At 47.7% G+C, this 72,089-nt stretch overlaps 1 long non-coding RNA gene across 1 annotated transcript; it reads left to right on the top strand.

Moving 5' to 3' along the window:
• Positions 1 to 37,098: 37,098 nt before the first annotated feature.
• On the top strand, positions 37,099 to 67,281 carry LOC147121090 (uncharacterized). The gene is made up of 3 exons (XR_015076445.1): positions 37,099 to 37,286; positions 38,628 to 38,772; positions 66,938 to 67,281. It is a non-coding gene; the product is annotated as an uncharacterized LOC147121090 (long non-coding RNA).
• The last annotated feature ends 4,808 nt before the right edge of the window (positions 67,282 to 72,089 follow it).

Raw genomic sequence — 72,089 nt, 5'->3', positions numbered from 1 at the left:
TGTTTTCTATCCGCCAGCCAGTTCTCTATCCACGTTAATACTTTGCCCCCAATCCCATGAGCCTTAATTTTGCATGATAATCTTTTGTGTGGAACCTTATCGAAGGCTTTCTGGAAGTCAAGGTACACCACATCCACTGGCTCTCCCCCATCTATTTTACCAGTTACTTCCTCAAAAAATTCCAGCAGATTAGTCAAACACGATTTACCCTTTGTAAATCCATGTTGACTCTGTCCGATCCTTTCCCCAAGCTATGGCAAAGGACAGGGAGCAATCTAGAGTAAAAATACTTAACAGATTCAGATTCAGATTCAGATTCAGATTAGATTTATTTGCCATATGTAACAAGTACAATGGAATGCTTGTTCCCCGTAGGGACGCGTCAGCTATACATACAGCGCCGCGTTCAGAGTCAATACAATGGCTTCCCATGGCAGTGGGAGCACGATGTCCCTCAGCCGCTCCGTCCTCCTCTTCACCGCGGCCTCCTCCTCACTGTTGCCGGCTCCACGTGTGGTGGCCTGCTTCTCCCGCTCTGGCCACCATGGCCAGCTCCCCTCCTCCCATCCGGACTGCGAGTTACCCGAAATGGAGCTGCCGGCCGACGTGCTGCAGCGTGTTGTGAGTCTGCTGCTGCTGCTCGTTGCGCTGCGCTCCTCTGCCCGACTCGCCGAACACATCGTCGGGATGTGAATGCTCCAGTGCGGCCTCCTCTTCACCATCGCTGGCTCCACACTCCACGGCCCGGGGCCTACTTCTCTCTCTTCACGGGTCGGCATCTGGCCGCCATGCTCGGCTCCCCTCCTCCCAGTCAGAATTCCTTCCCACCGAGGAGCTGACGGCCGATGTGCTCCAGCGGGTATTAACGTAATAAAACGTCCCAAGGCCCTGCACAGGAGTATTTTAAGACAAAAAAATTTGACATTGATCCACATAAGGATAAATTAGGGCAGGTGACCAAAAGCTTGGTCAAAGAGGTATGTTTTAAGGAGCGTCTTAAAGGAGGAAAGAGAGGTAGCAAGGCGGATAGGTTTAGGGAGGGAATTCCAGAGCTTAGGGCCTAGGCAACAAAAGGCACAACCACCAAAGGTTGAGCGATTATAATCAGGGATCCTCAAGAGGGCAGGATTAGAGGAGCACAGATATCTCGGGGCGTTGTGGGGCTCAAGGAGATTACAGAGATAGGAAGGGGCGAGGCCATGGAGGGATTTGAAAACAAGGATGAGAATTTTGAAATCGAGGCGCTGCTTAACCGGGAGCCAATGCAGGTTAGCGAACACAGGGGTGATGGCGAATGGGACGTTGTGCGAGTTAGGACATGAGCAGCCGAGTTTTGGATGACCTCAAGTTTACGCAGGGTGGAATGTGGGAGGCCAGCCAGGAGTGCGTTGGAATAGTCAAGTCTAGAGGTAACAAAGGCATGGATGAGGGTTTTAGCAGCAGATGAGCTGAGGCAAGATGGAGATGGGCGATGCTATAGAGGTGGAAGTAGGCGGTCTTTGTTATATATAGAAACATAGAAACATAGAAGATAGGAGCAGGAGTAGGCCATTCGGCCCCTCGAGCCTGCTCCACCATTCAATGAGATCATGGCTGATCATCCAAATTCAGTACCCTGTCCCTGCCTTCTCCCCATATCCCTTGATCCCTTTAGCCTTAAGAAATATACCCAACTCCTTCTTGAATATATTTAATGAACTGGCCTCCACCGCCCTCTGTGGCAGAGAATTCCACAGGTTCACCACTCTCTGGGTGAAGAAGTTCCTCCTCATTTCAGTCCTAAATGGCTTACCCCTTATCCTTAGACTATGACCCCTGGTTCTGGACTCCCCGGCCATCAGACACATCCTTCTTGCATCTTGTCTGTCCAGACCTGACAGAATTTTATAGGTTTCGATGAGATCCCCTCTCAATCTTCTAAACTCCAGTGAGTATAAGCCCAATCGACACAATCTCTCCTCATACGTTATTCCTGCCATCCCAGGTATCAGCCTGGTGAACCTTCGCTGCACTCCCTCCATGGCAAGAACGTCCTTCTTCAGGTAAGGTGACCAAAACTGCATACAATACTCAAGGTGCGGTCTCACCAAGGCCCTGTACAACTGTAGCAAGACATCCTTGTTCCTGTACTCGAACCCTCTTGCTACGAAGGCCAACATACCATTGGCCTTCTTAACCGCCTGCTGCACCTGCATGATTACCTTCAGCGACTGGTGCACAATAACACCCAGGTCTCTTTGCACTTCCCCTTCTCTCAATCTATTGCCATTCAAATAATAATCTGCCTTCCTGTTTTTGCCACCAAAGTGGATAACCTCACATTTATCCACATTATAGTGCATTTGCCATGTTTCTGCCCAATCACCCAACCTGTCCAAATCATACTGGAGTTTCACGACATCCTCCTCACAGCTTACCCTCCCACCCAGCTTTGTGTCATCTGCAAATTTGGAGATATTACATCCAATTCCCTCGTCCAGATCATTAATATATATTGTGAACAGCTGGGGTCCTAGGACCGATCCTTGCGGTACCCCACTAGTCACTGCCTGCCACTCGGAAAATGACTCGTTCATTCCAACTCTTTGCTTTCTGTCCGCCAACCAGTTCTCTATCCAAGTCAATACCTTGCCCCCAATCCCATGTGCCTTAATTTTGCATGCTAATCTCTTATGTGGGACCTTATCGAAAGCCTTCTGAAAGTCCAAATACACCACATCCACTGGTTCTCCCTTATCTATTTTACATCCTCAAAATATTCCAGTAGATTAGTCAAGCATGATTTACCTTTTGTAAATCCATGTTAACTTTGTCCGATCCTGTCACTGCTTTCCAAGTGCTCTGCTATTACATCTTTTATAACAGACTCTAGCATTTTCCCCACTACCGATGTCAGGCTTACCGGTCTATAATTCCCTGCTTTTTCTCTATCACCTTTTTTGAATAGTGGGGTAACATTAGCTACCCTCCAATCCATGGGTACCGTTCCAGAGTCTATCGAGTTCTGGAAGATGGCCAGCAATGCATCTACTATCTCTCGGGCCACTTCCTTAAGTACCCTGGGATGTAGACCATCAGGCCCTGGGGATTTATCGGCCTTCAGTCCCATCAATTTTCCTAACACCATTTCCCTACAAATACTGATTTCTTTCAGTTCCTCCCTTTCATCAGGCCCTATGTTCCCCGGCATCTCTGGAAGGTTATTTGTATCCTCCTTTGTGAAGACAGAACCAAAGTATGTATTTAGTTGGTCTGCCATTTCCTTGTTTCCCATGATAAATTCCCCTGATTGTGACTGTAAGGGACCTACGCTTGACTTCACCAATCTTTTTCTCTTCACATATCTATAAAAGCTTTTACAGTCAGTTTTTATGTTCCCTGCAAGCTTACTCTCATATTCTATTTTCCCTTTCTTAATTAATACCTTTGTCCTCCTTTGTTGACTCCTAAACTGCTCCCAATCCTCAGGATTATTGCTTTTTCTAGCCAATTTATATGTCCTCTCCTTGGATCTTATGCTATCCCTAATTTCCCTTGTTAGCCACGGTTGAGTCACCTTTTTTGTTTTATTTTTATGCCAATCTGGGATGAACAAATTCTGTAGCTCATCCATTCGGTCTTTGAATGTTTGCCATTGCCTATCCACCGTCAACCCTTTGAGTGCCATTCCCCAATCAATCCTACCCAACTCGCTCCTCAGACCATTGTAGTTTCCTTTATTTAAATTGAGGACCCTTGTCTCTGAGTCAACTATTTCATTCTCCATCTTAATGAAGAATTCGATCATATTATGATCGCTCCGACCCAAGTGGTCTCGTACAACAAGATTGCTAATTAATCTTTTCTCGTTACATAATACCCAGTCTAAGATGGCCTGATCTCTGGTTGGTTCCTCGACATATTGGTCCAGGAAACCATCCCGTAAACACTCCAGGAATTCCTCCTCCACAGTATTGTTACTAATTTGGTTGGCCCAATCTATATGTAGATTAAAGTCACCCATGATGACTGCCGTGCCCTTATTGCACGCTTCTTTAATTTCCCTTTTAATGCCATCCCCAACCTCTGCCTTACTGTTTGGAGGTCTATATACCACTCCCACTAATGTTTTTTCCCCTTAGTATTTCTCAATTCTACCCATACAGATTCCACATCATCAGAGCTAATATCCTTCATCACAATTGTATTAATCCCTTCTTTAACCAGTAATGCTACTGTTATATCCGTGTGTTAATGGAGACACGGAATGCAGGAGTTGGTTTCACAGGTGTTTACTGAACAAAGTCTGGAGGTGAACTAACAGATACAAGACCCTATACAGGCTTATATAGCCCGAGTGGCCATTATCGGCATTACAGTACACGGGGGCTCTTAAAGGCACATACACCACAATTCCTCCCCTTTTCGACAACCAGTACATAACATTTTAAGTAATCATTAATTAACATGTTACAAGAACAATAATCTACACATTTGCTGCAGTTAATCAATTATAAGTCAGTCTCTCTGGAGGCTTCCTGACTCGGTCCGGATAACGCCTCGGTGGTGTAGTAGTTTCTGGTGGTGTAGTAGGTTCTTTTGGCAAGGTCGATTCGGCTTGAATGCCAGTGTCGGGTTCATCTGGTTCCAGTATCACCGGATCGGGGGTAGATACTATGGGTATCTCTGCTTCATCATTAGGCGTATAGAGTTGTGGTGTAGGTTGTCCCTTTTCGGATGACTCTATGATCTGGTCAGCATGGCGCCTTATTATGCTTTCTCCAATGTCCACGGTATACATCAGCGGTCCTAGTCGTGTGCAAATAGTTCCAGGCTGCCATTTCTCGGTACGGTAGTCCCGGGCCAAAACTTGTTGACCTATCTGGAAGGTTCTAGTTGGCCTTTCATTCATGCCTTGAAATTGCCGGTTCTCCACGTCCCTTCTGATGTTTGGCTTGATCAAATCCAGCCGGCATCTTAGGCTTCTATTGAAGAACATCATGGCGGGAGTTTGGTTTGTAACCACATGTTTTGCATTCCTGTATGCAAACAAGAAGTTATCTACCTTATGCTGTAGATTTATGTCTTCATTACCCATGGCCTTTATGGCCTTCTTGAAGGTCTGGACAAACCTTTCAGCCAATCCATTGGTGGCAGGATGGTATGGGACGGACGTGTAGTGCTTAACCCCATTGTTTTTTAAGAACTTCCTGAATTCTTCGGACACAAATTGCGGTCCATTATCAGAACAGATCTGTTCAGGCAGCCCATTCCTGGCAAATATGGTCCTTAATACTGTGATGGTTTTTTCCATGGTGGTGGAGGACATCTTTATTACCTCTGGCCACTTGGAGTGTGCATCAACCGCGATTAAGAACATTGAGTCCATAAATGGACCAGCAAAGTCGATGTGTACCCTTTGCCATGGAGATGAGGGCCACTCCCATGGATGTAGAGGGGCTTGTGGTGGGGCGTTTTGGACCTTCTGGCATCCTAGGCAGCTCTTGGTCATTTCTTCGATGTCTCCATCGATACCTGGCCACCACACAAATGCTCTGGCTACGTTCTTCATTTTCACTCCACCCAGATGCCCCTCGTGAAGCTCTTTTAGCACTTTATCCTGGAGTTTGGGTGGAATCACCACTCTGGAGCCACACATCAAGGTTCCTCGGCACACTGACAGCTGTTCTCTTCTTTGCGAGAATGCTGGCAACAGTGGTTCGCCATGCGCTGGCCATCCCTTCACCGTTAAATCATAGACTCGTGAGAGAGTCGGGTCATTTCTCGTTTCCTTTTCAATGGCAGAATTTGTTACTGGTAGACATTCCACTATGGTTGAGTGGAACATCTCCACTGGGTCCACTGTAGGTGCCTCTTCTACCGTTGGCAACGGTAGGCACGATAAACCATCAGCATTCCCATGCTGTTTTGATCCTTTGTATTCTATGTCATATTGGTGTGCCCCTAGGAAAAGGGACCACCTCTGTAGCCTTTGCGCTGTCATAATGGGAACACCCTTTTTAGGGTTGAATATGGAGAGGAGGGGTTGATGGTCAGTCAACAAGGTAAATTTTTGTCTGTGTAGGTAATGGTTGAATTTCTTCACTCCCCATACCAGGCTGAGTGCTTCCCTGTCGATCTGGGCATAGTTACGCTCAGCTGAGTTTAATGAGCGTGACGCAAAAGCTGTCGGCCACTCCGAGCCATCAGGGAATTTATGCGATAATACCGCTCCTACGCCGTAAGGGGATGCATCGCACGCCAGTCTGATTGGCAGTGATGGGTTGTAATGAGCCAAAACTTCCTTGGACGTGATCAAGCCTTTGCATTTATGGAAGGCACGTCTACAGTCTTCGCTCCATTTCCAAATTACTCCCATTTGTAGCAGTTCGTTAAGAGGGTGCAGAACAGTTGACAAGTTCGGTAAAAATTTATGGTGGTAATTTATCAATCCCAGGAACGACCTTAATTGTGAGACATTTTCAGGTGCTGGGGCTTTTATGACCGCTTCAATTTTTTCAGCTGACTTATGCAACCCTTCCTCGTTAATTATGTGGCCACAATATGATATTTGTTTCTGGAAAAATTCGCACTTGGGGCGATTTGCTCGTAGGCCCCGTTCTCTCAGCCTAGTGAGCACCTGCTCCAAATTGGCAAGGTGCTCGTTGTCGTTTTCTCCTGTTACAAGGATGTCGTCTAGGTAGCATTGAGTCCCCGGAATCCCTTGGAGGACTTGCTCCATAGCTCTTTGCCAGATAGCTGGAGCTGATGCTACTCCGAAAACCAGTCGATTGTACTGGTACAGGCCTTTGTGTGTATTTATCGTGAGATACTTTTTAGAGGCCTCTTCAACCTCCATCTGTAGATATGCTTGTGCCAAGTCAATTTTTGTGAAACGTTTCCCTCCGGATAGTGAGGCGAAAATATCTTCTATCCTCGGAAGAGGATACTGTACCGTGTGAAGGACCGGGTTTACAGTCACCTTGAAGTCCCCACAGATGCGAATTTTTCTCTGTTCTTCAGATTTATCATTATTCAAGGTTTTCTTCATGACCGGTGCGATGGGTGTTGCCCACTCGCTCCAATCTATCTTGGACAATACGCCTGCCTTTTCCAAATTCTCCAGCTCTGCCTCGACTGCTGGACGAATTGCGTATGGCACCGGCCTTGCCTTAAAACACTTGGGAATTGCCGCATTTTCCACTTTTATTGAGGCGGTGACGCCTTTCAAGGTTCCTAGTTCCTGTTGAAACACTTCCTTGGCGTTGGCCAAGATGTCTTTTAATCCTTCAGGTATGACGTCATCATCATTTTTTTTCTTACTGGTCACCGTCAGTGCCTGAATGGAGTGCCAGTCTAAACGTATCTTCCTGATCCATTCACGTCCCAACAGCGGTGGACCACCATCTTGCAAAACGTATAAATACAACTTCTGCATTTCCTTGCCGTTGTATACAACAGGCACCCTTATTTTCCCTTTGGGGTATACTTTCTGCCCCGTATATGTTTTCAAGATAATGGATGTGTCTTTCAAAGGTATATGCGGAAATAGCCGCTCGTAATCCCGTCGATTTATGATGGTCAGAGCTGATCCTGTATCTAGCTCCATTTTAACTGGGGACCCCGCTATCGTGAGGGTAACCCAAATGGTCTGGTAATCTTCTTTGGCAATTACATTATGTAATTTGAGACAGCTTAGTCTCTTGTTTCCGGAGTCGCTATCGCTCTTCTGGTCTTTGGAGCTACTGTCCATCATCATTTGTACCTTTCTATACTTTTCCTTATTGATTTTTTTCTTGTCCGTGGATTTTTTGTTTCCAGATTGGCATACACGTGCAATGTGTCCAATCTTTCCGCATTGCCTGCATGCTTTGTCCTTGAACCAGCAGTCCCTCTGGTCATGGGTGGATCTGCCGCAGCGATAACATCTCTCGAAACCCTGTGTCATTTCATGGGTGCCGAAGTCCTGTGGCTTTTGCTGTATCTCTGCAGCTCCTCTTGCGGCTGCTTCGTATGATACAACCACACTGAAAGCCTTGTCCAGTGTCAAATCTTTCTCAGAAAGTAGCCTTTTCTGTGTTCCTTCACTTAGGAGACCGCAGATGAATTTGTCTCGAAGAGAATCTGCCAGTCCTGCCCCGAATTGGCAGTGCTTTGACAGTTTCCTTAATTCGGTGAGGTAATCAGCGTTACTTTCATTCTTGTGCTGATTCCTCCTGAAGAATTTGAATTGTTCCGCTATCAGCAGCGGTGTTGGGTTTAAGTGCTCCTGTAGGGTATCAACAATCTCCTTAAAATTCTTGTCCCTCGGTTTGGCTGGAGTGATTAAGTTTCATAACAGCCCGTATGTCCTTGCGCCCATTAGATTTTGAAGCACTGATGCCTTTTTATCATCCTCTATTTCACTTGCTGTGCAATATACCTCCACTCTTTCCACATATGTGGTCCAATCCTCTATATCGCTATCGAAAGCAGTAATATTGCCAGTCTTAGGCATCCTGAAAAAAATGGCCCCTCCCGCGCTTTCCTTTCTTCCCCGCAGAAAAAATGGCACCTCCCGCGCTTTCCCGCCGCTGCCGCTGCTGACAACGCTGTTCTCCGCGGTTTTTATTTACATAGGTATTTTTAATAGGTGGAGACTCGTTCCCACCGGACTCTCTGGGACTTTTCCCTCCCTCTGCTTGGTCCGAACGCCGACCTGCTTTGCAGCGCCGGCTGTCTCCCGCGTGCTCCACCCTCTGTCTCTGTTTGCCTCCGCCTTCGCTGCTCGGCCCCGCTGCAGAGCCAGCCGATGGAGCCCCAGCCCGCCGCCCAGGAAGGATTATTGCAGTACCTGCCACCAGCTCGGCTAGCTGGTGAAACCACAGGTTTTTTTTTTCTTTCTTGTTTTTCTTTGACTTTCATCTGAGGAATCGATCTCCTTGAGGTGCTGCCGAATTGCAGGTAAGTCCGTTTCCAATTCGTCGCCACTGTTGTATCCGTGTGTTAATGGAGACACGGAATGCAGGAGTTGGTTTCACAGGTGTTTATTGAACAAAGTCTGGAGGTGAACTAACAGATACAAGACACTATACAGGCTTATATAGCCCGAGTGGCCATTACCGGCATTGCAGTACACAGGGGCTCTTAAAGGCACATACACCACAGCTACCCCACCTCCCTTTCCTTTTTGCCTATCTTTCCTGAATATCGAATACCCCTGGATGTTGAGTTCCCAGTCGTGGCCATCCTTGAGCCATGTTTCCGTAATCCCAACCAAATCATATTCGTTTACCTCTATTTGCGCAGCCAATTCATCCACCTTATTACAAATGCTCCTCGCATTAAGACACAAAGCCTTCAGGCTTGTTTTTTAATGCTCTTAGACCTATTAGAATTATTATTTACTGTGGCCACGTTTGATTTAAACCGTTGATTTCTCTGACTGCCACTTTTGTTTTTCTGCTTCATATCGTTTGCTTTTACCCCTGTTTTCCTTTCCTCTGTCTCCTTGCTCAGGTTCCCAACCCCCTGCCATTTTAGTTTAAACCCCCCCCGAACAGTGCTAGCAAACCTCCCCGCAAGGATATTTGTCCCGCTCTGGTTCAGGTGCAACCCGTCCAACTTGTACAAGTCCCACCTTCCCCAGAAGCAGGCCCAGTGCTCCAGGAAACTAAAGCCCTCCCTCCTGCACCAACTCTTTAGCCACGCATTCATCTGCTCTATCCTCCTATTCCTATACTCACTAGCACGTGGCACTGGGAGTAATCCAGAGATCACAACCTTTGAGGTCCTACTCTTTAATCTGCTACCTAGCTCCCTAAATTCTTGCTGCAGGACCTCATCCCTCTTCCTACCTATGTCGTTGGTCCCAATGTGAACCACGACCTCTGCCTGTTCACCCTCCCCCTTCAGAATGCCCTGCAGCCGTTCAGTGACATCCTTGACCCTGGCACCAGGGAGGCAACAAACCATCCTGGAGTAACAACAGAAAATGCTAGAAAAACTCAGCAGGTCAGGCAACATCCGTGGAGAGAAATTTGAGTTGACGTTTCGGGTTGAACCCTTCTTCAAAACTGGAAAGAAAAGAAACTAGATCGAAGGCAGGGCTGCGATCGGACAAAAGAATAAAAGAAACAAAAGAAGTAAAAGAGATTAGAAGCTAGACGAGATGGTAATAGGCTGGGATTAGGTGTAAAGTGTAAAGTGTAAAGATAGCTGCCAGGTGTGAGAGAGAAACAAAAGGAAAGGGGGGGGGGAAAGGAGTGGAACAATTACAAGGGAAAATGAAATGGGGGCCGAGCTTATGATCTGAAATTGTTGAACTCGATATTGAGTCCGGAAGACTGCAGAGTGCCTAATCGGAAGATGAGGTGCTGTTCCTCGAGTTTACGTTGAGCTTCCATGGAACAATACAAGAGGCCAAGGACGGTGAGGTCCGAGTGGGAATGGAGCGGTGAATTAAAATGACAGGCGACCGGAAGCTTGGGGTCACCCTTACGGACTGAACGGAGGTGTTCCGCAAAGCGGTCACCCAATCTGCGTTTGGCCTCCCCAATGTAGAGGAGACCGCATCGTGAGCAGCGAATACAGTATACTAGATTGCGAGAAGTACAAGTAAATCGCTGTTTCACCTGGAAGGGGTGTTTGGGGCCCTGGACAGTGGGAAGGGGGGAGGTATAAGGGCAGGTGTTACATCTCCTCCGCTTGCATGGGAAGGTGCCAGGTGAAGGGGAAGGGCTGTTTGGGGTGATAGAGGAGTGGACTAGGGTGTCTCGGAGGGAGCGGTCCCTGCGGAATGCTGAAAGGGGAGGGGAGGGGAAGATACGTTTAGTGGTGGGATCACTTTGGAGGTAGCGGAAATGCCGGAGGATGATCCGTTGAATGTGGAGGCTGGTGGGGTGAAAGGTGAGGACAAGGGGAACCCTATCGTGGTTCCGGGAGGGAGGGGCAGGGGTGAGGGCAGAAGTGCGGGAGATAGAACTGACACGGTCGAGGGCAGTGTCAACCACGGTAGAGGGGAATCCTCGGTTGCGGAAAAAGGAAGACATGTCTGAAGCACTGGTGTGGAAGGTGGCATTGTCGGAGCAGATACGGCGGAGACGGAGAAACTGGGAGTCCTGGAGTCACGCCTACGGCCACAGAAACGCCTATCTGTTCCCCTTACGATAGAATCCCCTACCACTATTGCTCTCCCACTCTTTTTCCTACCTTCCTGAGCAGCAGAAGCACCCCTGGTGCCAGGAAGTTGGCTGCTGCTGCCTTCCTCTGGTAAGTCATCCCCCTCAACAGTATCCAAATTGTTATACCTGTTTGAAAGGGGGATGGCCACAGGGGTCCGCTGCACTACCTGCCTGCCTCTACTGCTCTGCCTGATGGTCACCCATTTCCCTTCTGCCTGTGCAGCCCTACCCTGCGGCATGACCAACTCAGCAAACGTGTAATCCACGACCCTCTCAGCATCGTGAATGCTCCAAAGCCCATCCATCCGCAGCTCCAGCGCCTCCATGCGGTCTGCTAGTAGCTGCAGCTGGATGTATTTCTGGCACACGTGGTCGTCAGGGACACTGGCAGTGTCCCTGAATTCCCACATAGAGCAAGAGGAGCATAACATGGGGCTGGGCTCTCCTGGCATGACTTACCCCTTTAATTAATTTAAATTAATTCAATACCACCAGTTAAAGATATACTCTAGGGCGCTTGTATGGTTTACCAACAGTCCCCGCAACACCAGAAAAACCTTAGCAACTATAGACCACAGAATTAAAGTTTAAAAAATAGAGAAATACTCACCAACCAATCACTTACCTGCTCCCTGGTGACGTCACACTCTGATTACTTTTTACCTCTCTCCCCGCTGCTGAGTTGGTCGGGCCTCACCTCACTCCTCCTTTTATACCCGGCCTCGGTGCTCTCCTGGTCCGATCTGGTCAGGCCTCGCCTCGCTCCTCCTTTTATACCCGGCCTCGGTGCTCTCCTGGTCCGATCTGGTCGGGCCTCGCCTCGCTCCTCCTTTTATACCCGGCCTCGGTGCTCTCCTGGTCCGATCTGCTGCAGATATGTGGTCGGAAGTTCATTTCAGGGTCAAACATGACACCAAGGTTGCGAACAGTGTGGTTCAGCCTCAGGCAGATGTTAGGGAGAGGGATGGAGTCAGTGGCTGGGGAACGGAGTTTGTGGCGGGGACTGAAAACAATAGCTTCGGTTTTTCCAATATATAATTGGAGAAAATATTTGCTCATCCAGAACTGTATGTCGGACAAGCAGTCAGACAATTTAGACACCGTGGAGGGGTCGAGAGAAGAAGTAGTGAGGTATAGCTGGGTGTTGTCAACATACATGTGGAAACTGACGCTGTGTTTTCGGATGATGTCGCCAAGGGGCAACATGTAGATGAGAAATAGGAGGGGGCCAAGGATAGATCCTTAGCGGACACCAGAGGTAATGATGCGGGAGTGGGAAGAGAAGCCGTTGCAGGTGATTGTCTGGTTACGATTAGATAGATAAGAATGGAACCAGGCGAGTGCAGTCCCACCCAGCTGGACAACGGTGGAGAGGCATTGGAGAAGGATGGAGTGGTCAACCGTGTCAAAGGCTACAGACAAGTCAAGAAGGACAAGGAGGGATAGTTTACCTTTGTCACAGTCACAGAGGATGTAATTTGTGACTTTGATGAGAGCCGCTTCCGTACTGTGGCAAGGGTGGAAACCTGATTGGAGGGATTCAAACATGGAATTGTGGGAAAGATGGGCACAGATTTGGAAGGCAACAACACATTCAAGGACTTTGGAGAGGAAAGGGAGGTTGGAGATGGGGTGGTAGTTTGCAAGGACGGAGGGATCAAGGTTTGGTTTTTGAGGAGAGGGGTGATGATGGCAAATTTGAGGGGGAATGGGACAGTACCTGAGGAGAGAGAGCCATTAACAATATCAGCTAACATGGGAGCCAGAAAAGGAAGTTGGGTGGTCAGCAATAATTGGAGGAAGGCAAATTTCAGTGGGTTGAGAACGGATCTGGCCTGGGTAAATTGGAATCAAAGATTGGCAGGCAAAACTCTAATCGAACAATGGGCTGCCTTTAAAGAGATGTTTCGGGTACAGTCGAGGTACATTCCCACGAGGAGGGAAGGTAGGGCAACTAAAGCCACAGCTCCCTGGATGGCAAAAGAGATAGGGCTAAAAATTGAGTCGCGCCCCCTTTGGGCGCTAACTTCGCCGGGGCGCTACTTTTATCACCCCAGAAAAATTAGTACCCTCACAACTGAAATTGAGTGGTTGCACCCCAAGAGGGAAGCGGGGCGCTACTGGAAGCACCCTGCCTCCCTCTTGGGGTGTTCCGAGGGAATATCACGCCGCAGTATTGCAGGCCTTCCTCCACTTCTTAAAGTGAAGGGGCCTTACGCAGCGCGACCCAGGGCCCAGCTGGGGTGCTAATGGGAGGTGCAAAGCCACCCAATTTTTCCCCCATAGAGTAAGGTGAAACAGAAAAAGAGCGTATATGACAGATGTCAGGTTGAGAATACAAGTGAGAATCAGGCTGAATATAGAAAGTTCAAGGGGGAAGTGAAAAAGGAAATAAGAAGGAAAAAGAGAGTATGAGAGCATGAGAATAGACTGGCAGCTAACATAAAAGGGAATTCAAAAGTTTTCTATAGGCATATAAATAGTAAATGGGTAGTAAGAAGAGGGGTGGGGTTGATTAGGGACCAAAAAGGAGACCTACACATGGAGGCAGAGGGCATGGCTGAGGTACTAAATGAATACTTTACATCTGTCTTTACCAAGGAAGAAGATGCTGCCAAAGTCATAGTGAAAGAGGAGGTAGTTGAGATACTGGATGGGATAAAAATTGATAAAGAAGAGGTTGTTGAGATACCGCGGCAAACGTGGGAGTCGAGACCAGAGTTGATGGAACACAACTACTTTAATTTACATCATGGCAAAAAGAGAGCTTGAAAAGCCCGCGCAACCACTTAAATGCTCCCCAGACAGGAAGTGCTCCCGGCAGCCTGTCCCTGCGGGAAACAGGTTGACGGAGGAAAGGGCCCCCAGCTGGGGGCGGCTGCTGCCGGCAGTGCACCTGCATAAACTGTCCGTGCCGCCGTGAGCGGATTATGTCCAATGGTGGCGTGTCGCCACAGAGCGCCCCCCAGAATCCGCTTAGGAGGAGTGGACGAGTCGTGACGGTGGTCTAATGGTTCTGCCGGAGCGGCTCTGAGTGGCCGTTGGTCTAGTTGGTGGGACCGGGCGGTTCGCCGCCGGCTGTGCTGGCTTGCTGGCGGGATGGCCTCTAGTTGGAGGTCGGGCCATGGGGACCTGTTCCCCTGGTTCTGTGTGTGCTGGTTTGAGTCGGTCGATGGAGACTGTTTCTACCCTGTCGCCGAGTCGCAGCTTGAAGACCTTGTCCCCGGTTTGTAGTACCTCGTACGGTCCGTCGTACGGGGGTCGCAGGGGTCCACGGTGCGCGTCGTGTCGCATGAAGACGAAGCGTGCCTGCTGTAAGTTTGGCGGGACGTGAGGTGCGAGTTCGCCGTGTCGGTTGACCGGAAGTGGGGCGAACTGTTGAGCGGAAGAGAAAGAGTTGAGCCGCTGCTGTTCGGCCGACCAAGGCGTGGTAGCCTCCGGGAGGAATTCGCCTGGTACACACAGCGGTTGTCCATAGACTAACTCCGCTGCTGAGGACTGGAGGTCTTCCTTGACCGCGGTGCGTAGGCCTAGTAGCACCCACGGTAGGCGGTCAGTCCAGGTACTGTCCTGCAGGCTGGCGCGGAGTGAGGCCTTGAGTGGCCTGTGGAAGCGTTCAGACAGCCCGTTGGCCTGCGGGTGGTATGCCGTGGTTCGGTGGAGCGTCACCCCGAGGTTGCGTGCTGTGGCCATCCAGAGTTCGGAGGTGAACTGGGCGCCTCTGTCGGAGGTTATGTCGGCCGGTACGCCGAACCTCGCAACCCAGGTTTTAACGAACGCCCTGGCGATGTTGGCTGTGGTGGTGGAGGTCAGCGGCACTGCCTCAGGCCAGCGTGTGTAGCGGTCGACCATCGTGAGGAGATAAGTTTGGCCTTGCGATGGCGGCAGAGGACCGACGATGTCGACGTGTACGTGGTCGAAGCGGCGGCTGGGTACCTCGAAGTCTCCCAGGGGTGCTTTTGTGTGCAGCTGTACCTTAGCCCGTTGGCAGGCGAGGCAGGAGGTGGCCCAAGTCCGAACATCTTTGCTGAGGCCACGCCAGACGAAGCGCTGGGAGAGGAGTTTGACGGATGCGCGGGAACCCAGACGGGAGAGCCCATGGAGCGCGTCGAAGATGCGGCGGCGCCAGGTTGCCGGGACGACCAGCCTGGGTTGGCCGAGTGAGACGTCGCAAGTGACTGCCGTGGCTTCAGGCCCGTGCGCGACCTTGGCTAGGCGTAGCCCTGGCAGGCTGGTAGCCACCGAGAGGAGGTCTGGGTCTGTGAGCTGGGCTGCTGCTAGTTGCGCGTAGTCGACCGCTAGGTGATTTGCGCAGATGGCGGGACGGGAAAGGCAGTCGGCGACAACGTTGTCTCTACCGGAGACGTGCTGGATGTCTGTGGTAAACTCGGACATGGCCGCGAGCTGGCGTTGCTGCCTAGCGGACCAGGGTTCGGTGTTCTTGGCCATCGCGTATGTGAGTGGCTTGTGGTCCACGTACGCGGTAAAGGGGCGGCCCTCCAGGAGGAACCTGAAATGGCGGACCGACAGGTGGAGCGCGAGGAGCTCGTGGTCGAAAGCAGAGTATTTGACCTCCGGGGGGCGCAGTTGGCGGCTGTAGAAGGCAAGTGGCTGCCACGCGCCATTGACCCACTGCTCGAACACGGCTCCGACCGCATGGTCGGAGGCGTCGGTGGTGAGCGCAACCCGGGCATCAGCCCTCGGGTGCGCGAGCAGGGTGGCGTCGGTGAGCGCGTTTTTGGTGGCGTCGAAGGCGGCTGACGTGTCAGCGGTCCAGGCTACTGCCATCTTGCCGGATTTACCTCGGAGGGAGTCGTATAGGGGCTTCATGAGGGCTGCAGCTCTGGGGATGAACCTGTTGTAGAAGTTCACCATCCCGAGGAACTCCTGGAGGCCCTTGATGGTTTTGGGGCGGGGGAATTGCTGGACGGCCTGCACCTTGTTGGGCAGGGGGACAGCCCCAGCAGGGGTGATGTGGTGGCCGAGAAAATCGATCTCGGCTAGGCCGAATTGGCACTTCGCCGGGCTGAGGATGAGCCCGTGTTGGGCTAGGCGCCCAAACAAGATGCGAAGGTGTTCGAGGTGTTCCTGTTTGGAGGAGCTGGCCATGAGAATGTCGTCTAGATAGACGAATAGGAAGTTCAGGTCCCGGAGGACTGAGTCCATAAGGCACTGGAAAGCCTGGGCTGCATTCTTGAGGCCGAAGGGCATCCTCAGGAACTCGAACAGGCCGAATGGGGTGATGACGGCTGTTTTGGGGATGTCCGCGGGGTGTACGGGGACTTGGTGGTAACCGCGCACCAGGTCGACCTTGGAGAAGACGGTTCGTCCGGCCAGTCGGGCCGAGAAGTCCTGGATGTGCGGCACTGGGTATCGGTCGGGGGTGATGGCGTCGTTGAGGCGGCAGTAGTCCCCACAGGGGCGCCAGCCTCCGCCGGGCTTGGGGGCGATGTGGAGGGGTGAGGCCCAAGGGCTGCTGGAGCGGCGGATGATGCCGAGTTGCTCCATGGTAGTGAACTTGGCCCGTGTGATTTCCAGCTTGGCCGGGTTGAGTCTGCGGGCGTGGGCAGAGACCGGGGGGCCGGTGGTGGGGATATAGTGCTCCACACCGTGTTTGGTGGCTTTGGCCGAAAAGGTCGGGTTAGTGAGGGCGGGAAACTCGGCTAGTAGTGCCGAGTAGTCGTCCGTGGCTCTGGCGAGGCAGTAGGTCGTCAGGCCGGACGAACGGGCCGGGGTGAATGCACCAGGGATGGGGGCCATAGTGTTGATGTCGGCGAGGTGGTGCCTCGGAATGTCGACAAGGAGGCCGTGGGCGCGTAGGAAGTCGGCGTCGATGAGTGGGCAGAGGACCTTGGCTGTGAGGAACTCCCAGCGGTAGCGGCGGCCTGCGAGGTCGAGCGTGACCATGCGGGTGCCGTATGTGCGGATGTCAGAGCCATTGGCTGCGGCCAGCGTGATACCCCATGCGCCGCGTTGGATTTTGAGGGCAGAGGCGGGGGTGATGCTGTGCTGGGCTCCTGTGTCGCACAGGAATCGGCGGTTGGTGCTGTCGTCGGTGACGTACAGTAGGGGCCCCTTTTGCCCCGCGGCCATCGTGGGGGCCGGTGCGGGGGGGGGTTTGAAAGTGCACGGTGGCATGCAGCGTTGGGCCCTAGTGCCAAAACGGGTGTGGTAGTAGCAGTGACCCGGAGTGGAAGGGCGGTCGGGCCTAGTGGGCCGGGGGGACCGCGTGGTCGTTGCCGTGAGGTCGGGCGCGACGTCGCGGGCGGTCTGCGTGGAGAGCAGCCGATCGGCCTTTTCGGCTATCTCATTCAGGTCCGTGGAGCCAGACTCCACAATGAGCGGGCGGATGCTGGTGGGGAGCTGCCGAATGAAAAGCGTGCGAAAGAGGGCGCCGGGGTTTTTGTCATCTGAGAGGGACAGCATGTGGGAAAGCAGGTCTGATGGTGAAGCATCACCAAGGCCTGGGAGGTCGAGGAGTTGGCAGTTGCGCTGGTAAGAGGACGCCTGAAATTTTTTAAGAAGCGCGGCCTTCAGATGTTCGTACTTGCTTTCCTCTGGTGGATCCTGCAGCGCTGCCCAAACCTTGGGGACTGTGGCGTAGGTGAGAGAGGCAACGAGGTAGTCGTACTTCGTGGCGTCGACTGTGATGCTTCTCAGTCGGAATCTGGACTCGGCTTGAACGAACCAGGCCTCGGCCAGGTTCTCCCAAAAGTCCGGTAGTTTAACCGTGACTGCGTTTGTATCCACCATGCTAGCTTAGGATTCGTCCTGATCGTCGGGGTCACCAGTGTTGAGATACCGCGGCAAACGTGGGAGTCGAGACCAGAGTTGATGGAACACAACTACTTTAATTTACATCATGGCAAAAAGAGAGCTTGAAAAGCCCGCGCAACCACTTAAATACTCCCCAGACAGGAAGTGCTCCCAGCAGCCTGTCCCTGTGGGAAACAAGTTGCCGGAGGAAAGGGCCCCCGGCTGGGGGCGGCTGCTGCCGGCAGTGCGCCTGCGTAAACTGTCCGTGCCGCCGTGAGCGGATTATTTCCAATGGTGGCGTGTCGCCACAAGGTAGTAGAAAGGCTGTCTGTACTTAAAGTTGATAAGCCACCAGGACCAGATGGGATGCATCTTAGGATGCTGAGGGAAGTTAAGGAGGAAATCGCGGAGGTACTGGCCATAATTTTCCAAACCTCCTTAGATATGGGGGTAGAGCCAGAGGACTGGAGTTAAACATAGAAACATAGAAACTAGGAGCAGGAGTAGGCCATTCGGCCCTTCGAGCCTGCTCCGCCATTCAACGAGATCATGGCTGATCATCCAAACCCCAACACCCGGTCCCTACACCGACAGCCACCCCACCCAAGCCCCATAACCCCACATATTTAATCTCCCCTAACAATTGGCCAATTTTTATCATGGCCAATCAACCTAACCCACACATCTTTGGACTGTGGGAGGAAACCAGAGCACCCGGAGGAAACCCACGCAAACACGGGGAGAATGTGCAAACTCCACACAGACAGTCACCCGAGACCAGATTTGAACCCGGGTCCCTGGTGCTGTGAGGCAACAGTGCTAACCACTATGCCACCGTGCTGCCCATATGTTACACCCGTGTGCAAAAAAGGGTGTAAGGATAAACCCAGCAACTACAGGTCAGTCAGTATAGTGAATAGTGAGGAGGATAGTGATAGACTTCAGGAAGACATAGACAGGCTAGTGAAATGGGCGGACACGTGGAGATGAAATTTAACACAGAAAAGTACAAAGTGATACATTTTGGTAGGAAGAATGAGGAGAGGCAATATAAACTAAAGGGTACAATTCTAAAGTGAGTGCATGAACAGAGAGACCTGGGGGTATATGTGAACAAATCGTTGAAGGTGGCAGGGCAGTTTGAGAAAGTGGTTAAAAAAGCATACAGGATCCTGGGCTTCATAAATAGAGGTATACAAAAGCAAGGAAGTTATGATAAATCTTTATAAAACACTGGTTCGGCCTCAACTAGAGTATTGTGTCCAATTTTGGGCACCGCACTTTAGGAAGGATGTGAAGGCCTTAGAGAGCGTGCAGAAAAGATTTACGAGAATGGTTTCAGGGATGAGGGACTTCAGTTACATGGATAGACTAGAGAAGATGGGGTTGTTCTCCTTGGAGCAGAAAAGGTTGAGAGCTTTGATGGAGGTATTCAAAATCATGATGGGTCTAGACAGAGTAGATGGAGAGAAACTGTTCCCATTGGCGGAAGGGTCGAGAACCAGAGGACACAGATTTAAGGTGATTGGCAAAAGAACCAAAGGTGAAATGAGGAAAAACTTTTTTGCGCAGCGAGTGGTTATGATCTGGAATGCACTGCCTGAAAGGGTGGTGGAAGTGGATTCAATTGTGGTTTTCAAAAAGGAGTTGGATAAGTATCTGAAGGAAAAAAAATTGCAGGGTTGGGGGAAAAAGGGACAGGCGTGGGACTAGCTGAAGCACTCCTGCTGAGAGCCGGCATGGGCTCGTCAGGCTGAATGGCCTCCTTCTGTGCTGTAACCATTCTATGATTCTAAGGCTTTATTAAGCAATATGAATCATTTAATGGCCCTTCTTAATTTATCTGGACTGACTTCTTGGAGTGAGTAGAATATTGCACTGGGGACAGCAGTGTTGGGCCCATCACAGTCGTTTTGCTTTTGGGTGACAACAGCAAGCACATTTTTTTGGAATTTTTCAGGTACATTGACCCAGTTAGCAAACTCAGCACATTGATGAATGAAAACCTTGCCGTGCATATTATTCTTTCTTATATGATTTACATACAGTATATTCGGAATTAACTTTCCACAGGCTAGAAATTACTGTTGACGATGTTATTGCACAAATGCTTAACACATTCATATCAAATTCCCCTCTCCTATTCTCAGGGAGGCATTAGCCTTTTCAAAATTAAATAGGTTAATGCCTCTGTTAAAATAATACAGAGGAGGATTTGATATGGGTGTATTGTGCGGCTGCACAACATTGATCACAGCCATTATTAGGCTTCTGTGAATTTCAGTGATGGTAATAGGAACAAAGGAAATTTTAGGCACATTTGGCCAAACAAAGCCGGTCTCCATTTGGTTGATTTCAACTACAACATCCCAGTCTCTCACAGTATCCTTCAATGCTGTATACCACCAGAGTTAAGGGAGAGTGCTTTTGAAAAAGGTTCACCATCATTTAATTTTTTTCTCTATCAGTAACTTTATTCTATATAATTGTTGCCCAACTTAGCATCCTGTCCGTGGCCACGGCCTAATCCAAATCAGTTGTGGGTATCGATCTAAATGGATACCAACTGTAAGGAATCATTTGAGTGGTGAGTAATGTTCGTCTTTCAGTCTACTTAAAAGTTTCACTCGGTCTATCTTTCCATCTACTATATGAGCTATTACACAATGTGCAAGTAATCAAAGGAAGCACCTGGCAAGGTAGTAAAAACTGATGCAAAGGTTAGATAAGTAGGAAGGATGAAAGCAATCTATTTATTGACGACTCCTTCCATCACTTTGCTGATGATTGGGAGCAGGCTGATAGGGTGGTAATTGTGGCCAGCATTGGATTTGTGGGTATGAAGACACCTTCCTGGTCAGCAGTTTGGTGTAGATTTAGCTGCCGGTGTATTTACCAAGATTGAGATTTCACAAATACAAAGGATGAGACAGATCCATTTAACAATATAAAGGGGGCGAAATTCATTATCACCCAGGAATCGGCACTAACTTCGGGAAAGTTTGAGATTTAGCGGCAAGCACTAATGAATTTCGCTACACACAAAATTCAGTGTCATCGCTCAAAGAAAGGATGGAAGCGCTAAATCAAGCACTAATGACCTAGCTCAGTGGCATTAGACTCAAAGCGCTAAGCAATTTCAGGCGCAGTCTAATCGCTAGTCATCATTGCCACAGGCTCTTTCCAGTACTTAAAGGGGAGGTTCAATCATGCTGCAGAACCTCATTCTCAGCATTGCTGGTTCTGCAGCTGTCTCAGCAAGCAGCAGAAGGCCAAGGAGAAGAAATCGGAACACTGAATGAGGTGTCATTATGGGAGATCAACAACCCAGGGAGCGAGCCCACAGATTCTGCAATGAGGCATTGGAGGCCTTGGTCCTCGCTGTGGAGAGACAGAGGGCAGTGCTGTGCCCAGCAAGTAGCAGGAGGCCCTCGCCGCAGGTTTTCTGCGCCATATGGAGGGAGGTAGCCCAGCAGGTCTCGGGCAGCACTGTGGTCCCCAGGACCCACACACAGTGCAGGAAGAAATTTAACAAACTCACTCGGGTGGTCAGGGTGAGTCAATGATTCAACAAATGCTACATACCACCATCTGAACCTTAGTCTACATACACTGCCCAAAGCACCACACCCCCAGCACTCACCCACCAACAATCTCCACCTACCAACACTCACACCCACATCTCACACCTTGCACACAATGACAGCTATTTAACTATGGCAGGCATATCACCCAGACACATTGCTCCACACTCACTCACACACTTTCCTTTCTCTTGCAGGTCAAGGTGGTGCACAACAGGAGGGAGCAGGAGCGCACAGGCGGGGGACAAGCCGACACCCAACCACTTTCTGAGCTAGAGGAAAGAGTGCTGCAAATCATTGGGCACCAGGTGGTGGGCGCTGTGGCCACTGGCGACATTGACCCCCTTGGGGACAACAACGATATGTTCATCCCAATCCTTCTTCTCACATCCCACTTCCCCCTCACCCCACAAGCCTTTCCCACTTTCCAGCTAATCATGCAGTATGCATGCCTTTCTCCCTTCCTGCCCCCCTCCCCTCACCTTAACCCGACTCTTGTGCATTTATGCTTTCACATTCTGAGCAAGCAGCTGAGCAGCCTGTCCCTGAGGGTACCATAGAGAGCGAGGCAGGAGAAGAGGAGGAGGAAGAACACACCGCATCACTGCATCTCTCACCAGCAGGCACCAGCTCAGATACTGGCACTACGCTGTGGCGTACCGATCACACAACGGACACAATCCGCTTTCCGGTCCGTAGACTATAAATCAGGCGTCATGCCTTTAAGAAGGATCACACCTTTAAGAAACTCGATCTGCAACATAGTTAAGCCCAGAGCGGGGGAAGGGCAGTCGAAGCTGTGCACTGATGAAAGAGAGTTGTACTTTGTGTAGTCTCTGACTCCATTTTGTGTTCAGCATGCAGCCTCAACAATTAAACATTTTCTGTTGAACCTCTCCGAGTTCAGTATTTTTTGCTAGGAGTACATAGACTCCTACATTGGTGACCCCGATGCTCAGGACGACTCCTAAGCGTAACCATGGCTGACACAAACGCAGTTTCTGTGAAGCTGCCGGAGTTCTGGGAGAACCTGGCCACCGCCTGGTTCCTTCAAGCCGAATCGCAATTCCGACTCCGCGGCATCACCGCCGACGCAACGATGTACGACTACCTCCTCGCCTCCCTGGGCAGCTCCACAATCACGAAAGTCTGGACAACACTACAAAACCCTCCGGAGGAAGGCAAGTACGCACATCTCAAGGCCGCGCTCATTAAAAAATTCACAGCCTCCCAATTCGTGCGCAACTGCCACCTCCTCAACCTCCCAGGCCTCGGTGACTCCACGCCGTCAGACTTGCTCTCACACATGCTTGCTCTGACCGATGAGAAACCGCCCGGCTCCCTCTTCCGCACGCTCTTTATCCGCCAACTACCCCCCAGCATCCGCCCGGCGATCGTGGCGTCCAGCCTCACGGACCTCGAGGCCCTGGCCGACGAAGCCGATAAGCTCCTGTTCGCCAGCTCCAACCACGCCGTCACCCCCAACCTGGCATCCGCAGCGTTGGCGCGCGCTCCACCCTCTATCGCGCGGCCACACAGCTCGGCCACGAGGCCCCCCAGGCCCCCACGTCCCCCAAGCCCTCTGACCCAGGGCTACTGCTACTTCCATACCCGGTTCGGCGCACGGGCACGCCGCTGCAGCCATCCCTGCACATTTCCAACCGCCCCCACACCGGCCTACACGATGGCCGTGGGGCAAGCAGGTGCGCTGCTGTACGTTACGGACAGCGCCTCCGGACGCTGTTTCCTATGCGACACGGGCGCGCAGTGCAGCATCATCCCCGCGTCCACCCTCGAGATCCAGCGAGGCGGCCGCGGCCCTGCGCTGGCTGCCGCCAACGGCACCGACATCCGGACGTATGGCACCCGCACCGTCACCATCGACCTCGCAGGCTGCCGCTACCACTGGGAGTTTATCACCGCCAAGGTGCTCTCCCCGCTCCTCAGTGCGGATTTCCTGTGCGCCCACGGCCTGTTGGTCAACATGCCTCGGCGCCGCCTCGTGGACATGAACACCATGTCACCTGTCCCGGGCGCCATGGCCCCCCCCCAACCCGCCGAAATGGCATGGCAGTGCCGCGCCCGCTCAACGGACGACTACTCAGCACTCCTGGCTGAGTTCCCAGCCCTCACCAACCCGACCTTCTCTGCGAAGGTTGCTAAGCACGGGGTAGAACACTTCATCCCCACCACAGGCCCACCGGTGTATGCCCACGCCTGCAGGCTGGACCCGGCCAAGCTGGAGATCGAGCGGGCCGAGTTCGCCACAATGGAACAGCTCGGCATCATCCGCCGCTCCAACAGCCCCTGGGCCTCCCCACTCCACATCGTCACCAAACCCGACGGGGGATGGCGCCCCTGCGGAGACTACCGGTGCCTAAACAATGCCACCACGCCGGATCGGTACCCCATACCTCACATTCAACACTTCTCAGCTAGACTGGCCGGCCGCTCAGTCTTCTCCAAAGTCGACCTGGTGCGCGGTTACCATCAGGTGCCAGTCCACCCCACGGACGTTCCCAAGACGGCCATAATCACCCCTTTTGGGCTATTCGAGTTCCTCCGAATGCCCTTCGGCCTCAAAAACGCGGCCCAGGCCTTCCAGCGGCTCATGGACTCGGTCCTCCGGGACCTGAAGTTCCTCTTTGTCTACCTGGATGACATCCTGGTAGCTAGTTCCTCCAAGCAGGAACACATTGAGCACCTCCGCACCCTGTTCCAGCGGCTCAGTGAGCACGGGCTCATCATCAGCCCAGCCAAGTGCCAATTCGGCCTCAGCAGGATCGAATTCCTCGGCCACCACATCACGCAGGTCGGAGCCATTCCCCTGCCCGCCAAGGTGCAAGCCGTCCAGCAGTTCCCCCGGTCTACCACCATCAAAGGCCTCCAGAAGTTCTTGGGGATGATCAACTTTTACAACCGCTTCATTCCCGGAGCGGCCTCCCTCATACGGCCCCTATACGAAGCCCTCCGGGGTAAGAAAGACAGAATGGCGATCGAGTGGTCGGCGGACATGTTGACCGCTTTCGACTCGACCAAAAAGGCGCTCGCCGACGCCACCATGCTCGCTCACCCACAGCCCAACGCCAGGGTGGCCCTCACCATGGACGCCTCCGACCACGCGGTCGGCGCCGTGTACGAACAGTGGGTCGATGGGGCCTGGCAACCGCTGGCCTTTTTCAGCCGCCAACTGCGCCCCCTGGAGGCCAAATACAGCGCCTTTGACCGCGAGCTCCTCGCACTGTACCTGGCAGTCCGCCATTTTAGATTTCTTCTGGAGGGCCGCCCCTTCACCGCGTTTGTCGACCACAAACCCCTGACATTTGCGATGGCGAAATCTGCGGACCCGTGGTCAGCCAGGCAACAACGCCAGCTCGCCGCGGTGTCCGAATTCACCACGGACATCCGGCACGTCTCCGGTCAAGACAACGTGGTGGCCGACTGCCTATCCCGCCCCGCCGTCCACGGTGCCCACCTGGCAGTGGACTATGCTCAACTGGCAGCGGAGCAACGCACCAACCCCGATCTGCTCTCCGCGCCCACAACCTTCCCAGGGCTGCGACGGACCGATGTCGCCTGCGGCCCGTCCGCCGTCACAGTCAAATGCGACACCTCTTTGGCGCAACCCTGCCCCGTAGTCCCGGCGTCTTGGCGAAAACGGGTGTTCGACATCGTCCACGGCCTCTCACACCCCGGCACCCGCGCGTCCATTAGACTGGTGGCCAACCGATTTGTCTGGCGCGGCCTGCGCAAAGATGTGCGCGTCTGGGCCAGATCCTGCATAGCTTGCCAGCGTGCCAAAATCCACCAACATGTCAAAGCCCCACTCGAGGAGTTCACCGTGCCAGAAAGAAGGTACGACCACGTCCACATCGACCTTGTCGGCCCCCTGCCGCCATCACAAGGTCACACGCACCTGCTGACAATCGTGGACCGTACCACCCGCTGGCCCGAGGTCATTCCACTGACGTCCACCACCACCGCCGACATCGCGAGGGCATTCATCGGTACCTGGGTCGCTCGGTTCAGCGTCCCCTCTGACATGACGTCGGATAGAGGCCCGCAGTTCACCTCTGATCTGTGGGCCGCCATCGCCTGAAACCTCGAGGTGGCCATTCATCGAACCACGGCTTACCACCCCCAAGCCAACGGACTGTGCGAGTGATTCCACAGGTCCATGAAGGCGTCCCTCCGTGCCAGCCATGAGGACGAGGCTTGGATTGACCGCCTCCCGTGGGTACGACTCGGCCTACGCTCCGCGGTCAAGGAAGATCTGCAAGCCTCGGCGGTGGAACTCGTGTACGGCCAGCCGCTGCGCGTACCCGGAGAGTTCCTGCCCACCGCCACGACCCCCTGGTCGGCTGACCAGCAACGCCGCGCTTTCGCCAACCGAGCACAACAGTTCGCTCCGGTACCCACCGGTCGGCACGGCGAACCAGCAACCCACGTACCACCTAGCCTGCACATGGCCAAATTTGTTTTCGTGCGCCATGACGCCCACCGAGGACCTCTACGGCCCCCATACGACGGACCCTACAAGGTACTCCAGACGAGGAACAAGTTCTTCCTCCTCGAAGTGGGCGGCAGAGCTGACAAGGTGTCGGTCGACCGGCTCAAGCTGGCACACCTAGAGCCCGACGAACCTGTTCAAGTGGGCCAACCCCCACCGCGGGGCAGACCGCCTAAGAGCCCGACGCGTCCGACCGCACTGCTCCCGACACCAACCGCCAAGAGCCGTTCCGGCCGTGCCATCAAGCCACCACGCCGGTTCGTACACTCCCTACTAGCGGATTATGGGGGGAGCTGTGTGGTGTACCGATCACAGAACGGACACAATCCGCTTTCCGATCCGTAGACTATAAATCAGGCGTCATGCCTTTAAGAAGGATCACACCTTTAAGAAACTCGATCTGCAACATAGTTAAGCCCAGAGCGGGGGAAGGGCAGTCGAAGCTGTGCACTGATGAAAGAGAGTTGTACTTTGTGTAGTCTCTGACTCCATTTTGTGTTCAGCATGCAGCCTCAACAATTAAACCTTTTCTGTTGAACCTCTCCGAGTTCAGTATTTTTTGCTAGGAGTACGTAGACTCCTACAATGCGTTCTTTAGAGGCTAATAGTGGGATCTGCACAGGGTGACGCACCGGGGACGAGTGGGCTGCAGCGAGGCCAGGGGGAAATGGTACCTTGGGAATCAGTTCACTAGAGGGCGAGTTCGTGCGTGAGTTCTGCTGCACAGAACTCAGATGAGGACCTCAATGGGGAGGCCTTCAGAAGAAGGGTGATGGGCATGCACACGGAGATGATAGGTGCAATGGCAAGGGTGCCCAAGAGCCTCTCAGCAATGGTAAGGAGCATGGAGGAGTCTGCATCCAACATTGCACAGAGCTCTGCGCACACCATGGAGCCCATCATTTCCAGTCTACAAAGGATGATAGACTCCCAGAGAGACCGTGGCGACCCAGACCTCAATCCGCATGTGATGGGTGATGTTGCAGCTTCCATTGCCGCACAGGCAGAAGCCACCCAATGTCTTAGTGCTGTAATGCAGTCTATGCTTGGTGCCATCGATTCTCGGACTGCTCTCATGCAGTCTCAGCTTGATGCCATGCAAGCTCTGACTCCTGCCAACCTGGCTGGATCAACCACCGTCCACCAGGGCTTTCTCAGTGTCGCAGCAGGCCAGCAATATGTGCTCCAGCAGATTGGTAGTGATGCTGAGGTGCTGCCCTGGGGGAGTGGCAGTGGGTCAGTGGAGCAGGAACCCGCTGTCCTCTCTCAGGATGACTGCATTCCTGCTCCCACCACTGGCACTCCGCCATTGCCCTTGTCCCTGCCTGTCATCCAGCCAGCCCAGACTGCTGCCGCCCATGCTGAGGTGGTGCCATCTATAGCCCGGCCTTGCAGGCCCAGAGCTGGTCGAGGGCGTCCTGCAAGTTTATCTGAAGTCTCCCGCACGGACACTCAGCAGCCTTTCACCCGCCCTGCTGCAGCCAGTCAGTGGGCCAACACTTTGTAGGAGCACTAGAGTAGGCAAAGGCACTGTAAGGAGGAGCACTAAGAGATTGCAAAAGGGTGAATAGGTAATATTGTTGTAGTAAATATGTGTTCACTGATTATTGATAAATGTATTAATTGGATTTGGATGATTTTGTGGTGTCTCTCATTTCAGCTTTGCTCTGTGATATGGCCTGCGACAGGGATGGAATGATGGGGATGTGGTGAGCAATGGGGATCTTGGGTTTAATTTATTGGAACCGCAGTCTGATGAGGCGGTCACGGACCGCCCTTCCAGAGGACCGATTGAGTGGCTGCCTCCTCCCTTGCTCCTGTTCCTCCTCCTCCTCCTCATCATCTTCCTCTTCCTCCTCATCCTCTCCTTCCTCCTCCTCCTCTCCCTCTTCCTCCTCCTGCTCCTCTCACTCTTTCTCTCCCTCTTCCTCCTCCTGAGGTAGTCCCACAATCCCTGGTGGTAAGGGCTGGGCCCTCATGATGGCCAAGTTGTGGAGCATGCAGCAGACCACCACGAAATGGGGCACCCGCTCAGCCGAGTACTGGAGGGCTCCTCCTGAGCAGTTAGGGCAGCGGAACCTGTAGGGTTCGAAAATCCACAACCGCGTTTTACCAATAATTGGATTGCCCTATACAGTTTAAAACCAACATTTTCGGCCAAGGCAGAGGTCCCGACAAGCAGGCTGGGATATGCCTGGGACATCCGAATACAGGGGACTGTGGCTCAGAGGCGAGCCATAGATGTTGGCCAATCGAAACAGAGTGCATTCTCAAAGGCCAATCAGGGGACCGAGTCAGACCTGAAGCGAGGAAACCCCCTGCCAATGGGGACCACCCGGTCCGGGTTTGAATATGTGACTCACCCCTAATCGGGCTATGAATACAAGCCATCATCACCTTAATCAACTCGGACTAGGGACAATAGTCTTGGGATCACTACAGTTAAGAGGTGGCCCAAACTAATCAAGTCCCAGGACTGACACAATGGGGCAGCAGACTTGGAGGAGCCGATGTGCACTCAAAACAATACCCCTGTCCTCACACCTACCTGTATAAATATGGAACACAAGAAGGACCAACGCTGAGAGAGAACTATTACCAGAAGAACGAACAGGAGAGCGAGTTAAGATGCTGAGGGAAAAGACGAGCCCGGGAGGGACGAGCTGGGGCGAACTAACATCTAAAGAACTCCAACCACGCTGAGGAGAAGATCCACCATCAGGCCCCAGGCTCAATCGGTATACTGAAGGTTTACTCCGCTACCAGACGGCGCAACATCGCCGCAAGAAGCCGTACCGTATACCGACTCCCGTTCTGGGGACCTCGACAAGAAGACACCAACGACCGAAGTGGCTGTGGAAGACGGCATTCACTCCAGTCATTTCGGGAACCTTTTCCATCAAGCACAAACCAACCAACGACAACCGACTGAAAGCGCAATCAACAAAACCAAACTTCGAGAAAACCCGACCAGACGCAGCAAGGTCCTCTCCGAGGTTCGGGCTACGGCAAACCCCGGGGCACAGGTCGAATTCCGACGATGACAGCAACAACAACAACCCAACAACCGCACTCAAAATTCCATCTGTCAAGGGAGGAGGCTGTGAGTATAATCCAAGGGCCTGCAACTGTCAGTCTAGTTTAGGTAGGAAAGTGGGTTGGTGGGATTGGACTTGGTAAAGATAAAACTGTGTAAACATTCTCGTTGTGTCCGTTCTCTCTCATATTTTATTTATAGTTATAAATGTGTGTGTGTGTTTATTACGTTTGTGGTAGAACTTACCTTGGCAAATAAAATTGGTTGTCACCTGTTCTTTTTCCAAGGACTACTTGTCTCCGAGTGTCTATTTAAAGTGCATCGTTCTCCACCCAAATTCTGGAGTTAGAACCAGATAGGGGCATTAGGGCGCTTTGAACCCGCCAAACAAGGGAACAGCAGACTAGGGAAAAGAGAGAGGACTCCAGGAGCACTTGGGCTCAGGAGTACCCCACAGATTAGATATAAACTGTGCGGGTCGCCACCGTATTTTAGTCCTCCTCTATAAGCTGTTGTTCTCTATCTCCTTAGAGGGTGTTTAGTGACACCCGACCTGCAGGTTAACATAAGCTGCAAGGGTATAAAGGAGACCGAGGGAGCAGAGCCCCATCCCCTTACAAACCATTGCTTGAGCACCCCGATGGTCTGCTCGATGATGTTCCTGGTGACGGCATGGCTCTCATTATATGAGTGCTGAGCAGGAGTGCTGGGGTTGCAGAGGGAAGTCATGAGCCAGGTAGAGAGCAGATACCCCTTGTCTCTGACTAGCCAGCCGCAAGCTTGATGTGGCGGCTGAAAGAGTGCTGGCAAACTGGTCAGACGCAGGATGGAGGCATCGTGGCTGCTGCCAGAATAGCAGGCATTGACATTGAGAATTAGCTGTCTGTGGTCGCACACCAACTGCACCTTAAGTGAATGGTAGCCTTTGCGGTTACGGAAGTTCTCAGGATCGTTAGGCGGTGCCCGCTAAGCCACGTGGGTGCAATCAATGGCACCCTGTACCATGGGAAGTCCTTTATCCTGGCAAAGCCACATGCACGCTCGTCCTGCTTCTCTCTGGTGATGGGGAAGGAAATGTAATCCCTTCTCCTTCTGTAGAGAGCCTCTGTGACCTCCCAGATGTAGTGATGGATGGTGAACTGTGAGATGTCAGCTATATCTCCTGTTACAGACTGGAAGGATCCGCTGGCGAAGAAATTGAGGGTGATGGTGACCTTGACTGCCACTGAGAGAGCCGTGGTCGCCCTGGTCTGAGGCTGGAGGTCTGGTTGATGGAGGTGGCAGAGTTCGGCGAGTAAATCGTTGCTGAAGCGGTGCCTTCTAATACACTGCTCCTCACTTAATTGGAGGTAGCAGAAGTGCTCTCGGAATACCCTCGGAGGGTAAGCCCTCATGTTGAGAGCCCTGATAGCCCTCCTCCTCCCTCCCACATCTTGTAATCTTTCTCGTTGCCTCCGCTCCCTCCGCCATAGATCCTGAAGGGTGAGGTCGACTGCCAGTACAGTCCCCATTAATGTAATGATGTGTAGTGCTTTGAAATTTTGTCAGAATAAATGTAACAAATTTTTAGTCGCCACAACACCCCTGTTACTAAAGAACCTTTAAATGACTGAATTAAACTCTTGCACAATCGCAAACTGACAAGGAAGCAGTGAAACAACACTAACCTGACAGCTGCGACTGATCCCTTTAAATATCGCCCCGGGAGCCGCCATCCATCTGCTTCACGCCTCCTCTTCCTGTCGTTGTCGGGGCAAGGCACTAAATCAGGGGGCGAAAATAAATTGGCAGATCGGGTGCTCAGTGAGCGTTGCACACTTACTGACGTCACGATCTGCCTGGCGCTAAAGCCCCAGGTGCTAACCGTTAGTGGCAGCACTAAGGGGCAACTGGATTTGGTGTGCAGCGCTGGATTCGCTTCACCCCAGCGCTACTTCATTAGCGTCCCATTAGCGCCCCCACCAGGCGCTAATGGGAGGTGCTAACCAACCGAAATTCTCCCCCGAAGACTTTTAATTGTTTTTTAAATAGAGCATTGCACAGAGAAAAAAAAATTACATTCTACTAGCCTCCAAAATGAGGCTTATTGTAATTCATCATGGAACAATGTGTATTATGAATCTTTGGAGTAGCATATATTGCCGGTCTATAGAATAATGGGCCGTATTTTCTGGATCTGGAAAAAATCTACGTACTTACCTGAGGGCTCCCGAGGTGCGTATAGTTCCGATGCTGGGCCTCTCGAACTCCAAGTGTGCAGGGCCTACGTATCCCAGAAGCGCATGCGGTTCGCAAGCATCCCTGGGATCACGTGGGCCATGGGGAGCCAATCAAAGAAGGGAATCTCCCTTCATACACTTGACAGATAGACCTGTCAAATATATGAATGGAGATCACCCCAAAACACTTCAAAACATTAAATACATTTTAAAAACATCACATTTTTTAAATTAGTTGAAATTACAATAAATTAAATATTTTAAACAAAAATTTAATTTTTTGAAAAAAATAATTCAAGTTTTTTACAGGGCTAAAAATAAACTTACCTTTTTTTTAAAAGTATTGTTAAATGATAAATGACTAAAAATTTATTTAAAAAAAAAAATGTTTCAACTTTTATCCTGGTAAAAGCAGGCCTTATGCCTGCTTTTACCAGGCATAAGAAAGCTAAGGATTTTCTGCAGGCGGAGGTTCTCTAGGGCAGGCGTCTGATCTGTCAAGAGCATTCTTGACAGATCGGAAATGCTGGTTTTCAGCGCATGCACTGTGCATGCCTGAAACCGGCATTTCCGATGTCCCGATGGGTGGGTGCACAGCGCGTACCCACCCGTAGGGATCGGAATATCCGTGCCAATGTGTATTGCCATTCTATAGAGTAGCATGTGATGCCAGTCAATGGAATCGTGTGTCATGTCAGTGTATGCAGTAGCACGTATTGTCAGTCTGAGGAGTAATGTATATTGTCTCTCTAGTGAATCATAGAAATTTATGGCACAGAAGGAGGCCATTCAGCCAATCGTGTCTGTGCCGGCTGAAAAAGAGCTATCCAGCCTAATCCCACTTTCCAGCTCTTGGTCCATAGCCCTGTAGATTACGGCACTACAAGTGCATATGCAAGTACTTTTTAAATGCGATGAGGGTCTCTGCCTCTGCCACTCTTTCAGGCAGTGAGTTACAGACTCCCACCACCCTCTGGGTGAAAAAAGTTCTCCTCAACTCCACTCTAATCCTTCTACCAATTACTTTAAACCTATGCCCCCTGGTTATTGACCTCTCTGCTCAGGGAAATCGGTCCTTCCTATCCACTCTATCTCGGCCCCTCATAATTTTATACACCTCAATCAAGTCTCCCCTCAGCCTCCTCTGTTCCAAAGAAAACAACCCCAACCTAGCAAATCTTTCCTCATAGCTAAAATTCCTCAGTCCTGACAACATCCTTGTAAATCTCCTCTGTACCCTCTCTAGTGCGATCACATCTTTCCTGTAATGTGGTGACCAGAACTGTACCCAGTACTCTAGCTGTGGCCTAACTAGTGTTTTGTACATTTCAAGCATAACCCCTCTGCCTCAGCTAATAAAGGAAAGTCCTGTATACCTTCTGAACCACCTTATCTACCTGTCCTTCAGGGATCTGTGGACATGCACTCCAAGGTCCCTCTGTACCTCAACGTATTGCCAGTCTGTCAAATAGCGCGTGTTATCAATCTATGGAATACTGTATATTGCCCGTCTATGGTGTAGTGTGTGTCAATGAATGACATGTATTGCCAGTCTATAGAGTAACGTGTATTGCCATTCAATGGAATAGGAGGTGTTGCCAGTCTATGAGTAGTATTTATTGCCACTTTGTGAAATAGTGTTCATTGCCAGTCTCTGTAGTTTGTAATGCCAGTCTATGAAGTATGATCTTGTTCTTCTGCAAGCAGCGAGTTGGGACTTAATTGATGGTAGTTAGTTAGAGACAGGTCCGTACAGTACAACTGTGCGGGTTTACCCAGTTTACATCATTGAAATTGGCGTGAGTCATTACTGTTTTATTGTCTACTAGCTGGAGTACCCAGCGTTGCCGAGAGAACTGAAGAACCCTGTGCCATGTTTATAAAACTGTTTATAAAACTGTTGGGATTGAAGAACTCTTCCTAAGCACCCAGGAGGTGGATCTTTAACTTCGTTTTTTGTTAATGGGGATCGCCAGTAGCCATATACTCCAGGTTTTACAGTTTTGGGTATGTCTCGCCTGGTCAACAGCTTGCCGTGCCTGAGTCTGGTCAGGCGTCTCTGAGGCTCTGGCTTGGGTATGTCTCACCTGGTCAACAGCTTGTCATGCCTGAGTCTGGTCAGGAGTCTCTGACTCCCCCCTCCCTCTCCCTCCCCCTCCCTCCCTCACCCTCTCTCCCTCCCTCCCTTCCCTCCCTCCACCTCTCTTTCCCTCCCTCTCACTCCCTCCCCTTCACTCTCTCGCTCCCTCCCCCATCTCTCCCCTCCCCCTCTCTCTCACTCCCTCCCCTTCACTTTCTCCCTCCCTCCCCCTCTCTCTCCCTCCAGCGAGCAGGTTACGGGCAGCTGCAGGGCAGAACGAAATAGATGGAGACCGGAACCATTCTCAGTAACTCCAAGTGTGGTTAGGAGAGAGAGAGAGGGAGAGAGAGGGGGGGGGGAGGAGAGAGAGAGAGAGGGGGAAGGAGAGAGAGAGAGAGGGGGAAGGAGAGAGAGAGAGGGGGGGAAGGAGAGAGAGAGAGAGAGAGGGGGAAGGAGAGAGAGAGAGAGGGGGAAGGAGAGAGTGTGGGAAGGAGATAGAGAAGAGAGGAAGACACCGCGGTGAAGGGGAAGGACGCAGAGCCCGGCCTTGGCGACCCAGAGCCCCCGTGCACGGCGGTTCCCGCGCCGGACCACCGGCGCCGCTCCCCTGCTCGCTGTCGCTCGGGCTCTCGGGCCCTGCGGTTGTATTTGTCTCTGTCGGTGTATGCTCGATGTCTCTCAGGGTCTCGAACCGTGTGGTTGTCTCAGTCTCTGTCTGTGTATCTGTTTTCCCGCTCCTGCACTGACGGCAAGCTGGAGGATTAGGCCCCACCCACACACGCCATGAAACACCCCCCGTGATGCATCGCGCTTCCCCCGTAGGATTGGTCAACCATCATGTCACTCAACGCTAATGAGCGGATTTTTACCGTTTCTTGGACGTTTTTTGTATACTGTCCGAACAATTTTTGTCTGACCAAAAAGTAAATATGCCTATGACACTCCCCTAATCATAAGCTTTCTTTTGATATAAAATATGTGTAGGCACGCTCTATAATTTATGAGTTTACCGCGGACATACACACAGATGGATTTTGTCCGTTTTTTGAATGTTCTTTGTATACTGTCCGAACAATCTTTGTCTGACCAAAACATAAATACACCTATGACACTCCCCTAATCATAAGCTTTCTTTTGATATAACATATGTGTAGGTATGCTCTATAACTTTTGGGTTAAGCGCAGACATACACACAGACAGATGGACAGATCCTTTTATATATATAGATTATTAATAGCTGGAGTACCCGGCATTGCTGAGGGGAATGAAGAAACCTCTGCCATGTTTATAAAACTGTTTATGAAACTGCTGGGATTGAAGAACTCTTCCTAAGCACCCAGGAGGTGGTTCTTTAACTTCGTTTTTTGTTAATGCTGCATCTAAGTCTGTTACGTTTGTTTGAGGGCATGCTGTTATGAAAAAAGAACAAATAATTTTTATATATATCAATGAGTTTGTCTGTCTGTCTGTCTGTGTGGGAAGGAGAGAGAGAGAGAGGGAAAGAGAGAGAGAGGGAAAGAGAGAGGGGGAAGGAGAGAGAGAGAAAGGGGGAAGGAGAGAGAGAGGGGGAAGGAGAGAGAGAGAGGGGGAAGGAGAGAGAGAGAGAGGGAAGGAGAGAGTGTGGGAAGGAGATAGAGAAGAGAGGAAGACACCGCGGGGAAGGGGAAGGACTCAGAGCCCGGCCTTGATGACCCGGAGCCCCCGTGTGCGGCGGCTCCTGCACCAGACCACCGTCGCCGCTCCCCTGCTCGCTGTCACTTGGGCTCTCGGGCCCCGCAGTTGTATTTGTCTCTGTCGGTGTATGCTCGATGTCTCTTGGGGTCTCGGGCCGCGTGGTTGTCTCAGTCTCTGTCTGTGTATCTGTTTTCCTGCTCCCGCACTGATGGCAGGCTGGAGGATTAGGCCCTGCCCACACATGCCATGAAATACCCACGTGACGCATCGCGCTTCCCCCATAGGATTGGTCAACCATCACGTCACTCAACGCTAATGAGCGGATTTTTACCGTTTCTTGGACGTTTTTTGTATACTGTCCAAACAATTTTTGTCTGACCAAAAAGTAAATATACCTATGACACTCCCCTAATCATAAGCTTTCTTTTGATATAACATATGTGTAGGCACGCTTTATAATTTATGAGTTTACCACGGACATACACACAGACGGATTTTGTCCGTTTTTTGAACGTTTTTTGTATACTGTCCGAACAATTTTTGTCTGACCAAAAAGTAAATATGCCAATGATACTTCCCTAATCATAAGCTTTCTTTTGATATAATATATGTGTAGGTACGCTCTATAACTTTTGAGTTAAGCACGGACATACACACAGACAGACAGACAGACAAACGGACAGATCCTTTTATTATATATATATATATAAGATAGATAAGTACATGTCTGAAACTTGTGAATTTGTATCTCATTGTGCACTGGAACTTGGAAAAAATAAACAGCAAAAAAAGCAATCAATTAACATTTCATTTGAAGATTTGGACTTGACATTCATTCTTTGAAGGTGAATTATTGGAACAGGAGCTTTTGGGCAGGCAGTGTTCCTGGAAATTCCACAGCAAGGGATGTTTATGGTATAGTAGATACTACAGTAATAATAATCCAAATATTCACAATGGAATTACTGCAACAGCACATTTATATCACCATAATAAAGAATGACATCATTGAGTTTACAATCGCATCATTATCCCCTGCTTTGTTTATAACTATGTTAAAATGATTGAGCAGGAAAACACTGCCCTTTATGCTCATGCATACAATGCATAGCAGCATTGCTGAAAGAATACAGGGTACCCGAGAGTGATACAAGGCAGAAATCAAAAAGATGTTTATGCAGATGTGCGCAAGATTCCCTGCACACAAATCATGAGCACAGCAAACCATGACCATTCTGGAGACCCTGGCTGGTGAGGGCGCCTCCAGATATGTCCAGGCACCTAAAGCGCATCTTCAGCATGCCGATAGCTTGTTCGTTCGCACATATGGTGGCGATATGGCATTCATTGTAGGTCTCTTGGGCTTCAGTGTTGGAGTTTCTGATGGGTGTCATGAGCCAAGTTTGCAGTGGGTATCCCTTGTCACCTAGCAGCCACCCCTTAAGTCTGCTTCCAGGTCCGAAGAGATCAGGGAGCTTGGAATTCTGCAGGATGAAACCTGGCCGCTGCCCAGGAGTCTTGAGCACACCTGCATAAACATTATTTTGTGGTTGCACGCCAGCTGCACATTGTTGGGGTGGAAGCAATTACGGTTGACAAATACTCCTGGTTGTTCTGTGGGTGCCTGGATTGCCATGTGTGCACAGTCAATGGCACCCTGCACCTGTCGGAAGCCAGCCAGAGCTGAGCGCCCGCTCATACTGACTGGCATAATCGCAGGCAAAGTTAACATAATTGCTGGCCCTGGAAAACAAGCCATCAGCGACCCGTCTAATGCGTTTGTGGGCAGCCGACTGGGAGATCCTGGAAGGATCCGGAGGCAAAAAAGTTGAGGGCGGTGTTGATTTTGACAGCCACTGGTAACGCGTGGCCACCCGGTCCAGCAGGCAGCAGATCTTCTTCTAGGAGGCTGCAGATGTCTGCCACCATCTGACATGACATCCTGAGCCTCCTGAGACACTGGTGTTCAGGTACTTCAAGAAAACTCAGCCTCTGCCTGTAGACCCTGTTCCTTGGGTAGTGCCTCCTGTGAGCTGCAGCTCTCTGCTGCTCTCCTCTCTGCTGGTCGTTTCTCTGTTGTGCAGCTACAGCTCTGTGACCAGCAGGCTGCGGGCGCTATTGCTGGTCACCTTGCTCCTCATCTGAGGTCCAATCTAAGGCAGTATATGCGGCACCCGATCCTGATTTGATGGAGCAAACCTCCAAAATGTAGAAAGTAACTGCTAAATTGTACAAAGTAACCTCTCAGAAAAAGTACTGTGAAAAAACCCTTTCCTCCTAGCAGGTAAGAAAGCAACTGTGAGTACTGAGTATTTATTGGCATATTTCCCTGAGATTGATTCAGCCAGCTCAGTTGCTGCTGTGTACTCGCCTTGCTTTCACTGGCCAGCCTGGGAAATCCATGGACCTGATGTTAAACTCAAAAGTGTGCTGAAATATCGTTCTAATTGAACGATTAACATATCGTAATTGCCAACCTGCCAACCTGCCTCTCTCTCTCCCTCCCTCTTGGGGGTTGCGCACACTCAGCCTAATGCGCTCGAGTGAAATGCGGAAGTCAGCGGGTTGGAGTCGGCTTCCCGACATACTGTCAATTTTGCCAATTTTAACCCCCCACCCACGCCTACTTGCTCTTGCAGATTAAAATTCAGCCCTGTGTGTCAGTGGACTGTTTAACAAATGGGTCATAATGGTCGAGGCTCATTTTGCCCTTACTTCTTTTCAACGCAACAACTACAAGAACAATCAGCCCTCAGCAAAGGCCGTAGCTTTTTCCCCTTGCCTCCCCCCGACCCCCCACAACATCAATTAATTTTGAGCCTGACATGCTGCTGAGCTCTTCTTCAATCGTCTTCACCTCCGTGCCCACTTCTTTGGCCCGGAATCTTCCCCCCTCCTCCATCACCCCTGCACAGTGAACCCTTTCTCAATTTCACAGAAACAACTTTATATATTGGCTTCAGCTTAGAAAACGTCACGGAGAAGGATTCAGAAGCCGAGCAGCAGGTGGAGAGTTAGGAGAGGCGACCGAAAGCTTGGTCAGCTAGGTCCTAAGGGGGCTTTTAAAGGTAGAAAGAGGGGAAGGGTTTGTGGGGGATGGGAGAGTTCCAGAAAGTCAAGACTCTTTGCTGGTGGTATGGTTCCAGTAAGTCTGGGTTATCCTCCAGCACCTCAGCTAAGGGGCCAATGTTCATATTGGGAACCTTGACACAAAGAGACCAATTTTGGTGTTTGTTCTGGAATGGATTTCAAAATTGGACAGGAATCAGTTCTGGCTGATTTCTGGCCATTGTGCACCCCGGTGGGCTTTTCACCTGGGTTGGGCCTGGGGTGGGTGGTGAAATCTCCCGTCTGAAGCTGGTGGGAGCTTTATTTGTGTATTCAAAAAGGGGGCAGGGACATCTTGCACATGATTTCTTAGCCTGTGGAGAGCAGAGTCCAACCCACAACCAAGTAACCTGGCTTCTAGGGTTGCTGGGGCAGACCGCTGAAGTGGGAGTTTATTTAAAGGGTACATGTGGTGAGGCAAGTATGTTTAGGCCATTGTTACTTTTTTTTCTGATGGCACTGAAGTTTCATGAACCTTTATACAAGTTGTTCTTAATTATTATGAATTTGTCCCCAGCACCATTACTGTTACCAATGGGTTTCCCAATGGGAAAGCCACAAAGCTGATTTGTTCAGAAGAAGAGAAGGACCTACAGATGGATGCCCAAGAGGTGCCCCGTAATCTCCTGCCAACATCAACATATATGGATCTGCAGATAGAGGTAAAATTACTATGCTCTGGCAGACATAATACAGGTGGAGAATCCTCTCCTCAAAGAATGCTTCGTCAGCAGGCCCCAGTGGCATTTGCGAATGGCTGACTAACCATTATGCTAGATGTTTCTTCAGAATCACTTTTAATCACAGCATGTCATGCTTTATGTAATCCTGCATGAATGGAAGTATGCCAGGGTGAACAAGAGCTAGTATTGCTTGATTGGCCACATCTACCAAGATGCCATCAAATTAGACAATTTAGATTTTGAAGGCCTCTTTCATTGAGGGAAATGATGCACCATATGCATGGTACATCATTTTGCTCATGCACAGTGATGCACCAACCTGTTGAAAAATCCCAATGGTTGAAAATGACTGAAAATAGGGAACTGTGTGGCCTTTCAGTTAGCAACTTGGGGACCAACTTCATCTCAGACTGATGGAACTGAAGCATTTTCCTGTTTGTTTAATACAGTTTGGGCCTTAAAAGAGTTCAACTGTATTGCTCTACTAATTGCTCACTGAGTTTTTCTGGTGATTAGCTAAGTCAGACAGACTGGAAAGCTCTCAGGTTCACTCCCTGCTCTGTGTTGCGTTAGCTGATCTCAGTTTAGTTTGCAGTAATGGGTAATATAATTGGTTTGCATGACACTAGATTAGTGAATGGAAAATCACCCATGGTTCTTGCTCTTGTTCACAATCCAGGAAATACTGCTGAAAGAACATGTGTGTGAACATGGGGCTTGGCTATGATTCTCCCCCCCCCCCCCCCCGTTAGCCTGCCAACACTCGCCGCCAAAGCTCACACATGAATAATGGCCCAGCAAGGGCAATGCTTTCAGGAAAGGAGGGGGAACTGCATCACCATGGATGCCAATATAAAATATCTAGTACAAGATGGAAAACTCTTACAACTCAAAAGTAAAAATGAGAGGAGATTTGGTGGTACAACATGTTTGATCATTAATGAGGAATACCATCATATGATCTCTATCCAATCTGGGCCATGTCTTTGGGGAAGCTGCTGAGTATAGTCCAGATACTACCTCCTCGGGAAAGAGAAACATTTAAAGGTAAGTAACCTGAGGAAGTCCTTGTACATCTCCTAGAAGTTAGTTATAGGACAGCATTGACAGAAGCCTAGAGGAAAGCCATCATCTCAGCTCTCTTGGCTAGATAACGGCATGGGGAAGACCCAAAGAAAGCAAGGAGAGACATTACAAACTAACATAGGAAAAATGGGTGGTAGAGGGATTTAACTCACTATTATTTCACATCTAAGCCCTGGTTCAATCCAACCCAAATGAATTATACAAAAGGCTAATTTCCCTGACAGCTATAAGAGAGCTACATACATTGAGTTTGGACAACATGAACCACCTTCTTAGTGAACAGAGGCCCACAACAAAACTAATGGTATTCAATTAGTTATTTACTCACTGAAACCATAAGAATAGCTTGTGTGGGAAATAAAAGTCAGATTGATACATAGGGATACGGCTTTGATGTTATAGTTCAATTACATTATTGGGGCAAAATAAGGAGAGATTTAGTCTGCAGCTGTTCTATGCTACACCTGACCTGATAGTGCTTGCTCCTGACACTGGCTGTCAAAGGAGACATCGCTGCAGGAGTTCCTCAGGGCAGTGTTCTAGGCCCAACCATCTTCAGCTGCTTCATCAATGACATTCCCTCCATCATTAGGTCAGAAGTGGGGATGTTCACTGATGATTGCAGTGTTCAGTTCCATTCGCAATTCCTCAGATAATGAAGCAGTCCATGTCCGCATGCAGGAAGACCCAGACAATATTTAGGCTTGGGTTGATAAGTGGCAAGTAACATTCATGCCACACAAGTGCCAGGCAATGAATATCTCCAACAACAGAGGGTCTAACCATCTCCCCTTGATATTCAACAGCATTACCATCATCAAATCCACCACCATCAACATTCTAGGGGTCACCAGTGACCAGAAACTTAACCGGACCAGCCACATATATACTGTGGCTACAAGAGCAGGTCAGAGGCTGGTGAGCTGCGGCGAGTGTCTCACCTCCTGACTCCACAAAGCCTTTCCATGATCTACAAGTCAGGAGTGTGATGGAATACTGTCCACTTGCCTGGATGAGTGCAGCTCCAACAACACTCAAGAAGCTCAATACCATCCAGGACAAAGCAGCCCGCTTGATTGGCACCACATCCACCACCTTAAATATTCACTCCCTCCACTAGTGGCGCACTGTGGCTGCACTGTGTACCATCTACAAGATGCACACCATCCTGACTTGAAAGTATATTGCTGTTCCTTCATCGTCGCTAGGCGAAAATGTTGGAACTCACTACCCAATAGGACTGTGGGAGTACCTTCACCACACGGACTGCAGCAGTTCAAGAAGACGACTTACCACCAACTTCTCAAGGGAAATTAGGGATGGGCACTAAATGCTGACCTTGCCAGCAACACCCACATCCTATGAATGAATAACAAAAAGGTGTAAAGAATACTTCTCAGCTTCTTAAAGGTTCGGCATAGCACATGAGAAACCATATAACATTGGAGACAATGTGGCACACTTAGTGAAAATGTGTAACATTGGGACAATGAAAAATTCCTGTCAGGAATGCAAAGTGTTGCATGAAATCTGTAGCACTTGACTGCTAACTTGCCAAAATATGCAAAAACATGTAGAAGGCTGAAAAAAATTCAGATACAGTTTTACCCTACCAAATAATAAGGGGGAGGGTGAAAGTAGGTAGGAAGTGCACTTCGGACTCTAATTCCGAATCTAAAGACCAATTTAAATAGGATGCAGGCAAACAGTTTAATTAGAATATAAAATAATTTTCTCATTTCATTTGAAAGATAATGGCCCAGGAATTCGGGTCTCCACGGGTGAGTACGCATGGGGTACTCACCCATAGACCCGATGGAAGTGCCGGTTTCCTGCATGCGCGGGAAACCGGCACTTCCGTTCCTCTGAACGAAGAGGTTCAGAGGTCGAACGCGTGCACGGGGTAGGCTGCGCGTGCGCATCAAACTTAGTTTTTTTTACAGGTTTCTCCGGGAGGATAAGCCTGCAGAATTTAGAAATATAAAAGGCAGGCGTAAGGCCTGCTTTTTACAAGGTAAGTGGTGAATTAATTAAAATTAAAATATTTTTTCCACAGGTTTATTATTTTTAAATACTTTAAAGCAAGGTAAGTTTATTTTTAGCCCCGTTAGAATATAAAATTATTTTTTTCAAAAATTTAAATTATTGGTTAAAATAGTTATTTCATGTAATTTATAGTTTATTTAAAAAATGTGATTTTTTTTTTAATGTATTTAAAGATTTAGTGCTATTTTGGGGCTGTAGTATTTATAAGTCTTGACAGCACTTCCTGTCAGACTTATGAATGGAGCATTCCCTGCTCTGATTGGCTGCCCATGGCCCATGTGATCCCAGGGGACGCATCGAACTAACTGCGCCCCTGGGATACGCAAGCACTGCGCGCCGGCAGCTGGACCAGGCCCCGGATCGGAATTCCACGGGGTCCCACAGCTCAACGGCCGGCGCGCAAGTTAAGTGCAGATCGGGGGCTTGCACCCGCGGGAAGCCTCCGACCCGAATTTCTGGGCCATTGTGTGGCCATAATCTGAATAAACCATATGTGCATTACAGGAACAGCTTAAAATGAGAAAATTAATAAATAACGTAACAGATAGAGACATAGTGGGTAGTTTTTACCCCCCCCACCCCCCAGACAGATGGGAGAGGGGCATAGTGGGGGTGTTAAGTTCTTAAAAAGGGAGCCGCAACCCCAACCTGCCATGAACACACCTACTTCTGGTTTCACTGGGGCAGGTTGGGGGGCAGGCGAGTAACAAGCGCTCGAGAGGCAGGTCAGGAATCACAATATTTAAATGAGGCACCATGCCCCAGGGCTCAGGAAACCCGGCAGCTGGAGGGAGATAAGAACTGCCGGATCCAGCAGGTAAGTGCTTTTCCAGCACTGCTTGTGGGTGGAAGGAGGAGGTGTGCGTCACCCCAGTCCCCCAAACTTACCTGCCTGCAATCAACACTTCAGCCCCGAACCCCAGCAATCTCCACCCCCACCACGATCACTTCTCCTCCCGCCCCCACAACCACGATCTCTCTCTCCCTCCTCTCCGGTTCCTGGCTGCAGCCTTCTACCACCGGCCTTCCCACCTGACAGCCAGCCTGCCTCTTAATCTGGCCAACTGCCAGGTGGGAAACAGAGAAAAAGTATCCAAATGAGGTGCTGCCGTTAAATTCGGCAGCACCTCCGATTTTCCCGGTATCTCCAGGTTTCCCGGCCACTAAAAGTCACCCCCACTCCCTCCCCATAAATATCGGGGCCATAATGGTCCCTTTGTTTATCTACGTTGCCTGGATTTGACAGCACATCATAAACTGAGCTTACGCAACATTCTGCTTGTGGCAGCTCAGCCGTAGCAGAAAATTCAAGGCATTTAAAAAACAAAATGTTGGCGAAGTGACATTTGTGTTACTGGAATCAGTTGCCATTTTTGATGGTTCCTTTAACAACAAACAAACAAAATTGTGAGACCTCGTGGTGCAGTGTGTTATTGCCCATTCACTGCAGGGACACGAGTTCCAGCCTAACCCAAGGCACTTCTATCTCTATAGATTACTATTGTTGGCAGATACATGGTGCTCTCCCTGCCAACAACCCTCCCAAAACATAAAGGGGGTGACCAAAAGGACTTTCAACATTCTTGCAATCTGTTGTCAGAATCTTCTGTTCTAGCCCGCTCAACATGCAGAGCCAGTTCTATGCCTCTATGCATCATGGCATAAGTATGCAGGCACACAGAACTGGCTCTGTATTAACCCACTCATATTCCATTGGCTTTTTATGTTGACATAAAACAGAATTGTCAAAGTTCATTTTTACATATAGGATAAGTTAACCCAACATATGTTAACTGAAAGTGGCTTATTTCTCTGCTGCGATATCATTCTTTATATAACTGAATGATATTTGCTGAGTGTATCATAACACAATGATTCCAGGCTCGCCCTAAATGGGCGGTAGCAGATGATAATGGAAGTCAGGGAGAGTGACGAACAGGAATTGTAGAGCTCTGGTTTAGTGTCACTCTCTCTGGACCTGTGCACTTAAGGTAAAAGTGTCACCACTTGTTATCCTCTTTGACAGTCATCAAAGATCCTAAGTTATATGAGTTCAGACAATCTCAGGCCCATAGGGGACATGAATATATAATTCATAAATTGGCTTAAACCCAGATCTGGCAGTCTCACTCAGATACTTTGGGAGAGGGTGCAGGAGGTGCAAATATAATATATGTACCGCAGGAAACTATTTTCTGGGCTGGGGCTGGAACTGAGACATAACTGAGCAATACAAATATAACTCTGGTCTGTTGGGATTATACCTAGCCAGAGAATACAGGATTCAGGGAGGGTAGGGTGAAAGATAACCCAATTCTCAGTTAATACACAGAAATAAATTAAATATTACATTTTATGAAAAGACTAAATAATTGTTTGATACTTCATCTATATTACCCAACTCCCCACCAAATGGGTGTCACCATGGTACATATAAATGTGAACATGATTAGAGTATAATGAGTGGAGAGGCATTTTTGGGGTATTTTACCACAGTTTGACAATCTGAGCCAAATATCTCCCTTTTATAAAGTTTTCAGGAGCTTGTGAAAAATTTCCACCAATTTTATAAATCACCACCCCCTTTCCATAGGGCAGTTCCAGGCCAAAGGAGCAGGTAGGTGGATATTCAACTCTCTGCCAATCCCACTTTGTAACTGCTCAATATGAGGTGCACAAAACTGGAAAGAGTTGACTCGCCTCACAATTCTCCCTGCTCCTGTTTGCTTGGCTGAGATTGGGAACTCACTGTGTGCGGAACTACAAGTGGAAGCCCATTTCCCACCGCCTTTCTTTTGTTCAGCCACTTGTCTGATGTGCACGGAAAGCCATCACCATGTTTAACAGTCTCCAAACCAAACTACTGAGAAATCCATACAGATAGAGTTTCTTTTTGCCTGGTATGGAGTGGACATTGTAGGGATACAATCAACTTACCCACATCCAGGGAGCTTAGATGCAAATTGGTGCCAGCTAAGGTTTAAGGACTACCAAGTTTCTGCAGCGGTACTTCTGGAGTTTAACAACTAAAACCATACCGTTTGCCATTACAGAGCTCTGGCAGGTGTCTGACTGTTTGTCAACAGCCCCACCCATTAGAACATTGACTTGCAGGGCTACCTGAAGCCAGATGGGAAGAATCTCAGCCTCCCAGTCAAAGGTCTACCTATCCAGATCCCATTTATCAGTCAGGCTAGTCAATCCTCAACTGTGCCCTGGAGAACAAAGAGCTGTCTGGATTAAGTATTGGACTACCAAGTCTGCTACAAAGGGTTGACTCAGTTCTGATTTTCCATCAGCAGGCATGTTATCTTGAAGACGGCCTGATCTTAAACAGACCCATATTTCCCAATGCCACATGAATAGAGCAATGTGGCACTTCTTGGCAGCTATCAATAATTATAATAGGGTACCAGCAGTGGATGGATTAATCATTAGACATTACAGGCTGCTCCAAGCTGCATTGTGACTTTTAACCATTGGACTGCCAGGACTAAAATCTTAAGAGTCCTTCACTATGCAATACCTTTGTGTAATTATTATTTTGCTGTCATTAAAGTATTAAAAATAATGTTTGGCATGATTGTGTCACTCAGAGTTTTTATAGGCACAAGAAATAAAATGGATTAAAAACTAACTTAAAGAAAGATGTGGACATTGGTTTACTTCCCAAAAAATAAAAAAAACAGAAGCAGGGTTTTGTGACTTGGCTAATTTACAGGTAGCCCTGGATATCAATTCCTCTTAACTTCTGACTCTGATTTACTGATTGATAATTAATTGTGATTTGTCATTATGCATTTAGCCAAAATAAATCTGTCTTAGTAATCATTTTCTGCTGGTTAAATTTAGAACAGAGCATTATTCAGCTACTTATAGCGTCTACCGACAGAGCACATTTTAGTTTTGTGCTTTTCCAGTTTTTAACAGAAGACTAGTGGTTTAGCTAGATCTAAATTCTGAATCAGGTTTGTAAGTTTATAAAAAAAACTGGGACTGTGTCCAGAAATGTTGATGTTAAACTTGTATCTTCTTGCATCTGTCAAATCTTGCATGTGAGTAAATGCATTTGTCAAACTTAGCAAATTTCCATGGTTGGCCTACTCTGAAGGTTGTCAGTTTGAAATGTTACCACAACTGCAGCTGTCCCAGCTTATGAGCTCAACACAAGGAATGATGTGTGTTATGATGTATTATGGAATGCTTTTCCCCAATCCTCCGAGCCAATATGTGTGAGTAGTATATTACATCTGCTGGTACTGGCCCACTGTCTGAGAAATTTGTAACCCTAGGATAAAATAAATAAAAGTAACTAGAGAAATGCCCCGATGAGTCATGTTGGAATGTGGCCATTTGTGATACAGTACCTTGATTAAGTGCAAAGATTTTATTAACAGATTAAACTGTCCTCCTGGCACCCCTTCCCCCCCCCCCCAAAAAAAATCAAATCTGGAGGAATCATGGTTTTCAACTCTCTCATTAATTCTCCTTGAGAAAATAAGACAGATACTCCCCATCCCAATGTGTGTGTGAGAGAGAGTGTTTGAATATATGTGTGTGTGAGTATGAGTGGAGTGCTTATTATTATTTCTCCCCTTTTTGCAATCTAAGCATGTTCACAGAGGTACTATTTGATGAATGGATGTTGAATGAATGACTTGCAGACAGTTTTGCCTTTACCATCTCAGCTAATATGTAGAAAAGGCATGTAGAATATGTAGACGAAATGAATACTTGCTATTTTAGAATGGTCCTGGAGGTTGCTATTCCATGCTATTTATTGATGAACATCATGCAGCACAGTCTGGAGTTTATATATGTGGGAGTGCAAGTGACACGAAGGTTAAAGATGAGCATTCAGATTCAGTTAGGATTCAGAAGCCAGCAGCAGACACTTTATTTAACCAGAAGGCTTCCTTAGCTCCGACTTATATGGCAAGGAAAAAATCCCAACCTATGCTGAGCTAGCTGATCTTAGTTGGGGTTAAGGAAAGGAGAATTAATCCTAGTTCTCACTCCTGATTGCTGCTATACAGTGACTTGTACTGAAAGCGTGCGTGTGTGGATGTTGGGTGGGAACAGCACCGAGCTCTGCTAATGCGTCCTTCACAGTCTGATAGCCTCTTGTCAAGGCTCACTCATGAATAATGGCATTTAGGCAAGGCATTGACGTGCTCTGCAACCATGGAATTGTATCCGAGTGAGGGAGTCATTGTCTCCAGGAGAGTAGAAGAAGATATTGAAGAAGGAAATTAAAGATAGAAACTGCGAGGACTGTGAGACATTAGTAAGACTGTGGAAATAAACGGGGCATTTTCTTTGCCAATAGGTTTCCGGCAGGAAACTGCTGGTTTCTGATAGTTGCCCACAACAGTGCGAGGCCACGGCGATTTTAACCGCCGGGCCTCATTAACATGCCACTGATCCACTTTCTGTCCGGAAAGTGCGTAAGAGGCAGCTGCTGGTCTCCAAAACATTGGGTGACCTTTGGCCGCCTGCCAGCACTCAGGGAAGAGGGTTCCGAGGGGTCTCACAGTAGGTTAGGTGGGGGTTGGGGGGGGGTGGTGGTGGAGTCCGGAGCAGGGGCTGCCTAATGTTTCCTTTTGGGATCCGGAAAAGCATCCCTGCTCCTCCTGGCCCCACAAAGAAGAGTAAAAAAGGGACCTTATCTTAACTGAAGAGGGCCTCTTCAGCTTTCCAACCCCCTTCACACTGGCCTTTACTTGATGGGAAAGCCATGGCAGCTTCTTCGCTCAGGCCAAAGTTAAAATTGCAGTTGGGGCCTGATGATATCATCGGACCGTGGTTAGCATATGTGAATTAGGGACCCCACTGGTTTTCGACGGGTGGTTTGGCTGCCGATCCAGAAACATCTGTTAAAATTGGAAAATAATGGGATGGGTGGTAAGTAATCCCAGGTAATTTGACTGCCCTCCTGCCCAGTTTCCAACCGCTGGGTAGGCCAAAAATCCACCTCTTAAATTCACAGTAACCCACACCCACAGGCACAGTACACATACACATACACGCACACAAACACATCCAGTCATTTTGGCAAGGGAATTCCATCAAAACTAATTGCCTAATGAATTTATATTGCTAAATAAAATTGATGATTAAAGACTGTCAAAACAGCTGCAATTTTACACTGTTTGTTACTGTCCACGCTCCAGTACCCTGTTTCCTTTGTAAGCACTTCCTCTAAATGCTACTGTGAACTGGTTAATGTAGTAGCAAAGGGAACAACATAACAGCCGGCCTAGCTCAATTTTCAGATAATATCACAGTATCTATAAAGACCAATTTGTAGGCAATTTGTATCTGGCCTGCCACAGGTCTGGCCTATGCAGCAGACTGTTGTTATTTATCTTGCAGTTGTTACTACTTATTAACCTAGAAATGATAGTCTTTGCACTATTGAAAGGTTAACTGGCATTGCTTAAGGATTTTCAAAATTATTAAATAGGCTTGTTAACCCCCCCCCCATTCTACTGTTTCCTGGAGCTGTGCTAAAATGTGTACTTCAACATCCACCAGGCAGCAGAATCACCAGAATCCAGAAAATCAACTGTGAGCTACAGTGAGACATTTAAAGAGCTGAAACAGCCAAGGGCATTGGTTTAATAAGCAATATTGTTGAAGAATGGAGCATTGCAGACAAAGAAAAGCTAGGTTTAGTGACCAGGCTTGGAAGTCATAACTGGAAGGAGTTAGGAGTGAAGAGATAAACTCTCTGGGACTGGTGACAAACCTGCAGTAGGCATGGGAAGAGATTGCAGAAAGGGTGAATCCAATGTCCAGGATCTACAGGAGCTGGCAAGAAAGCAGATGTCAGGCCTTAAGAAATATGTTCCACTTGTCAAACACCTCCCCCAAGCACACATGCAAGTCTTCTCCACTAACAGTTTAATCCTTTAAAGCTGAAAGTTGATACGCAGTAAGACTAGGTTATTGAGATGCAGTCCTGCCACAATAGAACAAGGTTAAGGAAACTCTATTTGTATGGGGACAAGTGGGATGTGCGATATAGTCACAATTAGAAAGTACTTCTGGCAACCTGTGTGCACAGTAATAATTCTTAAAGAGGCTTTACACAAGAAATATAGATCCTCAATTTGCAGCATGTGGCCATTTGTCCACCTCATTGAAGGAAAGACATTTTCCCTATCTTCCAATCCCAGGTCCTCATCAGTGCACAGGGCTTCACCTGGTGAAATCCCTTCTAACTCACGAACCAATTTCTCCCAAGTGAATGTATTTGAGCTGGTGCTGGGCAGGTAAGATGCTATGACAGAGTTGGTGGGGATGGGGTAAGAGTTGTGGATCTTGATGAACCTGGCTGTTCATCTGAATGGCTGGCCTCTTTTTCCTAATCATCCCTTGGGATTTCATAAAACACAGAAGTTTGTTTATCTGTGTAAGCACATGATTCCTTGAAGAAATAATGGCCGAGTACAAGACCACTGTTATACTTTGACAGGCCACATAAAGCTGAAACAATCCGTGTTTCCCACTTGCCCTGCCTTTACCATCCTGACCTTGGCACCTCACCTCCTACTGCCGCATCTCCTACTGCCTCTCCTCTTTGTCTTCCTATGACCAAAGTTTCTTCCTCATATGGACTTAAAGTTTTCAAGATTCATGTTCCTCCTCCAGCTGCAGTTCTCAGACACTGGTTACGTGCTACCTTTTCCTTATAATGACCTAGCATAGAGTTGAAGGACTGGGGCTGGCAGGGACACATCTTATCACCCATATGTCTGCATGCATACCATTGTTATAGGATTTGCAGGTGTAGGACACTTCTCCTTAAAGACTAGCAAAACCCATTGTGGTAGGCAATATGAGTTTTCACAATGGTTGGAAGTTAACAGGATGAGTTATTGTTTCTAACTTGTTTACAGTAGGAACAGCACCCAATTCTTGGTGTTCAGGTCAGTGGTGGGTCCAATCACTCATGGTTTAGTGATGGTTAAGTGATTATATGCTCTGGTAGTTTTAGTGGTGTGTGGGATGGTGGTGGTGGACAGGTATGCTTCTGATCCATGTTCTAGTATATAGGTCAGGTTTCAAGTCATCCAGACAGTGAGACCAAGAAAGCATGAGAAGTAAGGCTGGGAATCATATAACTATCATTCCTACAGGATGCATATGGGGACAGTGCCTTCACTTACCGTAGCCAACTTTGTGAGGTCCTCAAACCTCTTCCTGCATTTTATGGCAGATTTTGAGGTGGTGGAGGTTGCAACAATGCCTCCAAAGTCGGAACCACCCTCTTATTGGGCTTCCTACCCTCAACTTTCTCTTCTGAACCTTATTACTGCTAGAGGTAGATCCAGCAATACGTCAGTAAATCTGGGAGACCTTCCTGCTGGTGACCAACCCCCACCCCAAGCTGCTCCTTCCTCGTTGCTACAGTGTTCTGCTGTTGCTCCCTGACAAAAATGTGTACCCCTTTAATCAGCTGCTGTGCTTTAAACTCTGCAGTACAACTGAATTTCCCTCCATTTCAGCAATGGCAAGCTATATAGTATAGCCACTGCCAGACTGCCCTGCAGAACTAACGAGAGCCAGTTCAGGTAATTTGACTGGGTTAGCGGCAGGGTCATGTGGTGGAATGAAGTCCCGCCTTGCTACTAACCCAACAATGGGTGAAGAATCTGGCCTTAAATGTTTGAAAACCATGCTCCACACTTTCCTTTGTGTGATCAGTGCCCTCAGACATTTGTAGGCCTTTGAGTGGAGCTACAGGACAAAAATGATAAGTGGCCTTTAACTTTTGTTCTTTACATTGTTAATTTAAAATCTTTCATCAACTACTTGTTTGCATAGGGAAGCGCATCCTTTCTCCACCAGCGGAGAGTATATTTCATGCCTCATTTACAGTAGGAACAGCACCCAATTCTTGGTGTTCAGGTCAGTGGTGGGTCCAATCACTCATGGTTTAGTGATGGTTAAGTGATTATATGCTCTGGTAGTTTTAGTGGTGTGTGGGATGGTGGTGGTGGACAGGTATGCTTCTGATCCATGTTCTAGTGGGAATGAGGTGGGGAATGTATTCAGTTCCTTTGTGGCCTGAAGAGGCAGAAATTATTGAGGAGACATTTGCTGGAACTTTATAAATATCTCAAATTTTAGAGCTTCTAAAGTTGAAACCAAAGCTCAAATTCTCATTTCTAATTAAACCTGAATTGCAATGTCACCGACAAATCAAGCATGTATCATAAATGTGGTTCTTAGGGTTGCAGGGACTGAAGAAAATTGAAATGTTTCAATATTTTTGTCCCTCTTAAACTAGCATAAAGCTGGAAACTATTAAAAAAAGCTGAGACAGCTTACAGGGCATTTAAACCTGAAATTGAGTTACTGCTTATACAGGAAACTTTGTGATATCCGGCACCGACGGGACCGGCGTGTTGCCGATCTATCAAAACTGTCGGACATACAAAGTTAATGTTGAAGCATACGGAGGTTTTCATCTCCGTGTCTGACAACAAACACTGTTGCTAGTCGGCTGCAGCTGCAAGCGTCTCTAGCTGAAGCTGTTGCTATAGCTACAGACCTTGCAGTGCCTGACTGGGAAAAAAAAAGAATGAGAACTAAAAAAACATAGAAAACGGCTCCTGATTTTTGCCGTTAGATCGAGCATTCCGGACATACAACCTCCGGATAAACCAAAGTTTCCTGTATCTACTTTTACCTTTAACTTTTATCTAACAATCCAAATGGACTATGGTATGCCATAGTATACCTTAGCTTCTAAAATGCTTTTGATAAAGTTCCATATGAAAGGCTATTAATTAAACTCAAAGCTGTGAGCATTTAGCTGAGTTGAAATAGGTAAGGATGAAGCTGAAAGAGACTGAGAAGTTATAGTAGGCATGGTGCTAAACATGTCCAACCAATGCAGAGCAGCAATCAGCAAAGCCAATTGGATGTTGAACTACACAGCCAAAACAAGAATATAAGTCAGAAGAAATAATGATCAAACTTAATAGTGCTCTCGTCAGACTTCACCTTGAAAACTGTGTCCAGTTCTGGTCATCAAGAGACAAGAGAGACATTGAAGTGCTGGAGGCAGTGCAGAAAAGAGCCACAAGGCTGATCCCCAATACTAGGGGTACAAGTTATGACAAAAGAATTGAGAAACCTTGGCTTTACAGCCTAGAAAGGAGGCATCAGAGAAGTGATCTTAAAGAGTTATATAAGATTGTAAAGGGCATCGAAAAAGTTAACCCAGAACAAACTAGCATCCAATGACGGTAGTGCCACTGGTGGTGGCCATTTATGTTTGCCATTGGCGGAGCATCGTTTCCAGCAATAGCACCTCATTTATACTTCAGGACTGCTTCTTGAGGCAAGTGCTGCAATATAAATGCAGCAAATGTTCATCTATCTGAATGCTTTTCTTTAGATTCCAACTGCGTTCTCTCATGCGAGAAACAAAATAAATCAAGAATGATGTGAGAGGCCTACATCTAATGTTAATAGTCAAGTTTGTGGAATGGGTGTGTCGGCTTTGGAAGAGGGAAGGTAGGGCAACACTTGGGATGGAGACTCTGTGTCAGAACTCCACGATGGTGGAGGAATCTGCTCCCTTAATCTGCTCTTCTTCTGTTCCGATTGTTGGATTCTGCCCTGTTCTGTCAGCTTGTCCTGTTTCTATTTCAGGCCTGACTTACCCGCAGCTGCCTTAGCACTTCGCACGTTCTTTGTCTCTTTTATATCTTTAATTTCTCTTATTATGCCTCTTATGAAACATCATCTCTGCCATCTATCATCTCCTGTTTTTCTCTTTAATTTCACCCATTGTTCTCTCTTGCGCGCGGGTTTCTCTCTCCCCCATCTGATCCCATTTAAATGCTTTTAATTTTTAATTGTTCCAGTTCTGATGAAGGGTTAGATCCATAAAGGTAACTTACCTGTTCCCTCCACAAATGCTGACTGATCTGCTGGGCGTTTCTAGCATGTTTTATTTTTGTTTCAAATTCCCAGCATTTGCAGTTTTTTTGTATTTTAGTCCAAATTTTTAACCTCTGACTCTGGCGTCTGAATTACTCACCACGGTGAAAAATTTGCCCTGGATCAGCTTTATTAATGGCCGCCATATCCATGAAAACCTCAATTAGGCCAGCTCAAAAGAAAACAAGCCCAGTTTCCTTAATTTTTCCTCAGAACTCAGTTTGCTGACACCAACCATCATTTTAGTAGCTCGCCTGTTTCCTCTCAAGGCTTATAATATGCTTCTTGTAATTAGGTGACCAGAACTCCGCACAGAATTCCAGATGGGATCTGACCAATAGGAAGTATTTTTGTGGTTGGTGGGAATGAGTCCTGACCCCACAGAAGGTGCGAGTGGAGTCTGAGATATCGAGCAGGGAAGCTTTTGTGGTATTTTATTGATTCGTGCCGCACTCTATTATCTGGTCAGCCGTTCAGGCCGGCTAATAGTGTTGCCACACAAAATGTGCGAGAGCTTACCTCAAAGATTAAAATGGTTTTAAATTAAGCACACCGTCCGTTTAGGATGACATCATATTGTGGTCTGTACACCCATCTGGAGTGGGTGTGAAGGAGCTCCATGTGCAATGGAGCACTTAAAAGGTCAGGTGTTATTCATTTTGTTTTCAGTTTTGTAATACATTTTTAAGTGTTGGGGACTTTTCAACATTTATTATTTTGTGATTTTTAAAAACATTTTTCACAATTTATTTTTAGCCATTCTTTTTTGCATCACTACATATGTGGGGAAAGTTTGTGTTGTAATAATACCACTGGGCAGCCGGCTGAAGTGGAAGCATTGGCAAGAATTCAGCAAAAAGAAAAGAGCTTAAAGACGAGAAGACATATGAAGGGGGTATTACAATACAAACATTCACATGGCTCAGGAAGCAACAAGGCTTCCAAGAAGATGCCGCAGAGTCCCATGGTTTTGAAAGGCAGTATTTTGTGGCTGAAGTGGCACATGGTGTAAGAAGGCATGCCAGGGAGATCAGCAGGTACCCGAGCTGGACTGGCCACACTCACCCTCTGCCACCGACCATATCCGCAGGTCATGACACACTTCCTTTGCAGTGGCCAAGGGTAACTGACCCCGCAGGCTCTGGGTCAGCATGAATCCAGTTGCAGAGCTGTGCTATTTGCTGCAAGGGGACGTGTAGCTACCCTGCATTATAAGACGGCACTGCTAGTGGCAGCCAAGGCCCAACAGCACCCTCAACTTTTCTGCCTCCGACTCTTTTTCTGCGCCCTGTGCCCAAGTCCAAATCATCTACAAATACCAAGAATAAAAATGGACTCAGAATTGACCCCCATCCATTCTCAAATCCCATACTCTCTTAACCCCTATACCTCAATATTTTGTGGCAAGCTGCCTGTGAGACACTTACTGAACACCTTTTGAAAATCCATACACACTCCATTTACTGCACTTCCTTTATCGATCCAGTTGGTCACTTCTTCAAAAAGCTCTTACTAAATTTGTCACATGTGACTTGCCATGTTGGATGTTCTTGATTAACCCATGCATTTCCGTTGGCTCACTGATTTTTTTCTTGAATTATGGATTCTAAGGGGGAAAAATTTGGTTGGGGCACTAACGGGGCGCAAAGCAACTAGTGCCCGGGCGCGGTGCCGCCAACTTCTCCCACGAAATTCAGTGGGAGGTTAGTGGCGGCGGTAACCGTGTGCAGCCGTGTGCAGCGCCCTGGCCGCGATCTTCGGTAGCGCCCCCGGACTTACCGCCGGATGCTATGTCCGATGGGGTCAGGGGGCCTACCTGCGGCCGGGGTGGAGCTATTTAAAGGCGAGGTGCCGGGCGGCCATTTTTGTTGCTGGCCGCCTGCCAGCGCCTGCCTCCGCTGCCGTCCCCGGCCTCCTGACCCGCACCCCCCTCCCGTGGAGTGCCGGCTGCGCTCCATGAGCCCGGCACTTCTCTTGAGTGCCGGACTGTTTTGCCGGCACTTTGATCCCTGGAGACCCAGCTGGGCCCCAGGTCGCGCTGCACAAGGCCCCTCCCCTTTAAGAAGGGGAGGAAGGCCTGCAATAACACGGCGTGGCGTGCCGTAGCACAACAGGGCGCTACCACTCAATTTCAGCCGTGGGGGGCGCTAATTTTTCCGGGGCGCTTAAAGTAGCGCCCTGGCGAAGTTAGCGCCTCCAACTCAATTTTTCTTCCTAAGAGTTTGCCCATTACTGATATTAGGCTATAGTTATTTTCGTTCAATATTAATTCTCGGGATGTGGGCATCACTGGCAAGGTCAGCATTTATTGCTGATCTATAGTTGCCCTTGAGAAGGTGGTGGTGGGCCTTCTTCTTGAACCGCTGCAGTCCATGTGGAAATTTAACCCATCAACTCCAGTTTCTAGTCTCCTAATTAGTTACCTAATGGATCCTACTCTCCCTTCTTGAAAAGAGATGTTACATTTATTATCCTCCAGTCCCCCAGCACAATTCTTCCCCCTCCTCCTGCCACCAGCCTAACCCCAAAGCTTATAGCAGTGTAAATGTACTTTAGCACTGTAAATGCTTCAAACAACCAAATTGCTGGTTTTCCAGCTTAGTACAACCTGAGGCCTAAGTAGGAGTTAAGCCAAAGAGTGAGTGAGCATTGCTAAAAGAGAGGGAAGGATGGCAAGTGGCTTGGCACCTAAGCAGCTTGGGGAAACGAGATGGGTAAGCATTGGCAAGGAAGGGTGACAAGTTGGATGGTGGGGGCAGGTGGCCCATGTGTTGAGGCCCTGTGACTGGCAGGCACCAAGAAAGTCTGAGGGAAGTAATAATAAGGCCTATTCCCACCTCTGTAACATCGCCCGTCTCTTCCCCTGCCTCAGCTCATTCACTGCTGAAAACCTCATCCATGTCTTTTTTACAATTTGTTTTTATGGGATGTGGGCATTGCTGGCAAAGCCAGCATTTATTGCCTATCCCTAATTGCCCTTGAGAAGGTGGTGGTGAGCCTTCTTGAACCGCTGCAGTCCATGTGGTGAAGGTACTCCCACAGTGCTGTTAGGTAGGGAGTTCCAGGATTTTGCCCCAGCGATGATGAAGGATCGGCGATATACTTCTAAGTCAGGATGGTGTGTGACTTGGAGGGGAACTTGGATGTGGTGGAGTTCCCATGCGTCTGCTGCCCTTGTCCTTCTAGGTGCAAGAGGTCGCGGGTTTGGGAGGTGCTGCTGAAGAAGCCTTGGCGAGTTGCTGCACTGCATCTTGTAGATGGTACACACTGCAGCCATGGTACGCTGGTGGTGGAGGGAGTGGATGTTTAAGGTGGTAGAAGGGATGCCAATCAAGCGGGCTGTTTTGTCCTGGATGGTGTCGAGCTTCTTGAGTGTTGTTGGAGCTGCACTCATCCAGGCAAGTGGAGAGTATTCCATCACACTCCTTACTTGTGCCTTGTAGATGGTAGAAAGGCTTTGGGGAGTCAGGAGGTGAGACACTCGCCGCAGAATACCCAGCCTCTGACCTGCTCTTGTTGCCACAGTATTTATGTGGCTGGTCCAGTTAAGTTTCTGGTCAATGGTGACCCCCAGGATGTTGATGGTGGGGGATTCAGTGATGGTAATGCCATTGAATGTCAAGGGAGGTGGTTAGACTCTCATTTGTTGGAGATAGTCATTGCTTGGCACTTCTGTGGCACGAATGTTACCTGCCACTTATCAGCCCAAGCCTGTACGTCGTCCAGGTTTGGTTGCATGCGGGCATGGATTGCTTCATTATCTGAGGAGTTGTGAATGGCACTGAACACTGTGTGCAGTCATCAGCGAGCATCCCCATTTCTGACCTTATGTTGGAGGGAAGGTCATTGATGAAGCAGCTGAAGATGGTTGTGCCTAGGACACTGACAAATGGTAACTAGTGGGGTGCCACAGGGATCGGTGCTGGGGCCTCAACTATTTACAATCTACATTAATGACTTGGATGAAGGGACTGAGTGTAATGTAGCCAAGTTTGCAGATGATACAAAGATGGGTGGGAAAGCAAGTTGTGCAGAGGACTCAAGAATCTGCAAAGGGATATAGATAGGCTAAGTGAGTGGACAAACATTTGGCAGATGGAGTATAATGTGGGAAAGTGCGAGGTTATCCACTTTGGCAGGAAAAATAAAAAAGCAAATTATTATTTAAATGGAGAGAGATGACAAAATGCTACAGTTCAGAGGGACCTGGGGGTCCTTGTGCATGAAACACAAAAAGTTAGCATGCAGGTACAGGAAATAATCAAAAAGGCAAATGGAATGTTGGCCTTTATTGCAAGGGGGTTGGAGTATAAAAGCAGGGAAGTCCTGCTACAACTGTACAAGGTATTGGTGAGACCACACCTTGAGTACTGCATACAGTTTTGGTCTCCTTATTTAAGGAATGATATACTTGCATTGGAGGCAGTTCAGAGATGATTCACTAGGTTAATTCCAGAGATGAGGGGGTTGACTTATGAAAAAAGGTTTGAGAAGGTTGGGCCTATACTCATGGGAATTTAGAAGAATGAGAGGTGATCTTATTGAAACATATAAGATACTGAGGGGGCTCGACAAGGTAGATGCAGAGAGGATGTTTCCCCTCGTGGGGAAATCTAGAACTCGGGGGCATAGTTTCAGAATAAAGGGTCGCCCTTTTAGAACTGAGATGAGGAAGAATTTCTTCTCTCAGAGGGTCGTAAATCTGTGGAATTCTCTGCCCCAGAGAGCTGTGGAGGTTGGGTCATTAAATACATTTAAGGTGGAGATTGGCAGATTTTTGCAAGATAAGAGAGTGAAGGGTTATGGGGAGCGGGCAGGGAAGTGGCTTTGAGCCCAAGATCAGCCATGATCTTATTGAATGGCGGAGCAGGCTCGAGGTGCCAAGTGGCCTATTCCTGCTCCTATTTCTTATGTTCTGATGTTCTTATGCCCTGAGGAACTCCTGCAGCGATGTCCTGGGGCTGTGATGATTGACCTTCAATCACCACAACCATCTTCCATTGTGCTTGGTATGACTCCAGCCAGTGGAGAGTTTCCCCCCCCGATTCCCATGTCACACTTGGTCAAAAGCTGCCTTGTAGTCAAGGGCAGTCACTCGCAGCTCACCTCTGGAATTCAGCTCCTTTGTCCATGTTTGGAGCAAGGCTGTAATGAGGTTGGGAGCCGAGTGGTCTTGGCAGAACCCAACCTGGGCATCAGTGAGCAGGTTATTGGTGAGTAAGTGCAGCTTGATAGCACTATTGATGACACCTTCCATCACTTTGCTGATGATTGAGAGTAGACTGATGGGGCGGTAATTGTTGCCTCTAGACTTGACTAGTCCAACGCACTCCTGGCTGGCCTCCAAATTTCTACCCTACGTAAACTTGAGGTCATCCAAAACTCGGCTGCCCGTGTCCTAACTCTCACCAAGTCCCGTTCACCCATCACCCCTGCGCTCACTGACCTACATTGGCTCCCAGTTAAGCAACGCCTCGATTTCAAAATTCTCATCCTTGTTTTCAAATTCCTCCATGGCCTCGCCCCTCCCTATCTCTGTAATCTCCTTCAGCCCCACAAACCAGCCCCCCTCCCCCCCCACCGAGATATCTGCGCTCCTCTAATTCTGCCCTCTTGAGCATCCCTGAATATAATCGCTCAACCATTGGTGGCCGTGCCTTCTGTTGCCTAGGCCCTAAGCTCTGGAATTCCCTGACTAAACCTCTCCACCTCTCTACATCTCTTTCCTCCTTTAAGATGCTCCTTAAAACCTACCTCTTTGACTAAACTTTTGGTCACCTGCCCTAATTTATCCTTATGTGGCTCAGTGTCAAATTTTTTGTCTTTTAATACTCCTGTGAAGCACCTTGGGATGTTTTACTATGTTAAAAGTGCTATATAAATACAAGTTGTTGTTGTTGTTGATGAGGCTGTGGGGATAAATAACATTTTAAAAAACAAACCTAAATTAATGTAATGAAGGTTGGGGGTGAGGGGGCCGACTGCGAATTCAGGGCCAATATTCCTAAAATATTTTTTACATTGGTGCCATTGAATTAATAATCAGCTAGACTAACTATCATGATTGACGTATTTATGACAGTCCTATATAATGTACATTTTAATGCAGCATAGACTGTGCTGTCTTAATATTGGAATAGATGAGAGAGTATAATAGAATCGTAGAATCACAGAATGATACAGCATAGAAGGAGGCCATTTGGCCCATTTTGCCTGTGCTGGCTCTTTGGTAGCATTATCCAATTAATCCCACTCCCCTGCTCTTTCTCCATAGCCCTGTAAAAAATCTTCCCTTCAAGAATTTATCCAATTGTCTTTTGAATGTTACTATGGAATCTGTTTCACCAACCTTTCAGGTAGTGCATTTCAGATCACAACAACTCGCTGTGTAAAAAAATGTTTCCTCATGTCGCCTCTGGTTCTTTTGCCAATCACCTTAAATCTGTGTCCTCTGGTTACTGACCCTCCTGCCACTGGAAACAGTTTCTCCTTATTTACTTTATCAAAACCCTTCATGATTTGGAACACCTCTATCAAAACTCCTCCTAACCTTCTCTGCTCTAAGGAGAACAACCCCAGCTTTTCCAATCTCTCCACATAACTGAAGTCCCTCATCCCTGGTACAATTTAGTAAATCTCTTCTGCACCCTCTCCAAGGCTTTGACATCCTAAAGTGTGATGCCCAGAATTGAACACAATATTCTATTGTATGATATCTTGGATCAGACAGAAACAAAGTTAAAATAAAGTGCTCCTGCAAAAACATATGTATTTGTGGGACTTTTCTGGTGTGAAGAATTTAACTTATAAAGCTTCTTGTGGAAAATCATAATTTAAAAAAAATATATGAAAATGTACTTATTGTCTTGGGGGAGTTAAGCTGATTGGAACTCAGTTTTGAGAAATACAAAACCGGACATGTGTGTGTGTGTGTGTGTGTGTGTGTGTGTGTGCGAGCCAAACAGTTCCTCCACATTCATTTATCTATACCCTAAGGCACCTGTACTCAAGAAAATACCTCAACCAGACTCCCATTAAAACAAGGGAGGAGAAGAAAGGGGGGTGGGGGGGAGCTGGTGAAGGAGTCAACATTTCATAACTGAAAGTGAAGGGAAACATTACAGTGAAAAAAACCAGTCTGGTTTGTGAGAATTGCACTGGGTAAAGCTGCAGCTTGTGTGCACCGACAGAGTAGTCTGAGTAAGTCTGCAGAGTTAATCGACCAAGTTCACATGCTGCATGTGGGTGGGTAAAATGCCTTCATGTCTGGCTCAGCGACTTTCGTTCACATCACTGAATCAAGATGTGAGATATTATCTCGCTGCCGATTAATCACTTTTTTTTTGTTGCTCTGTTTTACTTGGATGGAAACCCAGCATCTTTTCAAAGCCAAGTCATTTATCAGGGTATGAAGCCCAAAGCTATTCCATTCAGAAAGCACATGTTTGGCTGCAAAGGGTGTGCTGGAATGCACTAATGGCTTTGTAGCTTTTAAAGAGGCGGAACTCAATCCCAGTATCCTTTGCCTTGGGCTTTATGGGACTTTCCAAAACTAAAAACGACCAGATGGCTCGACATTAAAAATAACCAGAGAAAATTAAACTGAATGTCAACGCTTAACAAAAACATCTACAGTAAATTCCACAGTCGACTAAACACAATACTCCTTATAACTTCGGGTCAGTAAGCTAAACCTTGTGGTCAGTCACTAGAACCATCTGGAAAATGAATTCAGTTTTCACGTGGGTTTCTTACAGCACTCGTTCTCATATGTGAAACTTTAAAAAAAAACACAGGCACTGACTTGTTTATAAAAGTGCATTTCCTGACAGTTCAGTTGAGTACTTGGATTAATTCTTTGAATTCAGTTTAAAATAGGAACAATTATATGACATCTCATGTTTTACAAAAAAGCAGCAGTTCTATTTTTTTTTATTTTGTGTGTGTGGAGTACAAGCTGGAGAGTGATAAAAATAACAATTACACTGGAAACAATCCAGTTTAAATGGGTTGCGTCTTCTGGAGAAAAAAATCAGAATGGCACAATTTCATTTTTAGCATACAATAATGCCTTTTGATACAAATTATATCATGTTTTTTGACAAGCAAAATAAAATAACAACATTTAGAATGGTGTCCCTTCAACTCATAGATTCCCAAATAAATCAAATAGCTTTAACATTTTACCGTTTCAGGTCGATGACCTTTTTCCAGTTCTGACGAAAGGTCATCGACCTGAAATGTTAACCCTGTTTCTCTCTCCACAGATGCTGCCTGACCTGTTGAGTGTTTCCAGCATTTTCTGTTTTCATTTCAGATTCCCAGCATCCGCAGTATTTTGCTTTTGTATCATTGATATTTCACTGGTCATAAATAAAATGGAGCCAACTGTTGGTTGATATGGCTTTCATCAGAGTGGTTTGGGAGATTCTTTAATGGGTCCATAGGTAGAGGAACAATGCGATCAGTGACAAAACTACGTAATCCTGTCTGGCGGTTCAAGTGATTAGATTGAACTTTGGAAGTTTTATTGACGCAGGGATACCCTCCCCTCTCCCCCCCCACCCCCCAGTGAAAACGTTCAGACAACAGTGGATATTTTATTTACTGAGGGGCTAACATGGTGGCCAGGGGCGGCGATGGGGTCATGCAACCCATGCGATTGAACAGTCAGGTGCCCCGAGCGGATCCAGTCGCCAAAGCGGACGGATGCCCGGGGCCTCTGCAAGGCAAATGCCGCCCCGATGATTGCATTTGAGTAGAGTCCTCAGAGTGAGTTGTCCCGGGAGCTGCAGTTCCATAGAATCCCCCAACTAAAGCAACAACACTTCTGTCCTTTTCTCCTGATTTTCTTTCTTATATTCTCCATTGGACCCTCCATTTCTGAAAGGTGGCAACTTACACTGAGGGAGGGCCCAGGAGCGACAACAGTCCTGCGTGTGTGTGTGCGTGCCTGGACAGCGAGTATCAAAAGTAAATGCAATTGCTGTTGTAGAGGCTTTGCAGCAAAAACCAATGCTGTCCACATCTAATGACTATATCCACTCAGTTCCAGCAGGCATCACCAGTCAGAAATAGGAACTGTGGCTGATTTCTGCCTTTCCCTAGCCCAAGTGGTTTACTCCTGCCAGTAGAATTTCCACACCACTGGAGAATGCCAGACTTCAGACTTGAGATTAAATGTCATTTTCCCTATTCATTTCAGGTGAATATCTCTCTACACAGATTACAATTTCTTGTTGATTTTGGTTTTATTAGAAGAAACTTTGGACGTTTACTCAACTGTTAGCTGACTAAAGAAAGCAAACAGTTCAAATAGAAAAAGACCCGGCTGGCATATTTGTGGCGTTTCGATTGTTCTGCCTTGTTCGACTTATCCCTGCAATTGAGAATATTCAAAGGAAGTGTCTCCATAAAAAAGAAAAACACACAGAAAGTTCATGCCTTGAAGTCACTCAAGCAGCTGGATCCTAGGCTAGTGTACAGTATTACAACATACCGCCAGGTGCTGGCTCTGCTGGGTCAACTGCCTCCACTTTGATCTTAGAACAATGTGTGACCCACCACCTCCTCAAGCTTCCCAAGCCAACAGCACCGTAGGTCATCAATAGCCCTGATGAGCTGGAAAGCTGCATTTGTTATGTCTGCACACGATATTTTCATTCAGGATGGGGGTAGGAATGCGGATGGGCCTAGGGATTGCTGTCTTGCTTAACACAAATTCTAAAATTGTACTGCACACGTGAAGATACGTTTCTCACTCACCTTCCTGGGGAAAGGATAGACAGAGCACTGAGGCTCGGTCACACAAAGTGGGGAGGTGACCCACACCACGTCCCTCTCTTTTTCTGTGGCAGTGAGGTTACCTCAAAAAAAGGTTTTTAACTGTTGTAATGTAGGAAAGTTGTATGGTGGAAAGTCCTTTGCTTTTGCAGTTATGTTTGGTAGGAGAGATGTAAATTCTTTGAGAATATAATTTTTAAGAATATATGTTAATGTTTTTCATTCTACATTTTACTACTAAACAAGTAATCTTGTTTCCTCCTAGGTCCAGCTTACCTTCCAAAGACAGGGTTGTGGTAGTGTAGTGTAGTGTAGTGGTTATGTTACTGGACTAGTAATTCAGAGAATGTGAGTTTAAACCCCACCATGGCACTTTGAGAATTTGAATTCAGTTTTAGGAATCTGGAAAGAAAAAAACTGGTATTAGTAAAAGTGATCATGAAGCTGTCAGATTGTTGTAAATACTCAACTGGTTCACTAATGTCCTTTAGGGAAGGAAACCTGCTGTCCTTACCTGGTCTGGCCTATATGTGGCTCCAGTCCCACTCGAATATGGTTGACTATTAACTACCTACTGAAGTGGTCCAGACAGTTCCATCAAACCGCTACATCATCTTCTCAGGGCAACTAGGGATGGGTAATAAATGTCGGCCTTGCCACATCCTGAGACTGAATAGTTAAAAAAAAATGCAAAAATCTAATCTGTGGCTTGAATGAGCATTGTAAACAGACCCTCCTCAGCTTTGGAGTGAGGGTTTATCGAAGCCCATATAGGTTCTGTTAAAGAGAACTTAGAATGTTCTGTCTGATGGCTCGTGGTACAGAATGCACTTCCAACCATTGCGCAATATTTTTTCTCATTTCAATATATGGATCAATCTTGATGACAAACTGGTTTCTATGGGGCCTTGATAACAATGGTTTGCACTGTGACCTTTATCAGACACTTCCGGGTAGCTTTTAAGGATAATGTTTTTATGGACTTTCCCCATTTGGGAAAACAGCAGCTCAGAAAAAAATGGACATCAGAATTTAAAAAAAATATTTTCCCCAATTTCTTTTTCTCCTTTTCTGCTCTCCGGTCCTGAAGACAGTGATCATGCTAAGGTCACAGTCCATGCTGCTGCCAGCACTTGGGTCACTCAGCAAAATGGAACTATTACGGTTGTCCTCAACACTAGGGAGGGAACAAATAACAGTGTTTCCTGCAACCGCTTCTGGAAGTACACGTTTGTGGAGTGAGATGACAATTGGGCTTAAATGTGATGCTTCATGTAGTTAAGTAGTCACTCACCATCAAAGCTCACATATGAAGAATGACCACTTGGGTGAAGTGCTGTAGGGAACCCAGCACCCATGAGCTTAACCCAGCAAGCAATCAAGACCTTCAGAGGGGGAAGAGAAGGGAGGGCTGGGGAGACAATTGGTGAGAAAAATTTAAAAAGCACAGAATTTTGTTAATATAAGTACTGCCAATGCCTATCCTGTTAAAGTGCACTCTAACTGCTGTGTTTTGGAGCTTCTCCTCCTTGCTCCTGCCTCTTGTGTGTGCTACATTTCACCCCTCAGTCAAGAGGGCAGAACAATATGCACTTTGCATGGTTAAACTGAGCTTCCCAGTTTTAGTTAAATATAAATGTCACCCTTACTGGGCGATTCTGAAATGATTTACATACAGTTAGATAGGATGGCTTTTTTTGAACTGTTATACAGCATCTGGGAAAAAGCTATAAGGGATTAAAAAAATACACAATACTCAGAGGGAAATGAAACTTGAAACTGGCTAGACAAGCAGACATCATGTGCAGCTGAGTCAGACTGCGGGAACTGAATAAATAGCCCATGTGGATGTCTGGCAAGATATAGTGTTCATGAATATACACCTCATCTGGTAGGGTGTGAGTCATTGGTCACATGGGGTGCCACTATAAGGAGAGTTTATGACCAGTTCCAGGAAAGGATCACATATGTGAATGAGCACACAGGTGAAAGCACTTTGCCAGTCATCTGTGTCTGCTTATGGTCGTCTTGTCCATACAGACTGCAGTGTTAAACACTCATCACTGTTTATCGCTATTTAAAGCAACATACACTGCATAAAGTTGCAGTTTTACAAGCAATATATCAATTTCTGATATCTGTGACTTTGCATTTCTTGTATGACAGACTATTGCTGAAATCTAAGTGCCATTCCAACGACCTCACTAAGTTAGAGAAGACACACGGCAGAAAAAGCCAGGGCAAGCAGACTAGGATTTATTCCAACTCTAACAAAACAGCAATCTATTTTTATTTTTAAAAAATGAGAATCTAAATGATTCTTTTGGAAATCAAGTAAAGCTGTATGCTTTCAATGGAGAGGATTGAGAGGAGGTATGATCCATGCTTTTAAAATGCTGTAGATGTAATCAAGTTATTCAACTTCTGAGCACAGAATTAGATAGTTGGGGCAGATTTCCCTGCCCACACCTACCCTGGCACTAGGCTGGGGCAGTGCCTCTGAGATGTGCTGTGTTGGTCCAGGTTCAGGAGTGCCTCTATTTCCTGTCCTGGGACATTAATATGTTCCCAGGGTCACCCCCTCAGGTACTATATAAATGCAAGTATTTCTTTGTGTCCAACTGTCAACTAAAACTTTGCGATACCCTGGCACAAATCACAGCCATTGTAATCAGGACAGCAGGATAATGTGATTCTCAATCCGTGCCACACTGCTATGTGCAGGTTACAACCGAATTTCCTTTCCTCTGTCCACTTCACTCCCCTTTCAGAAAATGGTAGAACACCACCAACCACCCCAGCAACTACAAGACTAGCTAGTCAGATAAGATAGGATAGATCTGTCCCATTGCCAACTTAGCAACTTGATCCCAAAGTATGTAACAATATTACACCAGTATATACAACTATACCGACAGACTTATATTAATAGATACTCCTATGAATTCTCTGTAAGCTAATTGCTCAACTGCACCAAGATAGAAATTTTAGCACAAGAAGAAGTTACATAGCTTTTTATGCATTTAGGCCCCTCTCAGAGGCTAGTTTTATGCAGTCCCGTTTTCCTGCTTTTTTCACCATATACTCTTACAATTTTTTAAATATAATTGCCCAACATCTTTTTGAATGGTGTAATTGAATTAGTATTGATCATCACTGGTGGCAAAGCATTCCACATTCAGTTAACTCTTTGTGTGAAAAGGTTTCTTTTATCCTCCCTCATTATGAATCTAGCACTTACCTTGAGATCATGACTTTTTTTTGAAACCTGTCTACTGAATTTTAAGGATTGATATATCTGCAGGCCTAGATCCCTTTGCTTCTCCTCTGTGTTGAGAAATTTACCATGTCCCTTTTTAATTCTCCTTTCCTAAATATTTTACTTCACACTTTTCTATATTCAAACTGCCGCTGCCACTCTCCCAATCTGTTGATTGTCCTCTTGTAGTCTCCTGAATTCTACCTGACAGTTTGCTGCTCCTCTCAGTTTGATATCACAGCCTAGAAATTAGTCTGGACTCAGCGTTGTGCGACTATTGTGTGCCCAAACCTAGAGGCCCGAGATAGTAACTTAGAGATGACAAGTGACTCAGTACTAGAATCAGGCTCTAAGCCCATTGTCAAAACCTTCAGCTTTTCATTATTAATAATAATCAAAAAATAAGTAAGCCAATCCAGAAAGAAGGGTTCGACACGAAACGTCAACTCAAATTTCTCTCCACGGATGTTGCCTGACCTGCTGAGTTTTTCCAGCATTTTCTGTTGTTATTCCAGAAATATAGTTGTTGTAATTACCTACAATGCTGTTCATAGCAACAGAGGGGCAACATACCTATTAACCTATAAAATGCAATGAATTTTCTTTTCAGGAGAGGCGTTAGATCGAGGAAGGATGAGATAGCTGGACAGTAAGTCAACAGTGGAGTGGGGGGTGGCCCTTAGGGCCCAGTCAAAAGCTAGCATTTTGTCACCAATATGTGTTTAAAGGCTCATATTTCTCTTCTTAGACTATCCATCAAAAAAAATTGCATGCAGTGTTGCATACTTTTCCTGATGCTCCAGGCATCTCAAAAATGAATGTAGAATTTATTAAGTTTTAGTATAACCCAAGTAATGTTCACAGTCCTGTAAATTTCAGTGTCAAATGATTTATGATATACAGTACAACTATCGACGCAGACTGAATATGTCTAAAAGAGTTTCAGTTTTTTTCTGATAAGGTTCACAGAAGCAAAGTGCTGACAATTTTATTTCTCTTCCTTATTAGAAACCAGCCCACAGAGATCAAAAGGAGTCAATTTGCTTTCATATTAAGACAAATACCAACATAAAAGACAACACAATCTTTTACAGGAGTAGGACAATGTCTGGTTTTACTTTGCAGCAACAGGCATACAGAGTTCAGTGGCTGAAAGCAGGTCTCCAGGGTTAGGCCTGAGAGCAGTGAACTTGATCAGTGTTGTGCTTCAGACCGGAGCTACATTCTACCCAGTGGTATTATTTTTAGAACATATTCTGTTTAATTATACATGGAGAACAATGTACTTCTTTTCTGTAAGAAAGTAATATATTTCATGCGAAAATAAACAAAACTACTTTTCCTGTTAGGTGAAGCAGCAGGCCTTGTGTCTGTGTATTATTTCTCATATTGTAAAACACGAGAGGGTTGAGTGTTGCCAGACACATACGTCTGCTGCTCTTTCACACACATCAATAATTTGTCACTGTGAATGCATGCTGACACCCTCATCCATGCCTTTGTTACCTCCAGACTCGACTATTTCAATGCTCCCCTGGCCGGCCTCCCACCTTCCACCTTCCACCTTCTGTAAACTTGAGCTCATCCAAAGGTCTGGTGCCCGTATCCTAACTTTCACCAAGTCCCGGTCACCCACCAGATCTATGCTCGCTGAATTACATTGGTTCCCAGCTCGGCAATGCCTCGATTTTAAAATTGTCATCCTTGTATTCAAGTCCCTCCATTGTCTCACCCCTTCCTATCTCTGTAACCCCCTCCAGTCCTACAACCCACCCCCACTACCTTGTGCCCTGAGATCTCTGCACTCCTCCAATTCTGGTCTCTTTCAAATCACCGATTTTAATGGCTCCACCATTGGCCTCCGTGCCTTCAGCTGCTTGGGCCCTAAGCTCTGGAATTCCATCCCTAAGCCTCTCCGCCTCTCTATCTTTCTCTCCTCCTTAAAACTTACCTCTTTGACCAAGCCTTTGGTCACCTGTCCTAATACCTCCTCATGTGGCTCAGTGGCAAATTTTGCCTGATAACGCGTCTGTGAAGCACCTTGGGACGTTTTTACCACATTAAAGGCGCTATATAAAGACAAGTTGTTGTTGTATGTGTTCTAAAGGTATTTTTAAAGGTGGCAGCTGCCATTTAATATTGTGGGGGCAGATTTCCCCCTGGGTGCAAGGACACAAATACCACTAGCACTGGTGTAAATAATGCTTGTGCTCAGGGTAAGTGCAAAAATAGTCATGTGGTTATGTTGGAATTTTCAGTTTCCAATTTCAAACAACCAGGACTATACTTTTAGGCAAGTGACATAGCTCCTGACAGCACAATTGGGGCATGCAAGAGCTGGGAATAGAATGTTATCCCATTTCACTGCCTCCTCACTGGTCTCACACAGTCTCCAGCTTTTGTAGTGGTATACACTGTAATCTGATGTAAATGTACTCTTATGCAAGTGCCCCGTTTTTACACATCCATCCTGCCTGCATAAATAGGAGATAAAAACAGACGGGTTTTGCCTTATTAGGGTGTAGATTCTTAACGGTAAACTGTTTGAATTTTGCTGCCTCCAAAATAGTAAACAGCGGTAAAGCATTCAGTACTCCTCTATCTCAGTGTTTTTTTTGAGGGCTGAAGATAACTATGAATGAAGGGGTGCTGGGGAGGTTCATCTGCCCCTGGGCCACTATGAACCAGGCTCAGATAACTGGGTCTGTCAGAAAACAACTGACTTCACAGGCTGGATTCAGAAGGGAGACTGAATTGTGCCATCTACTGCAAACTGATCCAGACAACCTTAATCACAGGGACTGCACAAACAGTGGCAGTCAAGGTCAACCAAGGTCTTGAGGTACTGATCGGTCTGAGTCTTCAAGATCATCCTTGTCTACTACATGTTCCACAATTTTGCCATCGTAAGAGGCCTAACTACAGAGGAGGTAACCTTTTCTCACCCAAGGTGGATACACCTGTGCTGCTGCTTGTAACGGGAGCTAGGACGTGTTGGCCTCTTGAAAGAGAGTGTGAGCTTCAACTGGCTCTTGTGGACTGACTATAGAAACAGAGAGGAACATATGTTTGAATGCTAGCTGCTTGATATACCTTCATTTCTTACTTACACAGCCTGAAACTAAGTGAGTAAATATGGTAGAAAGAATATAAGAAAGATGGTACTAGCCCCCCCCCTCCCGCCTGCTTCACTCTGCCCAAGTCCCTCAATGCCAAAGATTTCCTTGGCCTCATTGAATGCACTCGAGAGTTTGGTGTTATGTGGCCCTTCTCCAGTTTTGTTTTGCTCCCTTCTGTTGTGTGCCACCTTGTCCTGCTAGCAGAGAAGTTCTGAGGTTCTAGAGGTGTTAGGAACACAAAATGAGAACTAAGTGCTCATGCAGCAGTCTATCGTTTGTGTGAGTACATGAATATGCAAGAAAGAACTAGATTTAGTCAGAAGGATTGTTTTGTGCAAAGGACTTTAAGATGCCTGTGGTCCAACAATTGTATTATAAGTTGTAGCTAGAATTGGGATCCTGTTGCAGTGTGGCATGCATGGTAAACATCAGATGGCTGCAAGGTATTCTGAATAACTGCTGTCCCATGCAAAGCAATTTGGTACAGGATGCTGGGGAATACTCTGTAATGTGCATACTTTGTCCAACTACTTGTCCTGAACACTAATACGAAAGCAAAGTACTGCGGATGCTAAAAATCTGAACTAAAAACAGAAAATGTTGGAAATACTGACGTAGGGTCATCGACCTGAAACATTGGGGTAGATTTTCCCTAACCTGTCGGGAAGAAGGCGGGACTTCCCCTTTCGGGCTTTTGACCCGCCTACTTCGACGTCCGGCCAATCCGTGTGATTTTCCCTTGATTGACCTTGTTGAGCCTGCCCTGCGGCCAATTAAGGGCCACCCGGCAACAGGTGACGTCACAGACTGCAATTTCATCTGTCAAGAGTTTTTGACAGATGAAATATCAGTGACTCACAGCTGTTTGAAGCTGTGAAACACTGACACTCTGAGTTCTACCATGAGTCATTCTGCACAGACTCAGTTAGAACTCTTACCGGCATTCAAAGCTGAAGGCTGTCACTTTTGACAGATCGCAGCCGTTCAGCTTTAAGTGCCGGGTGAGTGATGGGCTCCCGACGGCTACAGGAAGAAAGGCTGTGAAGGTAAGTACAGGTAAGTAAAAGTTCTTTACACACTTTAGACTCACCAAACACACTTACCTTTACACTCATGCACCCATCACTCACCTGAGCGCCAAAATCGCGACCCCTCCAACTCCTTCAACCCGACGGCCCGCCTGCTCTAACCTGGCGTGGTTTGGAGCCATCGGGAAACCCACACGAAACCCCTCAAAATAGGGATTAGGCTAAAAACTGCCTGTTAGCTACCTGTTAACAGGCAGTTAATTGGCACTAATCCCTTCCTGCCTGGTTTTGGCGGGTCCCAGTGCGGGGCGGGTACCTGCCGCCCCTGAAACTTACATGGGGCAGGGTTTTGGGCGGGATGGTGTCGGGACCCCCAAATTCAGGATTTCCCCCCCCCCCCCCAACACGCCTGAAACCCCGCCTGACGGCTGGGGGGAAATCGGGGCCATTAACTCTGTTTCTCTCTCTACAGAAGCTGCCTGACCTGCTGAGGATTTCCAGCATTTTCTGTTTTTACTTGTTCTGAAGAAGGATCCTGCTTGCAACATTGACCCATTATTTCACTCCACAGATGCTGTGTGCTTCGAGCACTTTCCATTTTTGTTTTGCTGCTAGTAAGTCACCCTACGTTGGCTATTTCATCCAGGTCTGAGAACCTCTTGCAAATTAAGTGCTGCAGACAGATTTGATGCACTGCACCATATCCTGCCAGGCACTGCTGACTGCTCTTCTGTGGAAGAGTACCCTGGAGTACTAGGCCGGGCAACCCTTCTTCGGCCCACTTATTGTAGCTGCCTTGTTGGAACTGCAATATGAATCTGCAGACAAGAAGCAAGTAACAAAATCTTATTCCCTAGGTTTGGATGCAAAAATTGATGTTCCCTTTAAGTGGTTGCTACAGCCCTTGAAGTAGGTTCTGCAGCACCAGAGATACCCACCCCTGAATGAGCGTGGTCTCTGAGAGAAGTGAATTAACACCGGGAGCTCGCTTTGCACATAGGGAGGTGCATGTATAGGGAGGGGATCCTGCGCGTACATTGGAGAATTGTGCTCAAAAGGAAGAATGAGACAGAGATAGGGTGACAACAATATACCCTCGATTCTCCAACCCACACTCCTGTGAGTGCAGGTCCGTGCTGGAAACATGGGATCATGGAATCACCTCATAGTTCTTATCCAGGAAGAATCATCAGGTTTGGACATGTATCAGTCAGGGATGCACAAAGCCTGCACTGTAATGTTCCCTACCATCTGTGACCATCTCAGAACATCAACCCTCCTACCCCCTGCTCCCCACCCCCACCCCCAACCATGTCAGTATCAAGCACTCCTGTATCAGGTTTAGCACAGGTTAACTGCAATGTAAAGCTTCTTCTGTTCTGCCCCTAATACGTGTCTTAGCACAACCCCAGAACAGTCCCCTTATCCTACTGTACTGTATAATGTTTTCTATTTTCCTTACTAGCCATCCTGAGCTGCTCTGACTGAGATTGGCCATTTGTGCCAAATTAGGAGCAATGTCGTAGTGGGCAATCTGTGCTGACTGACCTGCAGTACATCTCTAGCATGTTCTGTTTTTATTCATTTCATGAATGTTTCAATGACTACTTTCTTGGATATGTCAATAAAAGTTTGACAAAATAACATTCTTCCTGTAAAACTGTTTGCTTTTCAAATATATATTGTAAAACTATATTCCAAATGTCAGAAGATTGTGGTGAGTTATTCCCATGATGGAAATTATTAATAACTAGTTTACTGGCAATCATTTAGTTGCAATTACAAAGTGTTTTAGATTATGTTAAAATCCCGCAGATGGTTCTTGTAGAAACTGAAACATGTTTTGGAAATTACGAGATAAAATTAGGAAAATTCGAGTTAATCACATCCCGAGATCCGTTCTCCCATGTGGCAGTTTGACTGTTCCATGTGATGTAATTGTTTCACGCTGTCTGCATTTTTCCATACGATCCTTTAAATGATGCAGGTGTGGTAATGAAGCCAATGGAAATT

Source organism: Somniosus microcephalus, chromosome 3 (genome assembly GCF_052327205.1).
Source record: "Somniosus microcephalus isolate GS21.2 chromosome 3, FLI_Smic_1.0, whole genome shotgun sequence".
NCBI lineage: Eukaryota > Metazoa > Chordata > Chondrichthyes > Squaliformes > Somniosidae > Somniosus > Somniosus microcephalus.
Note: the sequence above shows the minus strand (reverse complement) of the source record. Positions and strands in the feature narration are given on the sequence as shown.